The 72,089-nt window shown below is 38.1% G+C and overlaps 1 pseudogene; it reads right to left on the bottom strand.

Annotated features, from left to right (window-relative positions):
• Positions 1-15,090: 15,090 nt before the first annotated feature.
• LOC134486694 (vomeronasal type-2 receptor 116-like) lies at positions 15,091-56,704 on the bottom strand (annotated as a pseudogene).
• Positions 56,705-72,089: the final 15,385 nt, after the last annotated feature.

The following is a 72,089-nucleotide window of genomic DNA, read 5'->3' as shown; positions in this document are numbered from 1 at the left end:
TAAGAAAGAAAGGTGGATGCTGTCTGAGGAAAAACAATCCTTTGCTTTCCATACACATGCACAAACACACACACACACACACACACACACACACACACAAAGGTGTGCAAATACATACATGCTATATGGTACCGGGTAAGGGCTTTTTAAGAATCGTAGAAGACCTACAAGAACCCTGTGGGTGGAGCTCCTCATTCTATTATTTTTAAAAACATTTCCCGAGTATATGCTATCTGCATATATGACTGTATACGGTCTTCATGCCTGGTGCCCATAGAAAAGAAGACACAGGTTCATGTGCATCTTTAGTTACAAACATTTTAATCTTTCTTTTGAATGGAGTTGAGAATTGAACTCGTGTCTTTTGGAAGATCAACCAATGTTCTTAACCACTGAGCCATCTCTTGACCCTTCTTTATTTTTTTATTCTAAGTTCCTTATGGTAACTTCTTTGTATCATCTCCATGGTGACTTGCTTTGCTTTCTGAAAGGGGTACCAGAGAGAGGGAAAGCCTTTCAGATGCACCCATGATTAGTTTTATCATGGGTACCTCCAAGGTAAAAGAGGTGATGATGATAGAAGATTTAGGAAGTTAGACAAAAGTGTCTGATCATCTGACATAAAAACAAGTCAAAACAAAACAAACAAAAAGAAACCCACCTCCCAATCATACTTTTTTTCTGAACCCAAAACAACTTATAAGAGTCATAAATTCTGAGGCTGAGAGTTAGAGGGAGACAACTACACAAGAAAAAAAAAAACAAAAAACAAAACCAATACAACAAAAAAACAAGCTCCACAAGATGGTGGCTTTATTGCCCCTGGTAGAAACTAACCAAGCCAATGTCCATTCAGTGAACTCCAGTCCTTATGCTGTCACTTTGCATTTTTTTCTGCAGCTCGGTCTTCTGTCTTTCCTGGATGTTCATTTCTTTGTACATACAAACAAGTGAGCTTAGATATCTGTAGGCTTTCTGCTCTAGCTGCAGGGCCACAGAGGATTGAAACAGGATCTGCTTTGAGAAATTAAGGAATAATGTGAACTGTTACAAACTAAATTTACCTAAGAACACTGACATGTTAAAAGTTTTGTTTCATTCAATTTTATTTACATTATGTGGTGTGTGTTTGTGTGTGTGTGTATGTGTGTGTGTGTGTGTGTGTGTGTGTGTGTGTTTTAATTTGTGTGTGTTGTCAGGTAAGGGTGACTGTTGAGTTTAGAAAAGAGCATCACATTCCCTGGATCAGGAGTTGTAGTGTTTGCAGGCAATCAGTCATGAGTTCTGCAACCTGTACAGAGCTCTGTATAAAATTTTTACCTCAGAAACATCTCTATAGGCCCACACTCATATTTATTCCTGAAGAAATTCTAGTTATGCAAACCAAACATTATGCATAGTTCTCTTATCTTTTTTCCTCCATCTTTATTAATTTGGGTATTTTAGTTCTCATATCTTATAGTCAATCATCTTTGATGCTCACAGCATCTGTGAAATTCCAGGCATGGAAGGGATAAACATGTTTAATTAAGTTTTGATATTTGTTCATTATAACTTTAATGATAAAGCAAAATCCATCAAACTATTTGTATTAATTTTAATGTTCTCATCTTTATTTTCTTAAGAACTCTAAAATTAAAAATTATATTTTATAAATTCTTTGAGAATTTCACACACTTTAAGTAGGTCATATTTGGGATAAAGATATTTTAAAGAGATGTTTGTGCCTCTCATTTTAGCTATCAGACCACTGAGACAATAGGCCTTGAGAAATTGGAATTTTTCCAGGAATTTCATGCTGAGATGGGAGAAAACATGGGACGGCCATGTCAAAATTCTACTCTAGGAACGATTCCACTCTGTCATATGTTTCCAAAGAGACAATGATAGCTCAGTCATAGGCAAGGATATCCTGGACTGAGACTGTATAGAGATGCATCTCTGTGACCTTCTGTTTAACACTTAAGTCCACTTTATAACACTGAATATAGGCCTGGGTAGGTTGTGGGTATTTAATGGGTCTCTTTGTAGCTCTTTCCAGTATGGTTCCCATTTAATCTCCATTTTCTACTTTTCATATTAACTTGGCTGCACAGACTTAACTTTCCTTCAAGTGTGGTTATAGAAGTACCTTGATTGATTTTCTCTTTCTTTGTCTAAATTGACCAACCAAATTTAGGAGAGTTGTATAAGTCTATGTTAATTAAACCACTAGCTCTCTAAGGAAAATTATATATTTCAGCTTTGCAGTTTTGAGCCATCTTTCTGTTCTTCAGGGAAACTTTATGTGTTTCTCTCTCTCTCTCTCTCTCTCTCTCTCTCTCTCTCTCTCTCTCTCTCCCCGTGTGTGTGTGTGTGTGTGTGTGTGTGTGTGTGTGTGTGTGACTCACTCTCTTACACAATTTAAAACAACATTAATATTTCTTTTAAAACCAACAAGCATCAAAAGAGGTAACGGATCTTCACCCTTTCTCCCACATGGAATACATGGATTATTATTTTAGAGTACATAAATTTTGATTACTATTTATTTATTTCCTAAAACACAGGTAATGGGTTTTAGTTTACTTTTTAAGAAACATTTAAACAATGACTAGACAGAAAAATTGAATATATCCTGAGATCATTATAGCTTAATTTCCAAGTGGTTAAAGTTTTTGACAAATTTGCAAGAAAAGTTAAATCTTATTTAAAAGTTATTAAATCTGAGTCTGTTCTTATGACTTTTATAAAAATCAAATGAATGTTAGAAGAAAGACTTATGGTTTTAAGTAGTGGACTTTTTTTAATCAACATATTTAATTGCTACCTCAGGAAATTTAGTAAATTATAGTCAAGCAAAGGCTATCTTTAAGATTTTTGTTTTTGTTTTTTCAAATATCTCTTATTTACCTGGGCCTTCTCTAAAATAAAGGAAGTTCCTGGTTTTATCTTCATCTTTCCTTTTCCATTTTGGAAAATCAATTTATTTTATCTGATGTAAATATTATCATTTCCATAAAATTCATATTGAGGTTTGTTCTATTGTTCAGTATTTTAATGCTGGCCCCCAAACTCTGGATTACATCAAGGACTAGACAATCATCACATGCTCACATAATTAAGTAATGCTATGTGACCTTTTCTCATAATTTAAAAATATTGGTTGAATAAAGATGCCAACACTCTGTAGCTGATCAGAAGATAAGTAGATTGGGTGGGATAGGAGAAAGGAGATCGGGTAGAGAAAGGAGAATACATCATGGAGTAGGAATCCTGAAATTATGGTTTGAGAGCTGTCCACTTGAAATACGAGGGGCCTAGAGAGAAGATTGTAAGTCATATCATGGGGTTATTGGCCAGGAAGTAAACATAAGTAGCATAGAGTAAATATATTCCTAGCCCTAATGCTGTCTGAATCTTATAAACATAAAGATTTTTTATCTTTTATCTGAATGATCAAAGTCAGGGTAGAAACCTGTGATTACAATTATTGCAAAATTGTCATGCTTTAGTTAAAAGACATTTCTTTCTTTTAAAACTTTTTAATATAACATGTATTTATACTTATACCCTTCTATCATTCCATCCCCCTTTGGATATGGATATATTTGCAAGACTGTCTATTAAAGGAGAACCCCAGTGTGAAAATCTGTGTAACTTCTCTGACCAGCCATCTCTCTTCCATTATATTGGCACTCAAGAAAACACAAGTCTTGAAGTTTGACTTTGAGTGGTTCTTTCTACCTCGGTTAAGGGAAATATCACTTATAATGTGATAAAGATGTTATTTTTTAAAGATCACAATAAATCCTTCACTATCGTGCACTATTGCTGAAGCATACATTGTAATGTTTAGCTCAGTGAAGTGTTCATAAGGTGAGGAAACCTAAGGCTGTGTTTATTAGAGGCAATTAGTATAGACCTCAGTTTAACCTGCTTTCACCTTCAGTGTCCCGGCCCTTTCCATTGATGTCAGTTCAATATAAAGTTTTATGGAAAAGTGAACAAGGATTTAATAATAGTCCACTGACATGGAGAAAAGACTCATCTATGTTCCAATATGTCCAACAAAAAGCAATGTATTCAACATGCCTGGTTGTGCTGTGTGCCTGTTTTAAAAATTGCATGTTCCATTACCTGGCTTCATGGAGCTTTGTTAACATTAATGTAGAGGCAAAGACAGGGATGATACCTCACAGTTAGTCTCACAGGCCCAAATATCTGCATATTCACATTGAGTGAGAACTATTTCCAATCTGTCCTCCAGAATTCTACAGCTGAATTCTTATTTTAAATTACTCCACCACTGTCTTTCTGTTTTGAGATCCTAACTCCCCTCCCTTGAGCCATATCCTTCTCTTTTCTTATTCATGGAGATCCCTGAAAGGATGGTACAAATGGTATTTTACATCATTACATGTGGAACTTTGGTTTCACACAATAATGGCCATTGTGACTAATCCTTCTTTCAGAGATCCTACTCCTGTCTGGATCGGAACTCGAAGCTCCTGTGTTGTTTAATTGAACATCCTCAGAATCTGGACACGTTCTTCCATAGAGCAATATCCACTATGATGCATCAAACTAAATAGGCTTATTTCAGAAGACACCTCTTGCTTGTTATGATTCAATTTATCCTCTGGCTTCTGGCTTGAGATGCTGCAGCTCAGAGACATTTGATCTTCTCAAAGATCACTAAAATTGTACATACTACAGTGCCTCGGGCCAAATTAGAGGACGTCATAGATTCCTGCACTCTTTAACATCTTTTCTTACCTGCACAATCTGCTTTCAGAGCTTATAGATCTATGTGACTCCTCAAACTGAGAGACCAAGTCTTTTGGGAACAGACTCCACCTTCGAGAACCTGACCTAAGTTTGACCCAAAGCCAGTATCTAGCATTACTTTCCAAGTTACCACCCCAAGACAAACAAACAAACAAACAAACAAACAAACAAACTAACACATAACAGTGCCTAACACCATTTCCTAGGCTAACCCCAAGAAGTCCTGCATTTTCATGTTAATATCTTTAACAAACCTGTATCCAGCGCCAGTTTTCAGGTGATTTTCCCCAACAAATTTGCACCATCAGGTACAAATCTACCCCTGCATAACAACCATCAATAAGAAATAAAGTTTAAGTTTTGGCTCCCAACATCAGCTAGTTATGCTTAAGGCCACAAAGCATAGGACATAGATGGTAGACAGCCAAGAAACACTCACCCCTTGCTAGTTGTTATTTATAAAATCTTGCAATCTTCCTTGCTGCTTTTTATAAAACCTTGTCCCAATGAGTGTATAGGGATCTTCTTCACCAAAAACCATCCTGCAGCTCAGCAGTGTATTGAGCCTGAGCTATCTCCAATAAACAAATTGGATTGCATCAGATTTGTTCCTGACAGGTCTTTTAGGGTTCAAAAGCACTTTCTTGGTACTATAAAATGTCCTTGGTGTTTTCTAACCCTTTTCTGGTGTTCTCTCCTTCAGTAATCTCACTCTACGTTGTAGAACTGGTGCCCAACTGTTTTCACAAACCCAGCTCCTGGTCCTTTCCAGACTATCACAGATCTGATTCTGTTTTTGTTACCCTCACACTGCTTTGCATTTGCACTCATTAATACAGAGAGGACAGATCTCAGATGTGGCAGGGGCCTTAAATATTTCTTTTGTTATTGTTATGGAATCGTTAATCGTATTTATATGAATAAGGCAGGATTGTGATTCTTCGAGACATCTACACATTATGTAACAACTGAAAAACAGAGTAATTAGCCTATATATGACTTTCATTATTTCCAATTTATTTGGAACAAAATAGCCTCCAGGCACATAGAGTGGGAGACTAGAAGTGGGTGGCTATTTACAACATATAAAAGGTGATCTTTCAATTATGTGAAAATGACAGTAAAAGCCTTGCCCGCAGGCTATGTAAACTCTGGCCTGGTTCCTATATCTGATTTTGTCCTGAGGTTTTTTGTTTCAGTTACCCCTAAAGCCAAATGGTAGGGTAATAACTTGTTCTCTCTATGTAGATTGTGCATTTCTTAGAAACACGGATTATCTTTTGGTACCATATCAGGTACCACATTTTTTTCTTATTATTGAAATCACTGTAATCAAGAGATGTAAACTGTGTGGAATGCTTGTCTTCTGGGATTTCCAAAAAAATTGCTGGCTGTGTGGGTTAATCTTAATAGTCAACTAAACAGGATCTAGAATCTCCATGGAAGCAAATTATTTGGCTTGTTTTTGGCTTCTCTGAGAGGAGAAGACCAGCCATAGTTGTACGTAGTACCATTGAGTGGGTTGGGGTCCTGGACAGCATAAAAAGAACGGGATCATCACTAATGCTCATATTCCATACCTGAGTGCAGGTGAAGTATGACCAGCTGCCTCCCACTCCTGTCCCATGTTTTTCTTGCTCCGAAGGGCTCTACCCTCAAAGTGTGAGTCAAAGTAATCCCCTCCTTCATTAAGTTACCTTTTTCAGGCATTTTATCATAGTAACAATAAAAATACCATTGATTACATATTAATTTATAGGTCTCTCTTATACTATCATTGAAACCGAGATATAGATATGGATATAGATATCGTTGAAACCAAGAAACGTTTTGAAATCACGTGTTAAGTCATGTGATGAGAAGAGATGAGGATGCAATTATTACCATGCATAGGTTCACAGAAATACTTACCAATACATACATAAATATATGCATACATAGATACAAGTTTCTTTAGGTTGGCTATATGGAAAGGACCTTGCCAGAGAGCACCTTATATATAACTAGGAATAGACACGTATTCTAAAATGTTACCTGCGGACATTAGATATGCAGAGATTCTTCTTGTAATTGGCCATAAACTAACATTTTTAAACTGGTTTAGATCCCAAAAAAGAAGCATCCAAGAATGACTTTGTTTCAGATGTTACTAAACTATTCGTCATAGCATTTGGCTCAATATTTAAATGCCTCTTATGAAAGTGGGCTAATTATTACACAGCCAGGAGGGTTGTCCTATTCATATTCTGAGGCATTCATTTTCTTGGTTGTCAAATCACTTCTGAGTACTTTCTTAGTGAGTTCTTAATTTCTGATTCCTCTGACATGTAAGACTTCATTATCTTTTGTCTCAGATTTTAGTTTCCCATCCTTGGGTAGTGTGCCACTGTTTCCCTATGCTCTAACACCTCTCCCTGTTGGGTGACTGCATGGGTTAAGCGAAGTCAATGTCCCACATCCTGGGTCACCAAGCAAGCTCCCTAAGGTATAGTAGATGTGGGAATACAACCCTACAACCAGTGCTACAACATGGGGACAAACCCAATTGCTGTTCCACACAGAGACCCACATTGGAACTCCACAAGTCTCAAGTACCTGATTAACACCTGACCTAGTTCAAAATACCTAGGCTTTAATTCTTAGCTATACTCTCCAAATCTACCTGCAAATAGCCCTCACTCTCTGCCCCTCCCACAAAACCACAACAAATGCTCCTACACAGTAACAGCTGCTTTTCAGAAAGCAGCACCAGCTCTGAGCTTTCTGCTTCGCCTGCCTGTCACCTTGAGCACAACCAGTGGACCCCTTCAGTCCTCATGGGCCCAAAACACTAGATCTGCCCTTGTCCTGTCACACTGGCCAGTGGACTGCTGCAGCTGCAGCTAGAAACACAGAGAGAACATAGCTATGTGTCCTGCCTCTCACTCTCTCTGGCCCTCATGATAACTGTGCTATCCAGCCTCTGTGGTTCTTCCTTTGAGCTTTTCTTCAAAGTTGGTCTTTCATCTTCTGCTTCTGCTCTACATTTAGTATATGCCAGCCAATGAAAAAAATAAATAACTGGGCAAAACAAGGGGTCCAGTCTGCTAGAGGACACAGCAGCAGCATAGTAGAGCAGGCCTCCTTCATGCACGTAGAAGCTGCTAAAAAAAATGTATAAGAGCTTGCTGCTAAGGAGTCAAAGGAAAAACACACCTGAATAACTCAAAAGTTTTCAGGCTTTGTTTAGATGCTTGTTCTCCCTAACAGGAGCACTTACGACAGTGTTTGTGCATTTCAACCCCAAATTTTTCAGGCTTTTTTATTTAAATGTTGTTTTCCCTAGCATTTACGACTTATGTCCAAGATTTTTCAATTTGTTTAAGATTTCTTTTAAGGTTCAAAATCATTCTTAATCTACTCCCATAGGTAAAACCAACTATACTAATAACCAGTATTTGATATTTAATTAACAACCATTTTTCTTTTACAGACAAACTATTACTGCTTATCCCACATACATAATTAACATAATATATTCTTCCTCAGACATACAAAGCAGAGTTAAAGGTTTCATTCCATGTCTAAAATCCTCAAACACACTTGATTTTTTAGGATCATAAAAATGGACCATGATTTCCTCCCAAGCAAACCATTAGAGGCTTAACACACACTAACCACCTTATGCAATGCAAACATCACCTTTGGGGTTCTTCTTCTATGTTGTGATTACCCTACAGGCTTATCTCTACAAAAGAAAAGGATACTGTTGCTGTCACAGATCCAGACTGACCACCATCTCCTTGCTGACAGAAGACTCCTGAGACAAACGTGATGAGATCTATATATGACAACTGAGACCCACAGAGGACAGACTTGGGAACTCCCAGCTACAGATAAACTCTCTTGCGAAAGTCAAATGGCTACTATACTTGAGGAAAGTTACATGATAGTAAACAAAACACGATGCCCACTTAGATTAATCAAATGTTTAAAACTGATGTTAATACTCTTATAAACTGTACAACCCACAGAACAATTAATTGGTGCAACGATCCTTTGTATTCCCAACCCCCAACTCCACCTCTCATTACTCTTCTGGCTTATTTGTGCTATGCCTCCAACCCAGGTTTTATAGTTATACCCTACTCAAATTTGCACTATAAATGAAACAGTCACTCAGTGATGCCTCTCATTAAAAAAAAAAGTAGAAGGGGGAGATGTGATCATAAAAGCTATCATTGTTCTCCACTGAGCTAAGTCTAGAAGCCTCAGAGACCTTGAAGGTTTGGTAGGATATTTGCCTGGTCCCAGGTACCAAGCCACTGTCACTAACTGGAGACCCCCACAGATTTGTGGCCATGTGTCATGTTAGGGTAATGTCCCAAGCCCTTCCACATGTAACCTTAACATCTCAGACAATAAGAAAAGAGGCATTACCACAGGTCACATTAGTACAAGACTGAGATCTCCATTTTAATGAGGTACCTAAAAGTCTAGAGGTGTTAGACAATAAGCTTTCTTTCAGAGACATTCCTCCCAGCAAAAGGTATTTAATCTTGGGCCCACCCTGAGAAGTGGAGTATGGTTTTACCTATCTACTTTCTACCATGACAATAAAGGTCTTAAAACCGTCGACTGTCTCTTTTCAGCTGGATACACCATGATTAGCTACAGAGATGGCCTTTACACACAGAGCTGCTGTCTAATCTCCCCTAGAGGCCTCTCTGCAGTCCCAGACACAACCACCACCAAGCCAAATCCTGGAGTAAAGCCAAGCACTCTCTCACATGGGAGCAGCTGGAGCGCCACTTTGCTCCCCGACTCAGGGCAAGATCCAGCCCTCAGGCCCAGATCACAAATTTAGCTCTTCAATGACTTCCAGCAGTGCCTGGGTGTATAAAAGCCTATGAACCCCATGGACTCAGTCTTTTCCATGCAGGGTGACCCAGGAGTCAGCTCCAGTTGTTCCACACCACTGACTGTGCTTTCCCACCTGCAAGTGGTGTTCTGGGCCTTCCCTATGGCCCAACATCCGCCAGGAGCTAAGTGGGGTAAACGTAGTTAAGCTTCCCATATCTTGCTTCCCTGAGTACTGTGTACTGTGGTGCAGGGGATGAGGATCCACAATCTTACACACCCATGCTTGTAAAGGATCCCAGTGAGTGACTCTGAGACTGTTCTGAGACATTGTTTCTGAGATGGTGGAAAGTAGGGATTATACAACTTCTGAATGAAAAGCCTAATAAGTAGTTCAGGTGTGAAAAGTCTTCTTTATGTGACTTCCCATTTTGTGCATTCTGTTCATTCCCTATCTTCCTCTCATCTTCTCTCCCTCTTCCTCTCTCCACCTGTCCTTTCCTTTCCCATCTGTCCTGCTCCATCCTTATCATCTGATGTATGTATTATAAAAACACATACCAAAAGATCTTAAAAGAAAAGAAAAGAAATGTCCCGCGCTATTGTCTCGCCAGCAAGAACACGCGTGGACACACGAATCCTTCTGCAGCCAAACGTTTTTATTGAATCTTAAAGAGAGGGCACGCGCGCCGGCATGGCGCGGCTTATATAAACCCTAGCACACCGCATCCACACCTGATTGGTTGCTTACCCATGATCTCATTAGGCACACCCCGGAGTGGGCAAAGACCTGGCACGAAGGCACTCTTGCACATGCGCACACAGTTAACTTCCTGAAAGGAAGTCGGCTGGCGCAGCGGAGGCCAGCGCCATCTTGTAATTGCGAAACTATCTCGGTCTTCCACGTGGGGTGCAGTGGAAGCCAGAGCCATCTTGTGGTGGCGAATGTTATTGCGGCCCTCTACAAAGAAATTGAAGTCATGGTCTTACAATGAAGAAAATGCTAAGAAGTGAAGTTGATAAGCAAGGTTCATACTGAACGTTATGATAAATTCTGTCAATTTGACAGGATCTAGATTCACTTAGAACATAATCCACTGGACATGTCTGTGAGGGCGTTTCTGGACTGCAATAACCACAGTGGTAGGCAAAACTATTCTATAAGAAAGCAGGTAGTGTTATCAACAAAATTCTTTGCATTCTTATTCCTAACTGTGGATATAATTCAACAAGATGCTTCAAGATCGTTCTAACGTGGCTTCAATGTTGATGGTCTGGACCCACATTGTAAGATAAAATAAACCCTTATTTTAGCAAGTTGGTATTCTGAGGCATTTTTTCATGACAAGAACATTAACTACTAATCTAGTAATTTTGGCTGGTATAAGAAGTCATTGTAAATTTGGCCCCCAGTTTCCCTGCACCTGAAGCTGAGATACACTATCCAAAACCAAAAAGAGCAACAAAACCAAACAAAACAAAACAACAACAACAAAAAACAAACAAAAACAAAGACACTTTTAGGAAACATAAAATTTAATAAGTCAGCAGAAGTTCAGAGTTTCCCCTTGGCTATTTTTATGAATAGATATGGCTAAAATTACTTGAGTTTGCCTGTAGCATAAGTTGTGTTCTGCTGTGTAGCCACTGTGTGTGGTGTTCTGGGGTAATGCTGGGTTGAGTGGTCTTTGTAACCTAAATATCTAAGGGAAAGAGATGATTTGGTTCCTACTGGGCTTGTGTAATGTAAAGAACGAGACATTGCTGTACCAAGATTGCAAAAAAATCCAGAGACCACTAGGAAACAAAACTCCAATACAAGCCCATAAGAATCATTATTCCAGCATGAGAGCTTGGGCGATGAAACTTTCTGATGCAAGAGGGTAGGTGAGAGACCCTGAGGTCAAGATAAAGGGGGTGTATCAAGAAAAAAAATCGCACAAGGAGGGAGTCTTTATCAAAAGTGGAGCATCCTGACCTGGGAATGACTTTTTTTCTTAGCCCACTCTCTTATTCTTAACTAGCTGCAGCTACTTTGTCTCTTTTGCAGCTACCAGGGACATTTCATAATTTTACTCAGACATCAAGGGTAGAGGCCATGTGTTTATCAAAATAATGATGGGTCAGTGATTGACCGGACTATCCCTGGATCAGACACACACACACAAACACACACACACACACACACACACACACACACACACACACACATATTTTCTCTCTCTCTCTCTCTCCTCCTTCCTTCTCCTCTTCTTCCTCTTCTTTCTTTTCTTCCTCTTCTCCCCCTTCTCCCCCTTCTCCTCCTCCTCTTTCTTCATTATGAGGCTGCATTGAATAGTCCTGATTTTCTTGCTTTCACTATTATCTATTTGCCAACAGAGATTGCATAGCTAAGCCTATCTTTTTAGGGATGCACAGACTCTAATGCATACCTTTAACACACATTTTGTGAGGTGGAGCAGTTCAAGACATGTGGCCCAGGTTCATTATAATGTGAATATGGGTTATTGGAGGCCATATTTCCAATCTGTAATGCTTTTAAATGTTCTGGAACGGAGCCTATCAGATGAAAGATTCCTAGTGAGATATGACTGAACAAAGAGTTTACCCATTCTCAAAAACCGTGTATCTACAGACTCTTATCCTGAGTACACAAAGTATAAGTCAGGGGTTATTTACAACTTGGAATGTAGTTTTGACATTTTCAAGTGCCCATGGAGGGAGTAAAATTGAAAATGATATTGCCTTGGGGAATATTCTTCCACATGACATTGAATCTCAAAGGCTGACTGCCTCTCCATCTTTTCTTATTTAACTTCTCTACTTTCAGTTTTTCACTTGATCTGATTATTTATCATAAATTATTTCAGTTTCTGAAACTAATATCTTGAGATTGCAGCTCAGGTTCTGGCAGTACATGTAAACACATCCCAGCAGTTCGAGGCTGGGAACCTTTAGAGCATGCAAATCAAGGGCTCCCCATGTCTGTGATATTCCTGATGGCTCTGTTATTTAGTTTTCAACAGTGTAGCTATGGGTGAATCAAGGCCCTTAAGAAATTCATTTCAAAGAGTATCCTCAGAGATTAATATTCCGTGAAAATGATTAGTCACTAAAAAGGGCAAATGTTTATTGGACAGCCATTGAGTGCTTATTACAGCACGTTATATGGGGATTAGGGTGTAATACTCTATAGACTTTAGAACAGTTCTGTTTACCTTATCCTGTACCTCCATGAAGATAGATCAGTTAGGGCATCTCCAGTTGGTGATGGCACAAAATGCGTCACTTGCATTCATCTATAAAGAAATTTGGTGGCTTATTTAGGTGTTCAAAGATAAGGTGTGAACTTGATAGTATTTACAATTGTCATGAACATCCAGCTCTGGATGTATAACTTGAAGGTGAGTTTAACTTTATCCAGCTGCATGGTTAATATCAGGGAGAGAAGAGAAAGCAAGTACAGGGAAGGAGTGCAATTTGCATGTAGATTCCTGTGGATGGCACAAGACTGGCCAATAAGGGCCAGACCTATAATCTTTTTCAGGTTCACATGATAAGGGAAAGGCACTCATTGGGAATTTCTTCCTTTCTACCACTGTATGGTCAGTTCATTTAGAACCTATCTTACACATTCTGTTTGTATCAGTGGCTCTGAGACTTAGCATAATGTAACATACTGGGGAAGAAAATAATTAAACACGTATGAAATAAACCACATTGGTACAAGTATTGGTTAAATTGGTAGCCTAGTATAGGAGGTACCACGTACATTCTGATTAGATTTGAGATTTGCTCCACAGACGGTAAGTAGTTCATGCCTTGAGAAATTCCAAAACCTAAGAGAACTTCATCTCCACAGCCAGATAGCTAAAGCAAGATTCACCTTGTCTCTTTAGAATATCTTTATTCCTGCCAAGGACATTACATAGAGATTGAAGCATTGTGAGTTTTACTTGACATGAGGGTGTACTGTGACAGCAATGAGGTAGTCATACAGCCATGAAATGCATGGGGTCAGATACTTTGTTCAGTAGTATAACCCATTAGGAAGTGTTGTAGACAGATGGTACTTCTCAACCTTCTCTGTGCCCGGGTCTAGATAAAGCCTTTGCTGCCTTTTTACAAGCTCAGGGTGTGTGTGATGGCTGATCTTGGTTGTCAACTTGGCTACAAGTAGAATCAACTTAAACCCAAGTGTCTGGACAATGTGTTGGGGTGACAGCTAACACAAAGGTCATAGAAGAAGAATGACTTGATTTTTCCTGATGGCTCTTACTTTTGCTGGCAAGTTCAAGTATTTTATTGCTGAGACATGCATCTTTGTAGTTCGAATCTATCTCTTATTACACTATCATAGACTGCAAACCAGATTATGGTTGTTTGGATGAGAATGGGCTCTATGGGCTCCTGTTTTGAATATATGGTCTCAATTTGAAGGAACCATTTGAGAAGTATTAGTAGAGGTGGTCTTTTGTTAGAGGTATGTCATTTAGCACAATCTTTGTGGTCCAAAATAATCTCAACGTTCTCAGTTAGCATTCTCTGTCTCCAACTTGCAGAACAAGATATGACCTGTTACTTTTACCAGCTCTTTACTCTGTAATCATAGATTCTGACCCTCAGAAATAATAAGTTAAATATTAAGTGCTTTCTTCTATTTGATCTAGGTGTTTTATCTCAGCAATAGAAAGAATTGGGACTTACATATATAAGGTCCCAGGTCTCCAAATTGTAAACAAGACTTCATTCCCTGTCACAGTTCAATTGAGATCTGTTCTTCCTTCCTTTACATTTTTAAAGGTCTAAGCTGTGGGACTCAAGGGGAATACTGGGCTGGATTGTTGGTGGTATGATGTTTGTTAGAAGGTTTGTTATCAGTGTGGACAGAGAGACAGACAGGCACATAGGTAAATTATCTTCATAGGGGCTCTGAGGAGATTTCTAGTCACAGTGCAAGAGACAAACAACATATGGTAGGGACTCCAAAAAAGAGTCTGGGCAACATGGCAGAATTGTGCATCTCTTCTCAGAGATCTCTGAAGAAGGTTTCAGAATGTCCTTCTGCTTGTTCTCACTGATTCCCTAGAAGGTAGTATGGAAAATGTGGAAACAGGAATTGTGACCACCATCACCCTTTCGATTTTTCTAAGCCAGGTAACATATAAATTCTCTTCCTCAGATGAGAAACTCAGTCACCAGGAAGCCTGTTACCTAGAGATTCATGAACAGTGGTACCAGTAATGGTGAGACAAGGACTCTCATTATTTATGACAAAGACTTCAGGTATTGTGGACAGGACAACAGTTTGCTAAGATGTCTACCAGATTTCCATGACAAGAAATTATATCTGAAACCCTCGTTTCTCAGGGTGAGATGAGGGAATGTAAGGAGCTGAGTTGTTGGGAGCAGAGCCCTCTGCTTTTGTGGCTTGTGCGTACATCAAAAGAAGTTGACCTAGGCCTCCCAGTGCCTACTACTTTACCATCCTCTTGCTGAGGATGATATTAGCGACATGTAGAGGATGGAGCAAATGTCTTCAGCTGCCTTTATTCCAGTGAACTCTTTCCTCATCAGGGTCTTCCTGGAGCTCAACTCGTGAGTTGTAGGAAGGACAGCGATAGTTATGACTTGCTGCAAACCCAATTGTCCTGATTCCACTTCAATGGAGTAGTAGAAAATTGAGATTGCTCAGTAGCCTCTAGATGTCAGTGACAGTCCTACATTTTTCTTTTTTATGGATTCCAAATAATTTTCAGGTCACATTCTATAACCCTCATTGTAGGACCAAAGGAATTCTAAAGGGAGAGTTTTGTGCTCCTCACTTTAGCTACCATGCATTTGAGAAGACAGTCACAAGAACCTGCCATTTCTCTAGGTAACTAGCTTATGAAATTGAAAAGCCGAGGCACTAATGCTTCCCAGAGGGGCTGCTTGTTTCCCAGGAGGAGATTTTGAGTAGTTCTAACAGCTTGTCAGTCCCCTTTCAAGAGAGGCTAAGATAATGATGGCTGTTGATAGGCAGGCCTACACCTGTACCAGAACTGCTTAATTATGCATAGTTCTCACTGTGGTGTAATGTGGATCATTAGACCTCTAAATTTCTTCCCTTCCTGGTTTGGCCACATTGAGTAAACCTTTCTCTGCATTTCACTATTACTTAACTATTTAATAGACCTTTTAGGGCTTCCAGGAACTTTTAGGGATGTTAGGCCCAGCCACCTAGTTGAACAACTCTGAACACTGTGAGCATAAATACCTAGTTCGGATTAATATCACATGTCAACAAGATAGGTTTGTCTATTATACTGTGTTTCTTACTAATACCTAGGTAGGTTAAAAAAATTAATGGAAAGGAGGTTATTTAGCTTACTGCTTTTTGAAATTCAAAAGTAGTATCAATATTAGCTGACTTCAATGAGGAAGTTGTGGTAACTGAGTGGTGTGTGTGTGTGTGTGTGTGTGTGTGTGTGTGTGTGTGTGGTTCAAAGAGTTTCAACATCAAACCATGGGCAGAGAGAACAATCAGAAGCTGAATTTGTAAAAACTCATCCTTAAAATATCTCAGTCCTGCCATGACAGCTACTTTTATCCATTTATGAGAGCAGATCCTGTAGTGTCATTAAGCAGCAATGCTAAAAGATTGTCATTTTACAGCATCACCATACTAGGGATAAAGTCTAGTACAGGAAACCTTTGCTGACAAACCATGCATAAACATGGAGGTTCATCTCCAACGGTGAAGAAACAGAATCTCGGGGAGCTTATTGTACGTCAGGTATCATAGCTGTTATGTAGATAGAGGAAAGTTCTGAATCGTCTTTGGGTTCTTGATTACTAAGCCTACATTACTGAAATAAAGAAGTGAGCAGAATGTCTGACTGGCATAAAGTAGTGGTCGATATATTCAGGGTTTGTTTTAAGTAGATGCATATATTTTACAGGTGCATTTGTTCAGAGGAGAATGTGTGTGTTTGTATCTGCATGTGATCATGTGGATATGCATTCTTGGGGAGGCTAGAGACTGTTCCTTGGGAGATATCTACCTTGTTTTCTGTGACAATGCCTTTATTGTCCAGAATCTTTCTGAATAAACTAGGCTGGCTCTCCATATTGCCCTAGTGAATTCACACATTTCCACCTTGCTACACTGACTTTACCAGTGTGCACCACTACACCAGCCACACTCATTTACCTAGCAACTGAGGATTAAACTCAAGTGGGTATGATCATGGGGCTAGGACTTTGTGGGCTGAGAAATCTATAATGTGTCTTTATTGGTGATAGTGCCATCTTAAGCAACACAAAGTAACAACATTAATAAATAATACAATAAAATTACTTAAAGTGCACTTTTGAAAGGACACAAGAAGTCATCTACATTTGGAGGATTTTGCCAAACATATCTGATCATTAGACTAATATAGCTTTTATTTATTTGTACATGTAAAGTGTATCTTTTCCCTTAGGGCAAAGGAAACTATATTTGGATAAAAACTTGCTGTTATGAGAATGAACTAATGAAACGAAAAAGCAAAACAAAGCTCCATTGTACAGAACAAATTGATGCCATTTTCAGCATAAAATGCATTGTTAAGCAAGTGTATACTTATGAAATAGTCCTTTACAAAAGAGAATGACTCCACATTTTAGTGAGAAGAGGACCATTCAAGTCAGGTGGTGTACATTAGCAAGCTGTGCATGGGCTGGATGACGAGGTTCAAATACCTCCCCTGCTTAAGTCAGGGACATTGTGTAAATACAGTCTCCTAGAGGAGTAATCCCTGACAAAGTTGGGCTTTTGTTATGTTTGTTGTTACGTGAAAATGCATTCTAACCACCTCTGACAGGACACCAAAGTAAAGATTCTGTTGTGCCAGGAAATGTTTATAAATCCTAAAAGCCCACCAAGGAACCAAATGCAATCTCCATATGGTCTCTTTACTAAACCTGGAGCTTCTGCTCCCCACCAATCCTGACAGAGCGGGAAGATGGAACCATGAGCCTAGTTTGGGCAAGCATTTATAGAGACAAGAAGATGGTATCTAGCTGGATAAACATCTGATGAGGGGGGAGGCATTACGGCCTTTAATAAAATAGTCAAACCATTAACTTAACTTTTGCTTTCATCTTGCATGTATATATGTGTATTTTATATTATATAAAATAACTTCGATACACTTAAATTGTTATCCTACTTTATTGTTTCCCCTCTTCAAAGCCCCTATCGTACTCCCGACCCCCAACTTCTATAAGGGAGCTCCCTGACCCACCTACCCACTCTTTCCTAACTGCCCTAGAATTCCTTTACAATGAGGCATCTAGCCTCCAATTGAACAAGAGTCTCCCCTCCCATTGATGCCAGATTAACCAATCTTCTGTTATGCAGATGGAGCTCTGGTTCCCTCCATGTGTACTCTTTGCTTGGCAGTTTAGTTCCTGTGATCTGTGTGTCTGTGTGTATGTGGGATTGGGGAAGGGGGTCTAGTTGGCTTATATTTTTGTTCTTCCTGTGAGGTTACAGACACCTTCAGCTTCTTCAGTCCTTGTCCTAACTCCTCCATTGGGATACTTGTGCCAGTTCTATGGTTGTCAGCTAGAATATCTGTGCCTATATTAGTCAGTCTCTGGCAGAGCATCTCAGGGTACTGCTATAACAGTCTCTTGCCTATAAATGCTTCTTCGCATCAGCAATAATATATGAATTTGGCATCAGCAGATAGGGTGAATTCCTAGGTGAGGGAATCTGTGGATAGTCTTTCCTTCTGTCTCTGCTCCACTCTCAGTTCCTGCATTTCCTTTGGACTGGAATTTTTTTTTCTTTTTGAGATGGGTGGGGGCTTTAGCTAAACTCTGAATATGGACTCTACAGGTACTTTCTCCCCTTTTATTTGTTATTTTAGCAAATTTCATCTGCATTAGGTCATGAGAAATTATTACTTTCCTGACATCTGGGACTTTCTAGTGGCTACTCCCAGTTTCTCAACCCCCACTGCTTCAGACCTTTGTTGAATTCTGACCCAGAAGTATTCCTGTCTAGGAGACCTGCAGGGAAAAATGAAGAAGAGACTAAGGATAGAGGAAAGGCAGCCCAGTGACCACAGTGACTGCTGGAGGCCAGCCACAGAGTGGGGACCATGACAGGATTGTGTTAATTAATTATTAATTAATTAATAATTATGGTATGTGCTTATAGTATTGGAGTATTTGTTCATTTCCACACTAGCAGGAAATAAGGAAGCAACAAAGGACAGATCACATTAGAACACAAGTTGAATGCTTAAATGCTGATTTGAAAGCAGCAGCAGAAAAAAGAATGTCACATGAAAGTTTAAAACCTAAAGCCAGACCCTAGCAGTACAACTCCTTAAAAGACCACAAACCCTAATCTTTCCTAAAGGGTTCAGTAAAAAAATAAAAAGTTCTGTAAAACTCTAATCCAAGAGAAGCCAGAAAGTTACCAAGATCTTCAGTGTATAGAAGACTACAAAATAACACTGTTTTCTGAACACATAGAAACTGATTTCATAAATTCATAACAAATGAAAAAGTGTATTAGATGAATGCTCGCTTAATCAAGACCAAATTTCAGCATAGATATTGCGGGTAGCTTTGAAGACTCTCCAACCCCTAGAAAATGAGGTACTAGCAGTTGATGGCTACTAGGAGGAGAATAAGTTCCTTTCAATCTGCAGAACATGGTCAGTTACCCACCTTTTTAAGTGACATGCACACAAATAAGTATAGATGAGTATCATGAGGTGTATTAGATTCTATAATTCCAAATTTTGGCAGTTAGGGAAGGGAAAAGATACCTAGAAGGAGTGTGAGTGGTACATGTGATGAAAATGCATTGTACGAAATTGTCAAACAACTAAAAACAAGAAATATGTTGTTAATAGTCTCTTGAAGTTGCAACAGATCTGAGCCTTAAATGATTCCTTAAATCATTAAAGTATATTTTGAAAAACGATCTTTGATACTTTATTAATACATGTTAAATGAAAAAGAGAAATGAAAAATACTAAAAAGTACAGAAGAAAGTATTGTATCTTCCTATACCAATATTGGCACTGGATTAAAGTTATGTCAAGCATGACTTGTAATGGCTGTGGTGAGGTTTTAAAGGGGATTGCAATGAATTATGACATTGAAATTTTTTAAAAGAGAAACAAAAAGATTTATATCTAACTTCTACTCAGATCTTTTTCATTTGCTAGCATGCTGTGGAATCCTATTCAGAAATAGGAAGTTACCCATAAAATTGTATTTAGCCATCTCATTAGAAATCTCATTGTCTGCACAAGGTGTGCACTTGTAGCAGCAGATGGGCTTGCCCTCTAGGGTCACTTAACTGAATCCAGGCCCACAACTCTCACTATATACAGACTGAGGAACCTAAGAAGAATGAAAAAAAAGTGTCATCTAATGTTCAGTGTTTTATTAAAAAAATCATAAAAACAGAGTTTTGAATATTATGCAGTGAAGGGTGGACTATTGTTATTAACACCTAGAGTTACTTAAAAGATTGTGTGGAGTAATGCAGGATGTGGAACTGGGGCTAGCCACCAATAAGTCCCAGATGTCAGGAAAGCAAAAGACTCCCAGGACCCAATGGGGATGACATTACTTGAAATACCCAACAAAGCAGAGGGAGAACCTATAAAGACTGTATCCAGAGATTACAAATGGCCCCTGGTTGAGAGATGGTGCCACCACACATTTTGAAAATATTGACATAGAATTGCTCCTGTGTAAAGGAAATACAGAGACAAAGAATGGAGCAGAGACTAAAGGAAAGGTCATCCAGAAAGTGCCTCACCTAGGAATTATTCCATGCAGCTACCAGACCCTGACACTATGGCTGATGCCAAGAAGTACTTGTTGACAGGAACCTGATATAGCTGTCCCCCAAGAGACTTTGCCAGACTCTGATACCTATACAGCCAAGCATCTGACGGGGAACACAATGAAGGAGATGATGGAAGGACTGAAGGAGCTGAAGAGGATTTCAACCCCATAGGAAGAACAACAATATCAATCAACCAAACAACACACAGTTCTCAGGGACTAAACTACTAACGAAATAATACACGTGGAGGGATCTCTGGCTCCAGCCACATATGTAGCACAGGATGGCCTTATCTTGTTTCAATGGGAAAAGAGGTCCTTGGTTCTCTGTAGGCTTGATGCCCCAGTATAGGAGAATGCCATGGCCGGGAGGAGAGAGTGAGTTGGTGGGTAGGTAGGGTAGTACCATCAAAGAAACAGGGGAAGGGAGAATGTTATGGGGGCTTGCTTATCAGAAACTGGAAAGGGGAATAATATTTGAAATGTAAATAAATAAAATAAACAATTAAAAAATTAAAAATAAATTAAAGAAATAAAAGATTATACCTTTAGAAGGCAAATGTGTTTACATTTTCGTCTGAGAATTAGCATAGTGTTAAAATAATTTGGAATCTTAATGAGTTAAGGACGAGTTTATGAAACATTGATATACAAGGAACATGATATACAAGGCCATGTGGTCAATCTAGTATAATACTACCTTTGTATTTTCTGACACCTGTGTTGATCATCTTAACATCCACTGTTATAGTGAATCTTGACTGTTAATTTGAGATTTATAATTATCAGTGAAACAAATGAACATTTATCTGTATGAAGACATATACTGATAAATTTAGCTATGGTGAAAAAGTTCAGCTAAATCTTAAATATCACTATTTACTGTTCAAATGTCACAATTGTAGAGGAGAGAGGAGAGACCTGCAGTTTTCATTGCTTCCTGCATTCACAGGATATTATACCATCAGCACCCTCTGACATTTGAAAATCGCTTATTTTCTCTTTTTTTTTTGTAGTTCTTTCTATTTTCTTATAATTTTTATTCTATTTTTTAATCTTTTTTAGCTTGGGTATTTCTTATTTACATTTCGATTGTTTCTCCCTTTCTTGGTTTCTGGGCCAACATCCCCCTTATCCCTCCCCCTCCCCTTCTCTATGGGTGTTCCCCTCCCAATCATCCTCCCATTACCACCCTCCCCCCAAAATCATGTTAACTAGGCGTTCAACCTTGGCAGGACCAAGGGCATCCCCTTCCACTGGTGCTCTTACTAGGCTATTCATTGTTACCTATGAGGTTGGAGCCCTGGGTTAGTCCATGTATAGTCTTTGGGTAGTGGCTTAGTCCCTGGAAGCTCTGGTTGGTTGGCATTGTTGTTCATATGGGGTCTCTAGCCCCTTCAAGCTCTTTCAGTCCTTTCTAAGATTCCTTCAACGGGGGTTCCGCTCTCAGTTCAGTTGTTTAATGATGGCATTTGCCTAGGTATTTGCTGTATTCTGGCTGTGTCTGTCAGGAAAGATCTACCTCGGGGTTCCTGTTCGCTTGCACTTCTTTGCTTCATCCATCATATTTAGTTTGGTGGCTGTATATGTATGGGCCACATGTGGGGCAGGCTCTGAATTTTCAAATTAATGCCCCACATTCTTAAATTGTTCAAGTTATTTGAAGTTATTATTAAACATTGGATGACATAGGACATAATAAGACTTGAAAGACAATTTATCCATGCTAATGGAGTTATTTTATTACATATTGAAATAGGCTGGAGCATGTGAGCACTTATTTCCTTTTTGGTGACATTTTATGGGAAGTTATTGAAACTTTCAGGGATGCAGACTTCATGATGAAATTATGGCCCAGTGGTTGGGAATTGATATATTATGTTTCCTCGATGCCAGGTTTGTTTGTTTGTTTGTTCCTTTCTTTCTTTCTTTCTTTCTTTCTTTCTTTCTTTCTCTCTCTGTCTCTCTCTCTTTCTTTCTCTTTCTTTCTCTCTTTCTTTCTTTCTTCCTTTCTTCCTCTCTCTCTCTCTTTCTTTCTTTCTTTCTTTCTACTGTAATATGAGTGGATATAAACATTTTATTCCTTTTACTATTCCTCTCTCCAGTATAAGCATTCGTTGTCATGCTTCTATCTTTTGTAGGCTCGGATACTTCTGGAACCATAAAGCAAAATATAATCTTTATTCTAAAAGTCATTCTGCTCATGGTACTTGACCATACAATAAAAAATAAATTTCAGGCAGTCCAGACTGTGCCTGGATCTGAGCGAACTCAGTCAGAGTGCTCCCTGCACACAAATCCTGTGAGAGGGAGAGCTGGACATTCAGAGGGGCAGACATGCCTGGGAAACCAGAGAATACTCTCTGCCCGCATTTCTGTCCTAGGGGTATCTGCGCCCCTTGTGCATAGGGACCCAGGAGAAGTGGGGGCAGGTCATTCTGGTTTCTACCCTCACAGAGAGCTGAAACCCAGCTCCAAGGAGTGACTTCAGGCCCAAGACCAGAGTAAGACCAACGTTTCTGCCCCAAGTGGCCTGCCTTGTGTACTCAGGGCACACAAAGTCAAAATTCCTCTGGGAACAGATCTTTCTGGTTTCTATCTGTTGCCTAAAACTCGCTGACCAAGGCAAACAAGTCCTTGCTCCCAAACCCCGTGGGAGAGAGACCTGATTGCCTAGAAGTGTGTGCAATCCTGAGACTGTAGTGCAGGAGAGACCACCACTTCTGCCCACCTTTGCCCACATTCTTGGCCCAAGAGGAAACTGAATATTGCCACTGGGCATGGGAAGTTAGGAGAACTCAAACTGCAGGAGCCCTGTGGTCCAGACAGCACCCAGATATGAGCGGAACAGGTCACAGAGCTTTCTCAACACAAATACCGTGGGAGGGAGAGCTGGACCTTCAGAGGGTCATACATGCCTAGGAAACCAGAGGAGACTACTCTCTGCCCACATTTCTGTCTCTAGAGGAAAACGCTTAGCACAGACTGGGCCCCCTGCACACAGGGACATAGAAGAAGTAGGGGCAGACCCTTGTTGTTCCTGCTCACAGGGACAGATGAAAGTCAGTGAACAGGAATGACTACAAGCCTGAGAGCAGAACACTCTGTTCCCATAATTGCCTGAAAGAAAACAGGAAAACAGGTCTATAGCACTCCTGACACACAGGCCTATAGGAAGGTCAAGTCACTGTCAATAATAGCAAAACATGGTAATACCAGAGGCAAGCTGATGGTGAGAGGCAAGCACAGGAGCACAATCAACAGAAATCAAGACTACATGGTATCATCAGAGCCCAATTCTCCCACCAAAGCAAACAGTGAATATCCAAAAACACAATAAAAGCAAGGTCTAGATCTAAAATCACATTGCATCATGATGATGGAGGACACTAAGAAAGACATACAGAACTCCCTTAGAGAAATGCAGGAAAACACAAGTAAACAAGTAGAAGCCCTTGGAGGTAAAATACAAATATCCCTGAAAGAATTACAAGAAAACACAATTAAACAGATAAAGGAATTAAAAATGGATATGGAAACAATAAAGAAAGCACAAAGTGAGACAACACTGGATATAGAAAACCAAAGGAATAGACAAGGAACCATAGATACAAGCATCACCAACAGAATGCAAGAGATAGAAGTGAGAATCTCAGGAGTAGAAGATTCCATAGAAATCGTGGACACAACTGTTGAAGTTAATGTAAAACGGAAAAGGCTACTGGTCCAAAATATATAGGAAATCCAGGAGTCAATGAGAAGATCAAACTTAAAGATAATAGGTAAAGAAGAGAGTGAAGACTCCCAACTCAAAGGCCCAGTAAATATCTTCAACAAAATCATAGATAAAAGGCCCTAACCTAAAGAAAGAGATGCCTATAAACATTCAAGAAGTCTACAGAACTCTAAACAAATTGGACCAGAAAAGAAACTCTTCCTGTCACATAAGAGTCAAAACACCAAATGCACAAAAAAAGGAAAGAATATTAAAACTAGTAAGGGGAAAAAGTCAAGTAACATATAAAGAAAGACCTATCAGAATTACATGAGATCTCCCACCAGAGACCATGAAAGCCAGAAGATCCTGGACAGATGTCATACAGACACCCAGAGAACAAAAATGCTAGCCCAGGTTACTGTATCCAGCAAAACTCAAAATTAGCATAGATGGAGAAACCAAGATATTCCATGGCAAAACCAAATTTACACAATATCTTTCTACATATTCAACCCTACAATGGTAAAGCCCAACAGAGGAAAGCAAGCTACCCCCTAGAAAAAGCAAGAAATGAATCTTTCTGCAACAAAACAAAGAGAAGAGAAGCTTACAAACATAATCTCACCTTCAAATATGAAGATAACAGGAAGCAACGATCACTATTTTTAATATCTCTCAAGATCAGTGGACTCATTTCCCAATAAAAAGACAAAGATTAACAAACTAGATATGTAATGAGGACACAGCATTTAGCTGCCTACAGGAAACACATCTCAGAGAAAAAGACAGATACTATCTCAGAGAAAAAAGGCTGTTAAACAACTTTCTAAGCAAATTGTCTGAAGAGGCAAGCTGGAGTAATCATTCTAATATCGAATGAAGTCAAATTTCAACCAAAAGTAATCAAAAAAGATACAAAAGGACACTTCATGCTCATCAAAGGAAAAATCATCCAAGATGAACTCTTAATCCTGGAAATCAATGCTGCAAATAAAGGAGCACGTACATACATAAAAGAAATGTTACTAAAGCTAAAAGCACACATTGCACCTCACACAATAAAAGAAGGAGATTACAATACCCCACCCTCATCAATGGAGGGATCATGGAAACAGGAATTAAACAGAGACATAGACAGACTAACAGCGGTTGTGAATCAAATGGACTTAACAGTTATTTATAGAACATTCTATCCTAAAACAAAAGGATATAACTTCTTCTCACCACCTCATGGTGCTTTCTCCAAAATAGACCATATTATCCGTCACAAAACAGGCCTCAACAGATATAGAAATATTGAAAAAAAATCTCATGTGTCCTTTTAGACCACCATGGGCTAAAGCTGGTTTGTAATAAAAATAAAGAAAGAATGCCCACATATACATGGAAGTTGAACAATGCTCTACTCAATGATAACCTGGTAAAGGAATAAAGAAAGAAAGAAATTAAAGACTTCTTAGAATTCAATGAAAATGAAGGTACAACATACCCAAACTTATGGGACACAATGAAAGCTGGGCTAAGATGAAAACACATAGCTCTGAGTGCCTACAGAAAGAAAACGGAGATAGCATATATCTGCAGCTTGACAGCACACCTAAAAGCTCTAGAACAAAAAGAAGCACATACACCCAGGAGGAGTAGAAGGCAGAAAATAATCAAACTCAAAGCTGAAATCAACCAAGCAGAAATGAAAAGGACTATACAAAGAATCTACAGAAACATAAGCTGATTCTTTGAGAAAATCAACAAATAGATAAATCCTTAGCCACACTAATCAGAGGACACCGAGCATGTGTCAAAATTAACAAAAGCAGAAATGAAAAGGGAGACAAAACAGAATCAGAGGAAATTCAAAAACATCATCAGATCCTACTACAAAATCCTATATTCAGCAAAACTTTAAAATCTGGAAGAAATAGACAATTTCCTAAACAGATACCAGGTACTGAAGTTAAATCAGGAACAGATCAACCACTTAAGCAACCCCATAATTCCTAAAGAAATGGAAGCAGTCATTAAAAGACTCCCAACCAAAAAGAGCCCAGGTCCAGATAGGTTCAGTGAAGAAATCTATCAGACCCTCATAGAAGACCTCATACAAATATTATCCAAATTATTCCACGGATCTGAAACAGTGGGAGCACTACTGAATTCCTTCTATGAAGCCACAATTACTTTTGAACCTAAACCACACAAAGACCCAACAAAGAAAGAGAACTTCAGAGCAAATTCCCCTTATGAATACTGACACAAAAATAATCAATAAAATTCTTGCAAACCAGATCCAAGAATGCATCAAAAACAATCATCCATCATGATCAAGTAGGCTTCATCCCAGGCATTCAGGAATTGTTTAATATATGGAAAAAATCAACATAATCCACTATAAAAACAAACTGTAAGATTAAAAACCACATGATGATTTCATTAGATGCTGAGAAAGCATTTGACAAAATTCAATACCCCTTCATGGTAAAAGTACTGAAAAGAACAGGAATTCAAGAACCATACCTAAACATAGTGAAAGTGATATGCAGCAACCAGTAGCTAACATTAAACTAAATGGAGAGAAACTTGAAGCAATCCCACTAAAATCAGGGACTAGACAATGCTGCCCACTCTCACCCTACTTATTCAATATAGTTCTCAAAGCCCCAACCAGAGCAATCAGACACTGAAAGAAGATCAAATGGATACAGAGAGGAAACAAAGAAGTCAAAATATCTCTATTTGCACATGATAAGATTGTATATTTAAGTGACCCAAAAGTTCCACCAAAAAACTACTAAACCTGAAAAACACCTTCAGCAAAATGGCTGGGTATAAAATTAACTCAAATAAATCAGTAGAGTTCCTCTACACACACACACACACACACACACACACACACACACACACACACACACACACACACAAACCAAGTTGAGGAAGAAATTATGGAAATGAAAACATTCATAATAGTCCCAAATAATATAAAATACCTCAGTATGACTTTAACCAAGCAAGTGAAAGATCTGTATGATAAGAACTTCAAGTCTCTGAAGAAAGAAATTGAAGACTATCTCAGGAGATGGAATGATCTCTTCTGCTCAAGGATTGGCAGGATTAATACAGCGAAAATGGCCATTTTATGAAAAGCAATCTACAGATGCAATGCAATACCCATCAAAATTCCAATCCAATTCTTCATAGAGTTAGCAAGAAAAATTTGCAAATTCATCTGGAATAACAAAAATCCCAGGATAGCTAAAACTATCCTCAAATATAAAACGAATTCTGGGGGAATCACTATCCCTGGACTCAAGCAATATTACAGAGCAATAGTGTTAAAAATTGTATGGTATTGGTACCAAGACTGGCAGATAGACCAGTGGAATAGAAGTGAAGACACAAAAATGACCCACACACCTATGGTCACTTGATTTTTGACAAAGGAGCCAAAGCCATCCAATGAAAAAAAGATTTGCATTTTCAACAAATGGTGCAGTTTCAGCAATGGAGGTCAGCATGTAGAAGAATGCATATCAATCCACTCTTATTATCCTGTACAAAGCTTAAGTCCAAGTAGATTAAGGATCTCCACATCAAAGCAGATACACTCAAACTAATGGAAGTAAAAGTGGGGAAGAATCTCGAACACACGGGCACTGGAAAAAATTTCCTGAACAAAACACCAATGGCTTATGCGCTAAGATCAAGAATTGACAAATGTGACCTCATACAGCTACAAAGTTTCTGTAAGGCAAAGGACACTGATGTTAGGGCAAAACGGCAACCAACAGATTGGGAAAAGATCTTGACCAATCCTTCAAATGATAAAGGGCTTATATCCAAAATATACAAAGAACTCATGAAGTTAGACTCTATGGAGACAAATAACCGTATTGAAAAATGGGGTTCAGAGGTAAACAAAGAATTCAGAGCTGAGGAATATCAAAAGGCTGAGAAGTACCTAAAGAAATGTCCAACATCTTTAGTCATAAGGGAAATGCAAATAAAAACAACCCGGAGATTCCCCCTCACACCAGTCAGAATGACTAAGATAAAAATCTCTGACAACAGCAGATGCTGGTATGGATGTGGAGAAAGAGGAACACTGCTCCTTTGCTGGTGGGATTGCAGACTGGTACAACCGTTTTTAAAATCAGTCTGCAGGTTCCTCAGAAAATTGGACATTACACTACCTGAGGATGCAGCTATACCTCTCTTAAGCATATGCCCAAAAATTGCTCCAACATACAACAAAGACACATGGTCCACTATATTCATAACAGCCTTATTTATAATGTCCAGAAGCTGGAAATACCCCATCTGCCCTTCATAGGTGATGGCCAGCCACAAACCATTGAACTTAGAACAGCCGCCCTGTTGAAGGAATCAGAAAAATGACTGAAAGAGCTGAATGGTCTCATGACCCCATATGAACAACAATGCCAACCAACCAGATCTTCCAGGGATTAAGCCACTACCCAAAGACTATACATGGACTGACCCTGGGCTCTGAATTCATAGGTATCAAGGAATAGCCTAGTAGGGGCACCAGTGGAAGGGGAATTCCTTGGCCCTGCCACGGCCAGACCCTCAGTGAAAGGGATTGTTGTGGGGATGGCGGTAGTGGGAGGATGATGGGGAGGGGAACAGTCACCTATAAGGGGAGGGGAGGAGTGAGGGGAATGTTTGCCTATAAACAGGGAAAAGTAATATCTTTTGAAATGTAAATAAGAAATATCCAATTTAATAAAGATGGTGGAAAAACTTAAATTTCAATATTGTTTCATTATATTAATCCCACATGAGAGATTTTTTTCCAGCACATTAATACATAAGTCATTTGGAGACAGAAATTTCTTCTTATCATGTGTCCCATCCCTAATTTGTGACAAATAAAGGAAACCTAATCCTCATATGAATAAACAGTGAGGGACTTATTGACCACTATATACTTCCATTGATCTGAATCATGGAACCCGAATAGTCAGTATACTAGTATGGTATTTCATACTGATAGTGGAATTATAAAGGAACTTCAGTCAAGTATCATTATATCAGAAAACATAATTGTGATAGCACAAAGCATTTAGATAATGCATAACATACCTTTGAAAATATTTCTGGCCGTTGAATCATCTGTTCAGATAAAGACAACTGTTGACCCTTGGGAGCATTTGCAAAAAGGGATCCCATTTTCACTTCTAGTCCAAGACCCTTTGGTAAATCCAAAGGTTAAGAATATCATATTCTGCATCTATTCTCTGTTTCCAATCTAAACTCCTATTGTCTCTTACCTCAAGGTCCTTCAGGAAATTGTTAAGCTGAATATATTGTGCCCAAGGGGCATAACAAGATGTGGGTTTTGGAATGTGTCTTACTGTTTTTAACTTCTGATGTGACCATCAACAATAATGAAGCTTCAAGTATTGCTGAGTAAGTGACAAGCTGAGTGTATAGAATATCACTTTGCTTCTTGATTATTGATCTTTAAGTGAAAATTTTGAACCAAGCTCAAGTAAGCAATTGGTGACAAATGACCCATGAAAAGCTCAAATTTCTTGAAACCTACCCACAAACATTTGTTTCAGAATACCTTTAGAGTTTCAGTGTCTAAAATGAGAGTGGTGATATTTAGAAATTAATTAAGGGCATCATTTAAGTATAAATCAACAATCGGTGTTTCACATAAATGTTTCTGTTTCTATTTTACTTGTAAGCAATATATAAAGTGTTATTTTTATTGTAACTATTATCATGGTTAGATTGCAGAGCTATAAATTGATGAAATGAACTTAATGTTGAATAAGGAGATTTGCTTCTAGTAAATACACATCTTTTCACAACAATGTATTATTGAAGCTGCATTGATGTCTAAATAAGATTAGAAACACAAAATTTTCTGTAACTGTGGACAACACAATCTGATTTTTTAAGACATAAGTTAGTGTCATTAAAAATCTCATATGTTAGTGTGGTGTCAATAAAATATATAGCAGTTATTACCTGCCATAGGGGGAAAACATCCCTTCTCCATTTTCATAGAGTTGCATTTGAACTTGATGAAGTCTCATATCATGGAGGCTGTGCACTACAGCATACACACCATTGTAAATACTAATGCTCTCTTCACTCATGGATACATCAAATATATGACTAGGTAACACATCCAAAAAAGTGTTGATTTGACAGCTGTCCAAGAGATGAAAATTAATATCAGAAAATGAGCACTTGAAGAACAAATTCCACAACTTCAGAAGATAAATTTCTTCTGGGTATCTATTAAGATTGAATGTTTGAATGAATTTGGTAAACTCAAAATTTTCTCTATAATTGTGCTTAAAAATTAGGTTTCCATGGAATGAGTCAAACATGGAATAATCAGTAACTTCAGTAGCATGGTGATTAATGCTCATGTCCCAGACTTTCCATGTCAATAATTTTTGCCCAATATTTCTCATTAGATCTTCTAGAGAATCAATGTCACCATAAACAATTAGTACATTTGTCTCATCCATATTTACCAGAATCTTGGAAAATATGAAGCCCATGTGGCTGTGATCATTTTTACAAAAGCAAAGCAGACTCTTTGTCTCTCCATCTCCTCTCTAAAATCTAATAGAATTTTATTTCCTTTGTGGTCATCAAGGAGGATGAGACCTACCCATGACCACCTAAAATGAACCATCAAAAAACAATGGCAAGGGAAAGAGATGTGTCCTTGGGGACCATTTGGTAGAGAGAAGAATATAGACCATGGTCATTCAAGGCAGGATCACAAAGTCCAAAAGTAATCTGAACCATATTGGTGAAAAGAGGAAGAAAATTAATATCAAATAAAAATTCATTCCTGAAGCAATAGACGAAAACAGGAGAAGATTTTAAAATAACATTCCATTTACTAGATTTTACAGAAATTTCCATTAAGTCTGTAATTTTTAAGGACTTACCTGGTTTCATTTACTACACCAACCTATCTTTTACAAGCAAAATATATCTGGATTGAACTCTGGGTATGTTGTGATGTTTGGATAATTGATAAATGGCTCTTTCATTTTAAAGACACCTATAATACGAACTAAGAAAATTGACTCTCAGGGTGCACATCCAAATTTTCTCACCTGGGGACATTTCAAGAGCTGAAGCAATGTCCCAATTTTTGCAGATGTTATTCATAATGTTCCTGTGAGTGCAGCAGAAAATTTTTTCTTTTTACAATTGGAATTAGGCAAATCCTTTCTCTGCCTATGAGCAGTGAGCCCAACAACAGTATTCATAAGTGTTTCCTTCTCAGTGAATCTGACAGTGTAGAAATCAAATCCAAGAGATATGTTGGGTAAAAGATTGGGGTTCCCATTGACCTCCTCAATGGCAAGTAGCAGAGCAAGAATATACTGGTAGTACTTAAAGTTATACGTGTGTAAGTGACGTAAAAACATAATAATATAATCATATATACCATATATACCAAACACATTCACATATTTAGTACACAAAATGTTCTAGTTCAACTTTGATTATATAAAACATGTAATTTAATGTCTTCATTATGAATTGATGAACTACCTTAGGTAAATGTGTTAGGAGTAGGTAATATCTCATTAGTTATAGATCCTCAAATCACATATTATTTATATTTTATAAGTTGATTCCTTACAAATTCTGTTTACAAATCAGGAATCATATTTCTCCCCAATAGCAGATTTGTTGATATCTAGCTTTCTCAGGTTCCTTATAAAAATCCACTATTCTATTATCAACTCAACAACTTTTAAAAAATAATATCTTAATTAAATAATATTTCAAAGATAATTTTATTTCATACGTGGCCATTGTAGTTATTTATCTGATATAATTTTTTTTATTATGGCAGCATGGAATGACTAGTGTCATAGAACAAGCATAGAAAATCCTGCTTCTGCATATGAATAGATAAGGTTAAAAAGAATGCAGCACCATACCCTTTATATTTTTATCATTATGAGTATTATGTTGTTTTTGTGTGAGACTGTGTGCATGTTCACCTCTTAATACATACATTTCTATGGATTTCAGGATGTATGAATTCAAGACAAAACATACGCAGGTTGATTCCTAGCTATTCGCCTTATTTATAAAAGGTTCAATTTATTTATGTATGTATACATATATTTAATTATGCATTCATGAATTTATGCATTTCATTCAGTAGTGCTCAGTTGCTTGTTTGGTTTATTTAATAACACAGAGACACAACTTTACTGTATGTTGATATGTATATCATGCTGGTCTTGAACTCAGAAATACCCACCTGTCTCTTTCTGTAGACTATTAGGAATAAAGTCTTGCACCAGCATATCTGCCTGATGGGTTTCTTTATTTTCTAATCACCTATACCTAGATTGCTATAGAGTAAACTTAAAGAGATTCTCTTTTTCTCTCTCTTGCTTTCCACATAATCACTAGATTACAAGTATATACCCTTATTCTTTTGGGAGGTATGAAATCAGTTCCTCACAGTTATATTTCATTCTCAGCTTCTTACTTTTCTTTATATGTATTCATATAACTGCACTAATAACTGCAGACAATGGTTAATAAGAGGCTATGTTGACATTTTCTCTACAAAGGGAATAAATCTATAGCTCTACACTTTAGCTTCAGGCACATATTTTAAACTACGTCAAAAAATACAGCATCATTATTTTCCAAGATATCTAAGCAGCAATCTCTATGTCACATACTAATTTTAATCACCTCTGTGTCCACTTGAGCCAGGAACTCAAAGATCAAATCATACTCAGCAACATTTTGTTTCATATCCTTCCTTGGATGGCTCATTAAGCAACATTTAAAAGATTTCACTGTTGTCCTAAAAGAAAGTTCCAAAGTCAATATTCCTCCAAACTTTTAAAAAGAACAAGCCTCTCTTCCTTTGGTTTATTGAATGTGAAGACGCACAATGACCATAACAAATCTTAAGAAGGAAAACATTTAACTGCAGCTAACTTACATTTTGAGAGATCTTGTCCATTTCATGATGCTGGGAAACATTGTAGTATGGAGGCAGAAAAGGTATGGGACAAGAAGCTGAAAGTTCTATATTTTTATCGACAAGCAGCAGAAGAAAAGACGCTGGACAAAATTGAACTGTTTGGAGTTCTAAACCATTCCTGCTTAGGGACATACTAACTCTAACAAGGCCAAATGGACTCCAACAAGTCCACTCAGTATGAGCCAAGCATTCACACAAATGAGGCTATTGGGTCCATTTCTACTAAAAGCACAAAAATATTGCTGTTTGATTACTTGTAGAAGAAGTGTCAGGTTTCTTAAATGATGTGATTTTTTTTCTAGACAAGTAAGATTCCGGGATGGCCCCACTCTCAAAGTTACTAGTGCAAAACAATATGAACTTGATTGAGAACTGTATTAAATTTTGTTAGGAGCAACTTCCCTGAGTGGAGAGGTGATCTGATGATGTTGCAAGATTTTGCTAACTTATTTTCCTAGCAAAAGCAACAATTTGTTGTGAATGAATTAAATTTTTCATTATCTCCATGCAAAGGATGAGAAATCAGAATAAACTCGAATATGTCCAATAGACAAAGGTAATTTCTAAACTGAACCAAGAATTGTAATTCTGAATATTGGAGCTAAACTTGTAAAATAGGTATAAAACAATGACATAGTTTTTTTTTAAACAATGGGCTTGTCTGGACTATTTAAAAGACAATAAATATAGTCACTACATTTGTTTGTTATGCAAAGGTTTCTTGTGTGAGAAAAAATATTTTAAGATGCTAATAATCGAAGTAAGCTGTTTGAGGAGGTCATGAATAAATATAGTTTTTGAGGTTCAGTCCTGTACTGCGAGGGTTTGCCTGCAGGAGCTGTTAGATAGTTCTCCAATGAAAAATGGATTGGTTGCCTGAGGCTCTTGAATTGCTTCTATTGTTTGAGGGGCCTGAGGTAGGACCCTCACAATGTTTTTCTGACTTAATAAGATAACTGTATTATTGGGGCTTACAGCACCAGATAGGGGAGTGCCTTTTTTTTCAATCTCTTTTTTTTTTTTGGATTAATAGTTCATAAAACAGGTTAATAGTTGCCATTAGGTGATGTATGATTACAAAATTTAGAGTTAATTAAAGAACATTTTATCTTTAATGGTTCAGGATAGTAACACAGTTTTTTTTTTATTAACTTGAGTATTTCTTATATACATTTCAAGTGTTATTCCCTTTCCCGGTTTCCGGGCAAACATCCCCCTCCACCCTCCCCTTCCTTATGGGTGTTCCCCTCCCAACCCTCCCCCCATTGCCGCCCTCCCACCATAGTCTAGTTCACTGGGGGTTCAGTCTTAGCAGGACCCAGGGCTTCCCCTTCCACTGGTGCTCTTACTAGAATATTCATTGCTACCTATGGGGTCAGAGTCCAGGGTCAGTCCATGTATAGTATTTAGGTAGTGGCTTAGTCCCTGGAAGCTCTGGTTGCTTGACATTGTTGTACTTTTGGGGTCTCGAGCCCCTTCAAGCTCTTCCAGTTCTTTCTCTGATTCCTTCAATAGGGGACCTATTCTCAGTTCAGTGGTTTGCTGCTGTCATTCGCCTCTGTATTTGCTGTATTCTGGCTGTGTCTCTCAGGAGCGATCTACATCCGGCTCCTGTCGGTCTGCACTTCTTTGCTTCATCCATCTTGTCTAATTTGGTGGCTGTATATGTATGGGCCACATGTGGGGCAGGCTCTGAATGGGTGTTCCTTCACTCTCTGTTTTAATCTTTGCCTCTCCCTTCCCTGCCAAGGGTATTCTTTTTCCTCATTTAAAGAAGGAGTGAAGCATTCACATTTTGATCATCTGTCTTGAGTTTCGTTTGTTCTAGGGATCTAGGGTAATTCAAGCATTTGGGCTAATAGCCACTTATCAATGAGTGCATACCATGTATGTCTTTCTGTGATTGGGTTAGCTCACTCAGGATGATATTTTCCAGTTCCAACCATTTGCCTACGAATTTCATAAACTCGTTGTTTTTGATAGCTGAGTAATATTCCATTGTGTAGATGTACCAAATTTTCTGTATCTATTCCTCTGTTGAAGGGCATCTGGGTTTTTTCCAGATTCTGGCTATTATAAATAAGGCTGCGATGAACATAGTGGAGCACGTGTCTCTTTTATATGTTGAGGCATCTTTTGGGTATATGCCCAAGAGAGGTATAGCTGGATCCTCAGGCAGTTCAATGTCCAATTTTCTGAGGAACCTCCAGACTGATTTCCAGAATGGTTTTACCAGTCTGCAATCCCACCAACAATGGAGGAGTGTTCCTCTTTCTCCACATCCTCGCCAGCATCTGCTGTCACCTGAGTTTTTGATCTTAGCCATTCTCACTGGTGTGAGGTGAAATCTCAGGGTTGTTTTGATTTGCATTTCCCTTATGACTAAAGATGTTGAACATTTCTTTAGGTGTTTCTCAGCCATTCGGCATTCCTCAGCTGTGAATTCTTTGTTTAGCTCTGAACCCCATTTTTTAATAGGGTTATTTGTTTCCCTGCGGTCTAACTTCTTGAGTTCTTTGTATATTTTGGATATAAGGCCTCTATCTGTTGTAGGATTGGTAAAGATCTTTTCCCAATCTGTTGGTTGCCGTTTTGTCCTAACCACAGTGTCCTTTGCCTTACAGAAGCTTTGCAGTTTTATGAGATCCCATTTGTCGATTCTTGATCTTAGAGCATAAGCCATTGGTGTTTTGTTCAGGAAATTTTTTCCAGTGCCCATGTGTTCCAGATGTTTCCCTAGTTTTTCTTCTATTAGTTTGAGTGTGTCTGGTTTGATGTGGAGGTCCTTGATCCACTTGGACTTAAGCTTTGTTTAGGGTGATAAGCATGGATCGATCTGCATTCTTCTACATGTTGCCCTCCAGTTGAACCAGCACCATTTGCTGAAAATGCTATCTTTTTTCCATTGGATGGTTTTGGCTCCTTTGTCAAAAATCAAGTGACCATAGGTGTGTGGGTTCATTTCTGGGTCTTCAATTCTATTCCATTGGTCTATCTGTCTGTCTCTGTACCAATACCATGCAGTTTTTATCACTATTGCTCTGTAATACTGCTTGAGTTCAGGGATAGTGATTCCCCCTGAAATCCTTTTATTGTTGAGGATAGCTTTAGCTATCCTGGGTTTTTTGTTATTCCAGATGAATTTGCAAATTGTTCTGTCTAACTCTTTGAAGAATTGGATTGGTATTTTGATGGGGATTGCATTGAATCTGTAGATTGCTTTTGGTAAAATGCCCATTTTTACTATATTAATCCTGCCAATCCATGAGCATGGGAGATCTTTCCATCTTCTGAGGTCTTCTTCAATTTCTTTCCTCAGTGTCTTGAAGTTCTTATTGTACAGATCTTTTTCTTGCTTGGTTAAAGTCACACCGAGGTACTTTATATTATTTGGGTCTATTATGAAGGGTGTCGTTTCCCTAATTTCTTTCTCGGCTTGTTTCTCTTTAGTATAGAGGAAGGCAACTGATTTATTTGAGTTAATTTTATACCCAGCCACTTTGCTGAAGTTGTTTATCAGCTTTAGTAGTTCTCTGTGGAACTTTTGGGATCACTTAAATATACTATCATGTCATCTGCAAATAGTGATATTTTCACCTCTTCTTTACCGATATGTATCCCCTTGATGTCCTTTTGTTGTCTGATTGCTCTGGCTAGAACTTCAAGAACTATATTAAATAAGTAGGGAGAGAGTGGGCAGCCTTGTCCAGTCCCTGATTTTAGTGGGATTGCTTCAAGTTTCTCTCCATTTAGTTTAATGTTAGCAACTGGTTTGCTGTATATGGCTTTTACTTTGTTTAGGTATGGGCCTTGAATTCCTATTCTTTCCAGGACTTTTATCATGAAGGGGTGTTGAATTTTGTCAAATGCTTTCTCAGCATCTAATGAAATGATCATGTGGTTCTGTTCTTTCAGTTTGTTTATATAATGGATCACGTTGATGGTTTTCCGTATATTAAACCATCCCTGCATGACTGGAATGAAGTCTACTTGATCATGGTGGATGATTGTTTTGATGTGCTCTTGAATTCGGTTTGCCAGAATTTTATTGAGTATTTTTGCATCGATATTCATAAGGGAAATTGGTCTGAAGTTCTCTTTCTTTGTTGTGTCTTTGTGTGGTTTAGGTATAAGAGTAATTGTGGCTTCGTAGAAGGAATTCGGTAGTGCTCCATCTCTTTCAATTTTGTGGAATAGTTTGGATAATATTGGTATGAGGTCTTCTATGAAGGTTTGATAGAATTCTGCACTAAACCCGTGTGGACCTGGGCTCTTTTTGGTTGGGAGACCTTTAATGACTGCTTCTATTTCCTTAGGAGTTATGGGGTTGTTTAACTGGTTTATCTGTTCCTGATTTAACTTAGGTACCTGGTATCTGTCTAGGAAATTGTCCATTTCCTGCAGATTTTCAAGTTTTGTTGAATATAGGTTTTTATAGTAAGATCTGATGATTTTTTGAATTTATTCTGAATCTGTAGTTATGTCTCCCTTTTCATTTCTGATTTTGTTAATTTGGACGCACTCTCTGTGTCCTCTCGTTAGTCTGGCTAAGGGTTTATCTATCTTGTTGATTTTCACAAAGAACCAACTTTTGGTTCTCTTGATTCTTTCTATGGTCCTTTTTGTTTCTACTTGGTTGATTTCAGCTCTGAGTTTGATTATTTCCTGCCTTCTACTCCTCCTGGGTGTATTTGCTTCTTTTTGTTCTAGATCTTTTAGGTGTGCTGTCAAGCTGCTGACATATGCTCTTTCCTGTTTCTTTCTGCAGGCACTCAGTGCTATGAGTTTTCCTCTTAGCACAGCTTTCATTGTGTCCCATAAGTTTGGGTATGTTGTATCTTCATTTTCATTAAATTCTAAAAAGTTTTTAATTTCTTTCTTTATTTCTTCCTTGACCAGGTTATCATTGAGTAGAGCATTGTTCAATTTCCACGTATATGTGGGCATTCTTCCCTTATTGTTATTGAAGACCAGTTTTAGGCCGTGGTGGTCCGATAGCACGCATGGGATTATTTCTATCTTTCTGTACCTGTTGAGGCCCGTTTTTTGACCAATTATATGGTCAATTTTGGAGAAAGTACCATGAGGAGCTGAGAAGAAGGTATATCCTTTTGCTTTAGGATAGAATGTTCTATAAATATCCGTTAAGTCCATTTGGCTCATGACTCTTCTTAGTCTGTCGACATCACTGTTTAATTTCTGTTTCCATGATCTGTCCATTGATGAGAGTAGGCTGTTGAAATCTCCCACTATTATTGTGTGAGGTGCAATGTGTGTTTTGAGCTTTAGTAAGGTTCCTTTTATGTATGTAGGTGACTTGTATTTGGGGCATAGATATTTAGGATTGAGAGTTCATCTTGGTGGATTTTTCCTTTGATGAATATGAAGTGTCCTTCCTTATCTTTTTTGATGACTTTTAGTTGGAAATTGATTTTATTTGATATTAGAATGGCTACTCCAGCTTGTTTCTTCTGACCATTTGCTTGGAAAGTTGTTTTCCAGCCTTTCACTCTGAGGTAGTGTCTGTCTTTGTCTCTGAGGTGTGTTTCCTGTAGGCAGCAGAATGCAGGGTCCTCGTTGTGTATCCAGTTTGTTAATCTATGTCTTTTTATTGGGGAGTTGAGGTCATTGATATTGAGAAATATTAAGGAATAGTGATTATTGCTTCCCGTTATATTCATATTTGGATGTGAGGTTATGTTTGTGTGCTTTCATTCTCTTTGTTTTGTTGCCAAGACGATTAGTCTTGCTTCTTCTAGGGTATAGCTTGCCTCCTTATGTTGGGCTTTACCATTTATTATCCTTTGTAGTGCTGGATTTGTAGAAAGATGTTGTGTAAATTTGGTTTTGTCATGGAATATCTTGGTTTCTACATCTATGTTAATTGAGAGTTTTGCTGGATACACTAACCTGGGCTGGCATTTGTGTTCTCTTAGGGTCTGTATGACATCAGTCCAGGATCTTCTGGCCTTCATAGTTTCTGGCGAGAAGTCTGGTGTGATTCTGATAGGTCTCCCTTTATATGTTACTTGACCTTTTTCCCTTACTGCTTTTAATATTCTTTCTTTATTTTGTGTGTTTGGTGTTTTGACAATTATGTGACGGGACGTGTTTCTTTTCTGGTCCAATCTATTTGGAGTTCTGTAGGCTTCTTGTATGTCTATGGGTATCTCTTTTTTTAGGTTAGGGAAGTTTTCTTCTATGATTTTGTTGAAGATATTTACTGGTCCTTTGAGCTGGGAGTCTTCACTCTCTTCTATACCTAATATCCTTAGGTTTGATCATCTTATTGAGTCCTGGATTTCCTTTATGTTTTGGACCAGTAGCTTTTTCCGCTTTACATTATCTTTGACAGTTGAGTCAATGATTTCTATGGAATCTTCTGCTCCTGAGATTCTCTCTTCCATCTCTTGTATTCTGTTGGTGAAGCTTGTATCTACAGCTCCTTGTCTCTTCTTTTGGTTTTCTATATCCAGGGTTGTTTCCATGTGTTCTTTTTTGATTGCTTCTATATCCATTTTTAATTCCTTCAACTGTTTGATTGTGTTTTCCTGGAATTCTTTCAGGGATTTTTGTGTCTCCTCTCTGTGGTCTTCTACTTGTTTATTTATGTTTTCCTGGAATTCTTTCAGGCATTTTTGCGATTCTTTCAGGCATTTTTGCGATTCCTCTCTGTAGGCTTCTACTTGTTCTTTAAGGGAGTTCTTCACGTCTTTCTTGAAGTCCTCCAGCATCCTGATCAAAAATGATTTTGAAACTAGATCTTGCTTTTCTGGTGTGTTTGGATATTCCATGTTTGTTTTGATGGGAGAATTGGGTTCTGATGGTGCCATGTAGTCTTGGTTTCTGTTGCTTGGGTTCCTGCACTTGCCTGTCGCCATCAGATTATCTCTAGTGTTACTTTGTTCTGCTATTTCTGACAGTGGCTAGACTGTCCTATAAGCCTGTGTGTCAGGAGTGCTGTAGACCTGTTTTCCTCTCTTTCAGTCAGTTATGGGGACAGAGTGTTCTGCTTTCGGGCATGTAGTTTTTCCTCTCTACAGGTCTTCAGCTGTTCCTGTGGGCCTGTGTCTTGAGTTCACCAGGCAGCTTTCTTGCAGCAGAAAAGTTGGTCTTACCTGTGGTCCCGAGGCTCAAGTTCGCTCGTGGGGTGCTACCCACGGGCTCTCTGCAGCGGCAGCAACCAGGAAGACTTGTGCCGCCGTTTCCGGGAGCTTCAGTGCACCAGGGTTCCAGATGGTCTTTGGCTTTTTCCTCTGGCGTCTGAGATGTGTGTGCAGAGAGCAGTCTCTTCTGGTTTCCCAGGCTTGTCTGCCTCTCTGAAGGTTCAGCTCTCCCTCCCACGGGATTTGGGTGCAGAGAACTGTTTATCCAGTCTGTTTCCTTCAGGTTCCAGCGGTGTCTCAGGCACAGGGTTCCTGCCGCTCCTGGGCCCTCCCCCACGGGAGCCCAGAGGCCTTATACAGTTTCCTCTTGGGCCAGGGATGTGGGCAGGGGTGAGCAGTGTTGGTGGTCTCTTCCGCTCTGCAGCCTCAGGAGTGCCCACCTGACCAGGCGGTTGGGTCTCTCTCTCACAGGGTCTGGGGGCAGAGAGCTGCTCTCAATCTCTTTTTTTATTGGATATTTCGAGTGTCATTTTTATGATATCTAGACTGGAACTTTTTAAGCCAGTGGTACCCTTTCAGAAAAGGAGGGCAAATAGTTTGAGTTTCTGCTCTGATTGGAGCAAGAAGAATTAAAATTTATGGTACCTCCTGCCTTACTGGGACATTATTGGATGATATGCCCAGACTGGTTAATTGAATAATTTTTTGAGCAAACCCTAAATTAATAAATATTTTCTGTCCTTGATTAGAAAGATTTTGTATGGTGTTCTAGCATTGTGTGGTTGTTGTTAGGGATACACACTAAAATTATGGAGTAACAACCTCAGCATATGTTTTAAGTAAATTAACAGATTTTTAAATTGTCTTTAGGAGAGAGTAACAAGTGGGTATAGGCAAGATGTTTTAAAATAATATCTTTGGCTTTAAAACCTCTATCATCTGGGCAAAAGAATTCTCAATTTTTTTTCTGGTTTCTATATCATATTAACAAGCCCTTTGGTATTTGTATCTCTGTTAGGAAAGCATCTCCATGCTCTTAGAGCTACAGCTACTATTTTTACTATAACTTCCTTTGTCATTTTTGGGGGAGTTGTTTCTTCAAAATTTTTCACCATACCCATAAACATTTCATACGTTTATGTTTTTCTTTTTCAATTTTATTTTTCTTGAATAATTTATGGATTTATATTTCAAATTTTATCCCCTTTCCCCTCCGTTCCGATACCTCCCTGCTTTTATGAGGAGGCTCCCATTCCCACTCACCTGGCTTTCCCCTTCATTGGGGAAATGTGCCTTCATGGGACCAAGGGCTTTTCCTCCTATTGAAGCTGGAAAATGCCATCCTGTGTTACATATATGGCTGGAGTCATGGGTCCTTTCATGTGTACTCATTGGTTGGTGATTTAGACCCTGGGAATTCTGGTTGGGTTCTTTTTGGTTGATGTTGTTCTTCCTATGGTGTTGCAAACCCCTCTAGGTCCTTCAGTCTTTAGTCTAACTCCTCAGTTGGTGTACCCTTGTTCAGTCCAATGATTAGCTTCAATCATCCCCGTCTGTATCAGTAGGGCTCTGGAAGAGCTTCTCAGGAGACACCTATATCTGGCTCCTGTTAGCAAGCACATCTTGGCATCAGCAATAGTGATTGGCTTTGGTGGCTGTATATGGGATGAATCCCCAGGTGGGACATTCTTTGGATGACCTTTTCTTCAGTTCCTCCTCCTCACCTTTGTCCCTGTATTTCCTCTCATGAGTATTTAGTTCTACCACCAAAGAAGGAATGAAGCCTCCACAGTTTGGTCTTCCTTAATCTTGGGCTTCATATGATCTGTGATATTTTAAGTATTCCAAGCTTTTGGGCTAATATCCACTTATCAGTGAGTGCATACTATGTGTGTTCTGTGACTGGGTTACCTCACTCAAGATGATATTTTCTAGTTCTATCCATTGATGTGGAGAAATAGGAGCACTCCTCCATTGATGGTGGGATTGCAAGCTGGTAGAACCACTTTGGACATTGGTCTGGTGGTTTCTCAGAAAATTGGACATAGAACTACCTAAGGACCCAGCTATACCACTGCTTGGCATACACTCAAAATATCCTCCAACATATAACAAGGACACATACTCCAGTATGTTCATAGCAGATTTATTTATAATAGTGAGAAGCTGGAAAGTACCCAGGTGTCCTTCAACTGAAGAATGGATACAGAAAATTTGGTACTCTTACAACATGGAGTACTACTCAGATATTAAAAACAAAGACTACATAAAATTCCTAGACAAATGTTAACTCTTTCTTTCTCATCCTTCTTTATCAAACATCTTAGATAACTCTCTCTCCGACAATTATATATATATATATATATATATATATATATATATATATATATATATATATGGTAAAAATTTATCTTTAGTTTGGTGGGCTCTAGCTTCTTTAAATTGATCATGAGGAGTTGTAAGGAATTTCAATGACAATAATTCCCAAAAGGAATTTTTAACCTTTTTTATTCTCCATAATAACTGAAAAACAGCCTAACAATTTACCCTGTTGTAGAGCAGAGAGTACACCAGCAGCTGATCACAACTTGTTTGGACTCTTTTTATATTTATCAGGGAGTCTTTTTTTTCTATTTTTTTTCTGGAACTGGGGATCAAACCCAGGGCCTTGTGCTTGCTAGGCAAGCTCTCTGCAACTGAGCAAAATCCCCAACCCCTTATCAGGGAGTCTTATAGAATGACTTATTTTTAAATGCTGCAGGGTAGACCAGATATGTTTATGATATTTTGTTAATTTCTTTTTTGAGTTAGCTTGCTTCTCAGAGGTTGATGTTTTCTTTTTTGATTTATCACTACCTTCTTCTGAGCTACTTTTCTTAGACCTTTCTGTTGAAGAATAAACATTGAACTTAGATCCTAAGTGACACAGTAGGAAAGGAGTTTCCTCGCATGGAGGTGAATCTACTGTCTCCTGAACATATGTGGCTATTTTTTTTTTTTTTTTTGCTTATCAGCCAATGCCTTCCTAAGCACATTCCAAATAGCAAATGCTATAGGGGACACACCTAATCCTCTGTTCTCTTTAAACCAGTTTTCAGTCTCTAACCGTGTTTTCTCCCATGTACCCATATCTAAATTTCTTCTTCCTGGAAACTGAGGACTGACCATTTATACAAACTGAAGAAAGTCAATCAGCTGGCTAGAGCTAACCCTAATCCCTTTTTTCTTTAATAGTATAGTTAATAACATCTGTAAAGAACTCTATGTCAATAGGTTCACGTTGTTCCATCCTGAGAGATAAAAGAAATGCACATAAACTGAAAATGATGGTTCCAGACCTAATATTAGTGCTGATAGCTCCCAAAAGAAATGCTTTGAGAACTGCCTGGTGTAGCAGGCAATGAAAACCAGAGCTGATGATTCCTGATGTACCCTTGGCATTGATGGTACTCAAACAACCCAACCTGGCTGTGATGGCACCTACTATCCTGCCTCTGCAGATGGCAGCAGTCAATTTACAGCCAGAGATGATGGCTTCTGGCACAAGCCTTATGGTACCTAATTTCAACCTTTGCTGACGGCAGTTGGCAATATCAACTTCTATTTCTCACCCTCTATAAACAGGTCTGAAAGGTCCAATTGAGAGTCCAATCTGTGTAGACTTACCTTCTTCAAAGTCCCTGCCTTTTTTAAGGTGCCAATTTAGATGACAGGAGCCTCCTGGCATGGAGAATTTAGAGACAGGGCACAGAATAAGACTCTGGTGTGGCTTTGAAGTCTGAGGGTTTCCAGACATTCTAGTTCTCTAATTATACTGAAATGCTGACAATAACTTTGAAAAAGTCTTAAAACTTTCTTTTAGTTTCTCTGTGCAAAAAGTTGATGGTTTAGGAGATTGGCAACTGTAGCCTGGCAGCAAGGAATTAAGTAATGTGGCCTTTGATCTATCTCACCAGGAACTGCATTGCTCTAACTTTTAGTCTGCTTGTTGGAAGTCACAGGAAGAAAAAAAGGAAGGAATGGATACAGAAAATGTTGTATATTTACACAATGGAGTACTACCCAGCTATTAAAGCCAATGACTTCATGAAATTCTTAGGGAAATAGATGGAACTAGAAAATATTAACCTGAGTCAAATAATCCAATCACAAAAGAACATACATGATATGCACTCACTGATAACTGGAAATTAGACCAAAAGCTCAGAATACCCAAGGTATACCTTTTGTGAATTGTAATTCACAAACTACATGAAGTTCAAGAAGAAGGAAGACCAAAGCGTGGATATTTCAGTCCTTCTTAGAAGTGGGAACAAAACACTCACAAGAGAAATACACAAAATATAGAGCAGAGACTGAAGAAAAGGCCATCCAGAGACTGTCCCACATCCAAACACCAAACCCATACAACATTGATGATGCCAAGAAGTGCATGCACACAGGGGCCTGATATAACTGTCTCCTGAGAGGCTCTGCCAGAGCACAAGAAATACAAAGGTGGATGCTCACAGCAAACTATTGGACTGAGCACAGGGACCCAAATGGAGTAGTTAGAGAAAGGACTGAAGTAGCTGAAGGAATTTACAAACCTATAGGAAGAAAAGCAATATCAACTAACCAGACTCATCAGAGATCTCAGGACTTAAACAACAACCGAAGAGTACACATGGAGAGATCTATATCTGCAGCTGCATATGCATCAGTGGATGGCCTTATCTGGAATCAACAGGAAAAGAGGCCCTAGGTTCTGTGAAGGCTCAATGCTCCACTGTAGGGGAATGCCTGGTCGAGGGATGGAGGGAGTGGTTGAGTAGATAAACACCCTCACAGAAGCAGGTCGTGGGAGGAGGGGATACAAGGTTGTAGAAGTTGAAACCAGGAGCAAGAATAACATTTGAAATGTAAGTAAAGAAAATATCCACTAAAAGTAAGATAAGAAAGATGATTATAGACTTTATTTCTAAGTTGTAAAAAGTTTCAAATGATATCTATCTAAGAAAGCAGGAAAGCAGAACGATCCAAAGCAAGTCAAGGACATTTTTTTCTGACTTCTCCTTGTCTAAGCCGTCTTTCTCTTTGTCCTTAGTACTTACACATTTTTTAGAAAACATGATCACATGTTAAAACATTTCTCATAAGTTCACACATATAATCAAATCATAAATTGAAATAAAAGTTTAAAACAAAAAATGTTTACATTCATATTCATTAGGAATAATTATATGGCAAACATTCTTCATCAGTCACAGTTTCACAGGTTCCTTGAAAGAGAAAACCCATAGCTAAGTTATTTATGAAGTTTTGTATGAACTCAGTCTTCTGTCTTAGCATCTATAGTAAATTGTAGTTCCCTTTTCATGACCTTTGCTTAATTGTTTTACAACCTCTTGGAATGTTCTCTGAGTGGTAGAAAGTCTGGTTACTATCTAGAAGCAATTAACAGGTAAAACATGGGAGACTGCCAGATTTCTCAATGCAGGGTTTTTTTGTTTTGTTTTGCTTTGTTTTTGTGAGTTTGGATTATATGCTTTCAGTTATACTAGTAAAAACAAAAACAAACAAAAAAAAAATCAAACAAACTAAAAAACCTAAAAGCATGGTAAGTATAATTTATATACTTTTCTTTTTTATTGAATATCTTTATTTCAAATATTAATCCCTTTCCTGGTTTCCAAACATAAGCCTCCTCTCCCATACCCCTCCCCTTCTATAATTGTGTTTCTTTGCACAACCAGCACAACTTTCCACCTGTGGACATTCCCCTACACTGGGCGGGGGGGTCCAGCCTTGGCAGTACAAAGATCTCATTGCAGTTTTAGCTATAAGAAAAGGACCTAAAAGGAGTCTCACTATTGCTGTAAATAAATAAATAAATAAATAAATAAATAAATAAATAAATAAATTTAATTAAAAAAACTTAATAAACACCAACATAATTTTAGGGATTCTTATAGACTCAACATTAAGAATTAAGAAGTCATCTATTTATCTATATAGAATCCCTACAAGACAGTACATATTCCTGTGTTTTCAGAGCTCCGCTTAAATAGGTGAGGAAATAGCTAATGATTGTTACATATGTTTAATAATTACAGAAAAATCATATTAAGAGCAGGAATCTTTCCTAAAATGATTTATTACTAGGCCTTGCTTATTAGAGTTTCATCATAGATAGTATCTAAAGCAAAGTCATTTGAGGAAGTCAAATGTTAGATACTAGCTTGTCTTATGATGGCTCATGGCTAAATTTAAAGTTGGGAATGAGAGATATGGACAAAGAGGATGGGCACTGTACTACATGGGGGCTTTGGAGAATATTATCAATGCACTGAATTGCTTATAAGTATAAATATCTTATTATTAAGATTTCCAATGACAATTTCTATGGTGGGGAGGAGGACTTGTTCAGCAATTAAGGGTGTCATTATTCCAGAGAATCCAAGTTTGATTCCCAAAAATTATACCCAAATCTTGAGGCTCCAATACAAATACTGGACTTAATTGGTACAAATACTAAAGGCTCATATATTCACACATAAACACAGATACAAACACACACAAAAAGAAAAGAAAAGGTAGTCATAATAATAGCAATATGATGACAAGCAGTATAGGTATTGAATCATCAAAGGCAAGATCAACCACCTAGCAGCCTATAGGAAAATCTCTTAGTCTATCTACTTGAACTTATGTTTGAAATCAATTATAATGCTATTTTTGTTGATGCATGCATGTGTTATGAACTTAATTTTATTTTTATTTAAATGATTAATAAAGTTCTTTGAGATCACAAACAGAAATAATAAAAAATTAGCAAATATTAATTTTATATTAAAGCAGACAGATAAAAATATAAATGAAGTAATATAGTCCAAAGTAAAAGAATTGATAAGTAAGATGTTGAATTTGAGAAATAATATCAATGACATTTTCTCATGTGTAAATATTATATATTCAAATAAAATATATACAAAATTGAAAGATATGTATGAATTTTGAGAAGTCCATGACTAATTAAGTAATAAAAACTACTACTAGATCAGAGGAACTAAATATCTATAGTCAAAGAACAATGATCAGAGGCAACTTTAATAAAACAGATTTGATAACTTTTTGCACACCTAATTTCTAAATTACATGCTTTATAATACATGTTTTGCAAATGAAAACCATTTTTATCATTTCTGTTCTTGAGTTTATACAATGATTGCATCATTTCCCCCATCCATTCTCTCTACAGAAATTCTCTTATTATTTTAAGTTCATGGACTTAGCTTTCATTAATCGTCCAGGAGGACTTAAACTGACACAACACACACACACACACACACACACACACACACACACACACACACACATAATTACAAGTAACTAAAGAATGCTATGAAATAGTTTACCTGAGGTGTAATATTCTTCCACAGGAAAGATTATAATTTTCCCCAGGAAAAATTTTACATAACATCAGTCTATATTTGTTTTATTAGTTATGGAATATGAATGTTTCAGTTGGTTGCCCACATCTACCCGTATAAGATGGATGGTAAAATAACCCTTACATTGCTGATAGAAAGGGCCATCAATTCTTACCACAGTGAGAACTTGCCAAAGCCTGCACTATATGCTCTGAGCTGCTTTTTTTTTTTTTGTACATTTAAATTTGATCAAATATAACTCTGCAGATTATATCTTTCTTAGAATACAAACAGAGAATAGGAGAGCTCACAAACAAGATTTCACTGCCAATGAAAAGTGCAAACGGAGCAAATAAAGGTCAGTGGTTACAACTGGGTAGCTACCAAAGAAGAACTTTTGTAGTTATTATTAATACATGTAAAAATAAGGTCATGTTGGACTGGTGTTTACATCCAAGATCCAGTCATTGTTTTTTTACTGAAAAACTGCATTGCTGAAATTCCAAGAAAGAGTGAGGTCAATTATAAAGCCAACTCAGAATAACAATATATTTAGGAATGGAACCATATTCACTACTAATATACATGAGGGAAGACATGCTACAAAGAATCCAAAATAGCATTATCTACATGAAAAATGCTCTAGAAAATTGGCTTCTCTTTTAATATAGAAAATTGCACACATGGTGCATAATTCTAGTAAAATAATAGTCTATTAAAAACAAAATTGAGTAGAATTGAAATATTGTGATACATCAATTTTATCAAACTATGAAGAGTAAAAGTGAATATGTATTTGATGAAATTAAATTTGATACATATGCTCAATCCCATATTTTACTTGATGTGAAGGAAAATAATTCACTTTCAGAAACCAATAGAGAAAATTCTCAGTTTAACTTGGAAAAAATCAAGATATGACAATCAAAGGATTGACCAATAGGTCAATAATATGATTTATATATGGTAGGATCCTAGTGCTTGCCCTGAAGACCAGAGCTCGATCTTAACTCATACATTGTAGGATGACAACCTTCGTTCAAACAGTTTTGCCTTCACCTAAAAATATGGACTATATCAGAAGAATATATATACATACAAATAAAGAATATGATAACAAGTTTGAAAAGATTGTACTGTTAATATGACCCGGAAACCGGGAAAGGGCAAAACATTCAAAATGAAAATAAGAAATACTCAAGTTAATAAAAAAAATTAAAAATAACATTCATTCTAGGATTTAACAATGTTTTCCCCAATTTACTTCAGTATATAATCTCTATTCTTTTCCTTTTAATTTTTCCACTTATTTCTACATATTGAAGATAGTTTTCTCCTGATAGTAATTCCAACATTCAGTACTTTTACCCATGGACCATTTTTCTTGCTATATTGATAATAGAGTGTATACAAAGCTGAATAAATTAGGTGTACATTAAATGAAAAAATATGACAATAAAAGAAGCCACTTTTCTTTTACTCATATGTAACATTTTATCCAATAATATTGTTAATACATTATAGTAAAAGTGACTGAATTTTGTCATATATTTAGCTTATTTTCTTCTGATTTTATGCAAATTTAATGTTCTTTAAAGAAATAAATCCTTTTATTCATAATGACTAAACCAGACATTAATTGCTCACATATCTGTAAATAGACTCTTTGCAGTGAAGAACTTACTCTGCACATAATAAGTAGAAACACATACTCATACATATTGGTACCTCAACTGCTGAGAGGACAAGGAACCAGAAAAGAGGATTTATAAGGAATATTGATAATAATGAAATAGAAGAGTCTCCACAAAAAAACCAAAGTTACCACATCTATTATCATATGACAAATTATTATGATCTACTTTGTGTCAAAATATGATTCCCCCCAAAAATAGAATACCATGAAATATTGTATTCAAATAAATTTTATATACCCATATTTGATGTTTTAAAAATTCAAAATAAAGTTGCCAAATAAATATTACATTTTCATTTATATCTAAACATATTTCTCCTCCACTGTCTTTGATTTAGTGCCTTAATACTTCAAAAGATTTTACCAAGCACAGAATATTATCTCACAGAGCATAATTCACCGTTATACCTTCTTTGCTTTTTTAAAAAATTATTATTTTGATAAATTAACTCTCAAAGGTTCCAAAATCTTTCATGTTTTTGTTTTGGTCATTTTCAACTTGCTGGTTTCCAACACATCTCTTCATGTATTCACAGGAACCTGGAAGTGAAGGTCTGTTGAGGATAAAAGCATCTTATTTACTTTATCAAGAAATATACATGAATATTTCTGTCCAACTCAGCAATACCTGTCTGAGACTATCAACTAACCTGGAAATTTAACATAAGCTAAGATACAGCACCATGATGAAACTCTCATAGTCAATATGTCTTGTTCTATATGTATTTAAAAACAAGAGTAAATACTGCAAACAAATGAAGTAAACAGGAAAACACAGGAGAGTTGTCTGAGAATAAAAATTAAATTATCAAACAAACACTTATAATAAAACATGAGATATGTGAAATATTGCTGGAGCACAGAAGTATTCACAACTTCTTTTTCTTCTTCTTCTTCTTTTTCTTCTTCTTCTTTTTCTTCTTCTTCTTCTTCTTCTTCTTCTTCTTCTTCTTCTTCTTCTTCTTCTTCTTCTTCTTCTTCTTCTTTGAAAGAACAAGGATGGCAAACTGGTACAATCATTCTGGAAATCAGTCTAAAGGTTCCTCAGAAAATTGGACATTCCACTACCTGAGGATGTGGAGAGCCGCAATAACATTCGCCACCACAAGATGGCACTGGCTTCCACTGCGCCCCACGTGGAAAGCTGGGGTAGCTTTCGCCATTACAAGATGATGCTGGCCTCTGCCACGCCAGCCGACTGCCTTTCAGGAAGTTAACTGTGTGCGCATGTGCAAGAGTGCTATCATTAGAAATGGCTAACAGCCTTATATTATGTAATTTTGTTACTTCTTCAATGTAAAAAGTTAGAACTTTGAATCTTTCAGTGTATATGGAAATTTTTACTACAGACCTTTGCTCTCAAAATGAGCTTTAATATTTGGGGAGTAGCTGTTACACTACTCCAGAAAAGAATATTTGAAACTAATTTTAAGCTTCTAAGGATATGTTAATTGGCTAAGTACCTCACCTTACCAGAGGACTTAGGTCCTTTTTGTTATCCACATTGGAGATAAAGCTTCAGTTGTGTTAATACAAAATTATAGGCTAGAGTCATAGAAGTATTTAAAAAAAAACCTGGTGAAACATACCTTATTCCAAACAACAATCAAATTGGTTATTTCAAAATACTGGGCAGCTGGAGAGATGGCTCAGTGGTTAAGAGCACTGACTGCTCTCCTAGAGGTCCTGAGTTCAAATCCCAGCAACCGCATGGTGGCTCACAACCATCCATAATGAGATCTGATGCCCTCTTCTGTTGTGTCTGAAGACAGCTACAGTGTACTTATATATAATAAATAAAATTAAAAAAAAAAGGGGGGGTTGGGGATTTAGCTCAGTGGTAGAGCACTTGCCTAGGAAGCACGAGGCCCTGGGTTCGGTCCCCAGCTCTGAAAAAAAGAACCAAAAAAAAATACTGATATTTGGCCTATCACTTATACAAATTTCACACAAAATTGATAACTTTACTCTTTACATGCTTTTGTATTTACTGTAAATTTGTACATACAACCCATAGGAAATGTGCTTACTATATTTATAGGTGGTTCATCTAATGAAAAGGCTACATATATGATTAGATCACTTGTTTATTCTCTTGAGTTTCTGTCACTTCAATACAGATTATTAAATTCCATGGCTTAGTCACTGTTTTTAAATCAAGCTTTCAATTCACATACTGATAGCTAATGTGTGGCTTGTGGTTTACAATTGATTTCAATTACTTAATGCTTTACAAGAGACAAGTTTTCTACATGAAATCAGTGAGTGATGATTTCAGTGTAAATTTTCTGACAACTCACTGTCCTTTCAGTGGTCTGACTCAGACAACTATACAAAACCATAGAAAATGGTAATAGAGTTGATATAAAAAGAAGAAGACTCCATTTGCTTACTTTCAATTCCCAGCCTTGCCCCGCCAGCTCGGGGATTTCTAGTACAACTGAATCTAGACAATATTTACAGGTTTTGACATTTCTAATTAATGCTTATGTTTAGGTAGATAAAGTTTGTAAAGTACTAGAGAGATGGCTTAGTGGTTAAGAGCACTAAGTACTGTTCCTTTATAGGACATTTAAGAACTCAAACTAGATTGCCTGAACCCCTTAACAAGGGAAGACAATGATGCCAGACAGATTACAGGCCTTACATAGAAAAATTAATCAAATAATCTCATTCTTTATATCACCAAAACAATAATGCTAGAGACAATAATTTGGTATACAAGTCAATTTATAAATACAAGTGCTCAGTGTCCTCAATTTAATCCTTGAGGACTTACCTTAATAAATAATATCTTTACTATATCTTAATAAATAAAGAGGAGGAGTTATCCCTTTATGCTATGTATGCTATACAATTATTTATGATACTCCTTTTATTTCAATTTCAAAATTTGATGCCAAAGAACACTCTGAGTTTATGGCACCCTACAACTAGACATACTTCTGCCTAGATGAAATAGAAAGATACATGTATTGGCATGATCCTGTTCAGATATTTTATATGGGGAAGAGGGAATGTTTGTGTTTTTTCTACAGGATGCTACAAGAGTGTGCCAGCTGCCAGAGGTGGTTGGTGAGACTTGCTGATCCTGGTTGCATGAAGATTCAGCTCTCATGGTTCGGGTTCCTAGAGTCATTCCTCTGCGCTGAGAGGAAGATGGAAGATTCCCCCTCATCTTTTGTCATCACAGAGATTTTGGCGTTGCTGCAGTCAGTGTTACCGATGCATGTGTCCCGTCCCACTGTGGCCTGCTCTCTGACCCTCTGCGCACTGCTGCATGCTGGAGAAGACTGGACTCCAGCCGTTGCTGCCCCCCTCATTCCCCTGGTGACTCTTGCTGCCTTAACTGGTGTTGTCATTTTGCAGTCTATAGCTTCACAGAAATGCCATCTGCGTGAAGCTGCTGTGGACCGGGGAACTCTGCCCTGGTTGTGCAGATCTCAGACATGGTTCCCTTGCCTGCTGGTTGTTCCAGAGAAGAATTACTGATCCTAAACTGTCCTGGGAAAGACCTTGTTATTTTCGCTGCTATTGTAGCAGCCATTTACTGCTACAACCATTGTGTCTACAGTGTCTAGAGTTATCCTCCCCCAATCTATTGTTAGGCAAGCACAGTGGGTGACCTTTCTGGAGTAGTTGCTAACAATTGGGAATTCTAAATTTTATTATAGGAGCGGCTTGACTACGGCCCTAGGTGGTAACAGCTGAGGAGAACTAGATGAGGTGCCCACTACTTACCGGGACTGGCTCTGTTTGGTGCAGCCCTACGCTGTGGATTAGTGTTCATGCTATGGTTTGTTTACAAACTCAGATCTCAACAGAAACGTGACAAGGCCGTTATCACTCAAACACTTGTGGCCATTGAACAAGGGGCCTCCCCTGGAATTTGGTTATCTATGCTCAGGAATTAGTCGGTATCTGAGTTCTATGCTCTTACACCCCATGGATCTGTGGATCCATTACACTGGGATGAGAGAGACTCAATGATTCTTTGATCAGCCCTTCTACATCGCTGAGGTTTCCTCATTACACATGATAGGGTGATCATGATTTCCCCACTAACTCATTTTCTGGCTGGCCTCTTTTATAGAGTTCGCCCTAGGTTGTTTAACAGTTACTGTCACACAGCACTGCGGTATCCAGAGACAGGCAACTTTCCTCATGCACAGACAAATCTAAGACACGAGGCCCGGTGGTGATAGGGCTACCCTACGACGGATAAGGCTGTGACATAGAGGAACGACCTAAGACAGGAGCCACAACAGATGGACGTAACTACAGGGACCTAGACCAGCCTCTTATTAGTAAAACAATAAGGGGGAGATGTGGAGAGCCGCAATAACATTCCCCACCACAAGATGGCGCTAGCTTCCACTGCGCCCCACGTGGAAAGAGGGGATAGCTTTCGCCATTACAAGATGGCCCTGGCCTCCGCCGTGCCAGTCGACTTCCTTTCAGGAAGTTAACTGTGTGCGCATGTGCAAGAGTGCCTTCGTGTCAGGTCTTTGCCCACTCCGGGGCGTGCCTATGAGATCATGGGTAAGCGACCAATCAGGTGTGGATGTGCCGCACTAGGGTGTATATAAGCCGCGCCATGCTGGCGCCCCGGGCCCTCTCTTTAAGATTCAATAAATGTTTAGCTACAGAAGGATTCGTGTGTCCCCGCGTGTTCATGCTGGCGAGACAATAGCACGGGGCATGAGGACCCAGCTATACATCTGGTCATATACCCACAAGATGCTCCAACATACAACAAAGACACATCCTCCACTATATTCATGGCAGCCTTATTTATAAAAGCCAGAAGCTGGAAAGAATTCAGATGCCCTTCAAAAGAGAAATGGATATAGAAATGTGGTACATCTACACAATGGAGTATTACTCAGCTATCAAAAACAATGACTTCATAAAATTAATAGGCAAATGGAATGAACTAGAAAATATCATCGTGAAAAACACACACACACGCAAAACAAACATACTTGGGATGCACTCATTGATAAGTCGCTATTAGCTCAAAAGCTGGAATTACCCAAAATAAAATCCACAGACCACATGAAGCTCAAGAATAAGGCCAACAAAGGGGGCAAATGCTTCACTCTTTCTTAAAACAGGGAACAAAAATATTCATGAGAGGGGATAAGCAGACAAAGTTTGTAGCAAAGACTGATCAGAGCCTGCCCCAGATACAGATACAGATACAGATACAGATACAGATACAGATACAGATACAGATACAGATACAGATACAGATACAGATACAGATACAGATACAGATACAGACACAGACACAGACACAGACACAGACACAGATACAGATACAGATACAGATACAGATACAGATACAGATACAGATACAGATACAGATACAGATACAGATAGATGAAGATTAATGAGGCTAAGAAGTGCTGACAGGAGCTTGATATAGTTATCTCTTGAAGTCACAGTCAGAGAATGTCAAATACAGAGGCAAATGCTAGCAGCAAACCATTGCACTGAGAATGGGATCTGTGTTGGAGTAATTAAAGAACAGATTGAAAGAGCTGAAAGGGGTTGCAACCCATAAGAACAACAATGCCAACCAACCAGAGCTTCCAAGGACTAAACTACTATCCAAATACTATATACATGTACTGACCCATGTCTCCAGCTGCATATGTAGCACAGGAAGGACTTGTTGGGCAAAAATGAAAGGAGAATCCTTTGGAATCCCCAGTGTAGAGGTATGTGGGAAAGGGGGTTGATTGAAAAGGGGAAAACCCTTATAGAAAAAGGGGAGGGGGTGGGAAAACTGGGAAAGGGAATAACATTTGAAATGAAAAATTTAAAAATCCAATAAGAGAAATAAGAAAGAACAGGGAAATGATTGGTTTATTCGCTAGATATGTTTTGTAGGCATTTTGTTAGTCATATGTAACCATTCAACACACAGCTCTGTTTGCCATCTTATAACTCTTTGTCAATAAAATATGTTGAAATATATTACTTCAAGTTCAAAGACAAACTGCAGCCTCGCTATCGTCGTCATATGAGAAGCTTTTTTTTCAACCTGTTCTATCTTCAGCTTCCAGCAGTTGAATGTTCAAATGGCTATACCTTATTGGTTTTGTTATAGTTGTATATAGTTTATTCATTTTTTTTACTTTTTCTTTTATTGGATATTTTTATTTGCATTTCAAATGTTATCCCTTTCTGGGTATCCCTTCAATAAATCAGCTATCTCCCCCTGCTTCTGTGTGGGTGCTCCCTCACCTATCCACACAGTCTTTCCCACCTCCCTACACTTACATTCTCTAACACTGTGGCATCTAGCCTTCATAGGACCAAGGGCCTCTCCTCCCATTGATACTTGAAAAAGCCATCCTCTGTTACATATACTGCTGGAACTATACGTCCATCCCTGTGTACTCTGGGAATGGTAATTTACTTCCTGAGAGATCTGACGGCCTTGTTGGTTGATATTGTTGTTATTCTTTTGAGGTTGCAAACTCCTTCAGCTCCTTCAGTCCATTCTCTCTCTCTCCTCTATATTCACAACTTCTAATTGTGGCATTCTTAACTCTAGAAACAGTTACAAATAACATATATATTTTCTTTGTTCAAGCATCACAACACTCAGCACTTATTACATTTAATGACATTATCTAATATCACAGGTACAATCATGACTAAATGCTATGAAGAACATGGTCAGGTTTAGAATAAACCTTTAAACCATAACATGGAAACCTATTCAATAATTGTGACATAGCATGAATGGTAAATAAGAGGTTATGGTTATCAATCAAATGGGAAACTAAAGTGCATACAGTCAAAGTTACCATTTAATTCCACCCTGATGAGGAAAATAATCGAAAAAGAAAATATAATTAACAAAAAGATTTTAGAAACTCTAAGAATGAATTTGTAAAAATTAAAAGATAAACAATAAGTAAAATTTAATGGTTATACCCAATAAGTAATAAGAATTCTGAACTTGAAAAATACATAATTGTACTTACTGTATTTATTTGTCCCAGTATTGATAGGGTACTGTTGAATATGGCATTTTCTTCCCAGTGTAGAAAGTATGAAGAGGAAAAAATGCAACAATGACAACATCATTTCATAGTGAAATTCTTCAGTGATTATGTAATAACATCTACTGATATTAAAGACAAAAGCAGAGACAAATTTGGGAATCTGCAAGATCCAGAAGATAAAAATCCAGGTGAAAATCCTATTATTACATGAGTCTGGTTGATGCAGAACACACATTATGCAGTACATATTTGCTTGGTTCATGTTTTTGTGACCATGTATGTTTTGAGATTGTTGATGATTCAATCTGTCACAATAAACATTCCAAAGGATTGGGAATCCCATTTTGAATTTTGAAACTATCCCTTCCCTTGGACTCTGCTGCTGAGGCCCTCTATTCACATGAAAAACTAGTTGACAAATATGTTTGTTCATATTCTTCACTAGCCAAATGCAATATAACTTCAGCAAAGATTACAAACAACAAGAACTCAGGGTTGATTTCTCCTGGGATGAATTGGCTAAACATATGAAGCAGGAAACTTTTAATATGAAAAACAATTTAATCAGATCCCTCCAGTTTATATTAGAGGAGAGCAACTCAGTGAAAAAGGAAAAGGCTAAAAAGAAATCGTTGGCGGTACAAACTCTCAAATTAATGTTTTGGAGAGCTTTTGGTGGCAACTAACAAGTGTGAACTATGGGAAACAACTTTCAAGCCATTTAGAGAATATGCATTCGTATAGTTTATCCCAACATATCCTACTTATAGTCCAATAAAGGGGCTTTATCTCTAATATCTGTAAATTTTACACAATAAAAATTATGACTTGGTCCTGCTAAGACTGAACCCCCAGTGAACGTGATTGTTGGGGGGAGGGCGATAATGGGGGGAGGATGGGGAGGGGAACACCCATTAAGAAGGTGAGGGGAGGGATTAGGGGGTTTTTTGCCTGGAAATCAGGAAAGGGAATAATATTTGAAGTGTAAATAAGGAATACTCAAGTTAATAAAAAATAAAAAATAAATAAATAAAAATCTCCCATTTGCCTGGTTCTCCAGATGATATGGGTATGGGAGCTCAAGAAGAACATTTTTAGCAAGTTCCCATATTGTGTTTTATATGTCAATTAATATTTGATTACCTGAGCTAAAGATATGCATCATGACCCATGTTAGCATATGATCCAGGAATTTATACTCACTTAAACTGACAATAAAAAATGAACTAGAAATGTTATTTTCAAAATTCTGCTTCTTGTTCCAAAAGTCCTTGTTGTTTCCTAAGAGTAACTATTTCACTGATGTGAAACACAGGTGAATAGTCTATAAAAAGAAATTATGAGAACTCTCAAGGTAAGAATCATTATCACAATGTCCAGTTCCTTTGAATTTAACAACTTTAAACAAAGTATTTTGGTACTCTTCCCTATCTTGTTGAGTCCAAAGTTCTTTAGGGGGTTTGTGTCAAATGAACATGATTAAAAGTGGATTTAAAGTTTATACTTACAAGGAAACCAAAGAAAATTTTAGTTGTGGGGTTTGAGACTATGATTTTTTTTATCAGGACTTCACTGATTAATATTGAGCTCTGGACTTACGAAGTTTACTGTTAATCTAGATTTCAAACCCATCAAAGACCTGAGAGGTATACATTTAACCTGAGTAAGCATGGTGTGCAGACCAAGGAGCTTCTGTGTTAAATAAAATGACAGAGATTTATTGGCTTCTTAGAAGAGTCAAAGTTTATCCATAAAAGTGGGGACATCCATCTTTAACACCCAAGCCCAGAAGTTCTGAGAGACCTAACCTTGAAGCAGAAAGTTTGGAAGTACATCCTATATTGTCTAGGAAACATCAGGCAAAGACTATCCAGTATGGGACATAGTGCATAAGAAGAGAGGCCACTTAACTGACAATGAGAATAGACACAATGAAGAAACCAATACAATCACTCTATAGGTTAAAGGAAAAAGACTCATTCAAATTTGACAAAGCTGTCTTCTAGAAAATAGTTAAGAAGTCCTAGTAGCCAGTATTAACCTTCACATGGCAATAGATACCAGTCTTATATTACTGGAAGGCACACAAGTTTCTCTTCCCAGAGATGAGGAAAATTACTCCCTATTTAGCAAGCAGGTACCTTATTCAAACTTCTGATGGATTGGGGCTTTTGTCTAAATCACTGTCCTTGTGAAAGGAATGTCATGGGAACCAAAAAACTTATGATGTTACCTATCTCAATTATTTAACAGCTTGGTAATATGCACTTAGCAAATACATAAGTAGTTAGACATATATCTTAAGTTAATTATTGTTAATCAAATTAGATCTTTATAACATTAAATTTTCAATTTTCTTCCAAAAAATCCTTACCAATCTAAGATATTCCAGACTTTTCTCACTTGTTTATTCTAAAACAAGATACAATATTCTTCACTGCTTTTCCTTTTCACAAATCCCAAGTTTTGTGACCTAACACTGGACAGAAGAGAAAGAAGAGAGGATACAGAGAAAGAGATCCCTGAATATATTTTTTTCTTTCATCCCTGAGCATTAACAACCTGCAACTGAAAACAGCAACCTTCCACCCCACCTCTCAAAGGAAAGAGAGAACTGTTTTCCATAGAAAGCTTCATTTTGTGTGGCAGCAACAACATGTTTGGAGACTGTACTGGCTTGTTTAGTGTGTCAACTTGACACAAGCTGGTGTTATCGCAGAGAAAGGAGCTTCAATTGAGAAAATGCTTCCATAAGTCCCAGCATTAATGCATTTCCTCAACTAGTATTCTTGGGGGGAGGACCCATCCCATTGTGGGTGGTGCAGTCCCTGGGTTCATAGTCTATAAGAGAGCAAGCTGAGCAAGCCAGGGAAAGCAAGCCAGTAACTAGCATCTCTCCATGGCCTCTGCAAAACCTCCTGCCTCCTACCCTATGTGACTTCTAGTCCTGACTTCATTATGTTAATTAACAGCAATGTGGAAGTGTAAGCAGAATAAACCCTTTCCTCCCCAACTTGCTTCTTGTTTGTGATGTTTGTGCAGGAATAGAAACCTGGATTAAGAGAAATTGGTTCAGGAATGGGGTTTTCCTGTGACTGGAAGGACTTTGGAATGTTGATCTAAAGAGCCACTGGGATGTTCTGTAGGAGCTTGAAAGAATGTGAATTTTGGAACTTTTGGAAAGAAATGGAATGCTTTAAATGGGGTTTAATGGTCTATCCTAGTAGGATTACAGAAGACTATGTTACTGAGAGGTTTGAACTATACAGACCTAGCCCAGGAGGTTTCAGTGAAAAAGAATTTAAGTATGAGGCCTACAGACAGCTTTATGGTATTTTGGGGGAAAATGTGGCTGCTTTTCACCATTGTCCAAACAGTGTGCCTAGGTTAAGGTGAAGAGATTTAAATTAATTGCTTTGAAAATAGAAGTCTCAAAACAGCATGGTGCAAATTCTGATGTGTGGTTACTAACATTCACTCTTTTTCTTGAGTTAGAAAGGGTTCTTATTTCTAATTATTGAATTTATGTACTGATATAATTAAATGTATATAATTTTATGAGTAGATTTGATAGAAATTTATTTGAGGGGATATTCATTATAGGCCTTTTGGCTTTTCTATTTTTCTATTTTTATTTTTTTATTAGATATATTTCTTTACTTACATTTCAAACATTATCAACTTTCGCGGTTTCCAGTCCATTATTCCCCATTCAGTCCTCCTAACCCATACGGGTATTCCACGTATCCACCACCTTAATGCTCCCACCCCCAAATTCCACTACCCTGAGTGTACAATATTGGTAGGACCAAGGGCTTCCCTATCAACTGGTGCCCCAACAAGGCTATTCTCTGCAACATGTGAAATTGGAGCCCTGAGTCAGTCCATGTATAAACTTCGGTAGTGGTTTAGTCCCTTAAGCCCTGGTTGGTTGACATTATTGTTCTTTTTTTTTTTCTTTTATCTTTATTAACTTGAGTATTTCTTATTTACATTTCGATCGTTATTCCCTTTCCCAGTTTCCAGACCAACATCACCGTAACCCCTCCCTCTCCCCTTCTATATAGGTGTTCCACTCCCCATCCTCACACCATTACCGCCCTTGCCCCAAGAATCATGTTCACTGGGGGTACAGTCTTGGAAAGACCAAGGGCTTCCCCTTCCACTGGTGCTCTTACTAGGCTATTCATTTCTACCTATGAGGTTGGAGCCCAGGGTCACTCCGTGTACAGTCTTTGGGGAGTGGCTTAGTTCCTGGAAGATCTGGTTGGTTGGCCTTGTTGTTCATATGGTGTCCCAAGCCCCTTCAAGCTCTTCCAGTCCTTTCTCTGATTCCTTCAACAGTTGTCCTGTTCTCAGTTCAGTGGGTTGCTGCTGATATTTGCCTATATATTTGCTATATTCTGGCTGTGTCTCTCAGGAGAGACCTACATCCTGTTCCTGTCAGCCTGCACTTCTTTGCTTCATCCATCTTACGTAATTGGGTGGTTGTATACATATGGGCCATATGTGGGGCATGCTCTGAATGGGTGTTCTTTCTACCTCTGTTTTAAACTTTGCCTCCCTATTCCTTCCCAAGGGTATTCTTGTTCCCCTTTTAAAGAAGGAGTGAAGACTTGCATTTTGGTCATCCCTCTTCAGTTTCATGCGTTCTGTGTATCTAGGGCAATTCAAGCATTTGGGCTAATAGCCACTTATCAATGAGAGCATACCATGTGTGTTTTTCTGTGATTGGGTTACCTCACCCAGGATGCTATTTTCCAGTTCCATCCATTTGCCTATGAATTTCATAAAGTCATTGTTTTTGATAGCTGAGTAATATTCCATTGTGTAGATGTACCACATTTTATGTATCCATTACTTTGTTGAAGGGCATCTGGGTTCTTTCCAGGTTCTGGCTATTATAAATAAGGATATTATGAACATAGTGGACCATGTGTCTTTTTTATATGTTGGGGCATCCTATGGGTACATGCCCAAGAGAGGTATAGCTGGGTTCTCAGGTAGTTCAATGTCCAACTTTCTGAAGAACCTTCAAACTGATATCCAGAATGGTTATACCAGTCTGAAATCCCACCAACAATGGAGGAGAATTCCTCTTTCTCCACATCCTCACCAGCATTTGCTGTATCCTGAATTTTTGATCTTAGCCATTCTCACAGGTGTGAGGTGAAAGCTTAGGGTTGTTTTGATTTGCATTTTCCTTATGACTAAAGATGTTGAACATTTCTTTAGGTATTTCTCAGCCATACGGCATTCCTCAGCTATGAATTCTTTGTTTAGCTCTGAAACCGATTTCTTTTAAAGGGTTATTTGTCTCCCTGTGGTCTAACTTCTTGTGTTCTTTGTATATTTTGGATATAATCCCTCTATTTGTTGTAGGATTGGTAGAGATCTTTTCCCAATCTGTTGCTTGACATTTTGTACTAACAAGAATGTGCTTTGTCTTAAAGAAGCTTTGCCGTTTTATGAGATCCCACTTGTCGATTCTTAATCTTAGAGCATAAGCCATTAATGTTTTGTTCAGAAAATTTTCTCCAGTGCCCATGTGTTTGAGATTCTTCCCCACTTTTTTTTCTATTAGATTGAGTATATGTGGTTTAATGTGGAAGTCCTTGATCCACTTGGACTTAAGCTTTGTACAGAGTGATAAGCATGGACCAATCTGCATTCTTCTACAGATTGACCTCCAGTTGAAGCAGGACCTTTCGATGAAAATGTTATCTTTTTTCCATTGGATGGTTTTGGCACCTTTATCAAAAATCAAGTGATTGTAGGTGTGTGGCTTCATTTCTGGTTCTTCAATTCTATTACACTGGTCTATCTGTCTGTCTCTGCACCAATACCATGCAGTTTTTATCACGATTGCTCTGTAAAACTGCTTGAGCTAAGGGATCATGATTCCCCCAGAAGTCCTTTTATTGTTGAGGATAGTTTTAGCTATCCTGGGATTTCTTTTATTCCAGATGAATTTGCAAATTGTTCTGTCTAGCTCGCTGAAGATTTGGATTGGTATTTTGATGGGGATTGCATGGAATCTCTAGATCGCTTTTGGTAAAATGGCCATTTTTACTATATTAATCCTGCCAATCCATGATCATGTGAGATCTTTCCATCTTCTGAGGTCTTCTTCAATTTCTTTCTTCAGAGGTTGAATTTCTTATTGTACAGATCTTTTACTTGATTGGTAAAAGTCTCTCCGAGGTATTTTATATTATTTGGGACTGTTATGAAGGGTGTTGTTTCCCTAGTTTCTTTCTCAGATTGTTTCTCTTTTGTGTAGAGGAAGGCTACTGATTTATTTGAGTAAATTTTATACATAACAACTTTGCTGAAGTTGTTTATCAGGTTCAGTAGTTCTCTAGTGGAACTTTTGGGATCATGTAAATATACTATAATATCTTCTGCAAATAGTGATATTTTGACTTCTTCTTTTCCAATCTGTATCCTCTTGATCTCCTTTTGTTTTGCTCTAGCTAGAATTTCAAGAACTATATTGAATAAGTAGGGAGAGAGTGGATAGCCTTGTATATTCCTTGATTTTAGTGCTTCAAGTTTCTCTCCATTTAGTTGAATGTTAGCGATTAGTTTGCTGTATGTGGCTTTTACTATGTTTAGGCATGGGCCTTGAATTCCTATTCTCTCCAAGACTTTTATCATGAAGTAGTGTTGAATTTTCTCAAATGCTTTCATAGCATCTAATGAAATGATCATGTGGTTTTGTTCTTTCATTTTGTTTATATACTGGATCACGTTCATAGTTTTCTGTATATTAAACCATCCCTACATGCCTGGAATGAAGCCTACTTGATCATGATGGATAATTTTTTTGATGTGCTCTTGGATTCGTTTTGCCAGAATTTTGTTGAGTATTTTTGTGTCGATATTCATAAGGGAAATTGATCTGAAGTTCTCTTTCTTTGTTATGTCTCTGTTTGATTTAGATGTAAGAGTAATTGTGGCTTAACAGAAGGAATTCGGTAGTGTTCCATCTGTTTCAATTTTGTGGAATAGTTTGGATAGTGTTGATATGAGGTCTTTTATAAAGGTCTGATAGAATTGTGCACTAAACCTCTCTGGACCTGGGCTCCTTTTGGTTGGGAGACCTTTAATGACTGCTGCTATTTTGTTAGGAGTTATGGGACTGTTTAAATAGTTTATCTGTTCCTGATTTAACTTTGTTACCTGGTATCAGTCTAGGAAATTCTGTTTCCTGAAGATTTTAAACTTTTGATGAATGTAGTCTTTTGTAGTACTATCTAATGATTTTTTGAATTTCTTCTGATTCTGTAGTTATGTCTCCCTTTTCATTTCTGGTTTTGTTAATTTGTACACACTCACTGTGTCTTCTCATTAGTCTGGCTAAGGACTTATCTATCTTGTTAGTTTTGTCAAAGAACCAACTTTTGGTTCTGTTTTTTCTTTGTATGCTCCTTTTTGTTTCTGCTTGGTTGATTTCAGATCTGAGTTTCATTATTTCCTGCCTTCTACTCCTCCTGGGTGTATTTGCTTCTTTTTGTTCCAGAGCTTCTATGTGTGCTATCAAACTGCTGACATATGCTCTCTCCTGTTTCTTTCTGCAGGCACTCAGACCTATGAATTTTCCTCTTAGCACAGCTTTCATTGTGTCCCATAAGTTTGGGTGTATTGTACCTTCATTTTCATTAAATTCTAAGAAGTCTTTAATTTCTTTCTTTATTTCTTCCTTGACCAGGTTATCATTGAGTAGAGCATTGTTCAACTTCCATGTATATGTGGACATTCTTTCCTTATTGCTATTGAAGACCAGCTTTATACCTTGGTGGTCTGATGAGACACATGGGATTATTGTTATCTTTCTGTATCTGTTGAGGCCAGTTTTAAGACCAATTACATGGACAATTTTCGAGAATGTACCGTGAGGTGGTGAGAAGAAAGTATATCCTTTTGCTATAGGATACAATGTTCTATAAATATCTGTCAACCATTTGGTTCATGACTTCTCTTAGTCTGTCTATGCCTCTCTTTAATTTCTGTTTCCATGATCTGTCTATTGATAAGAGTGGGGTTTTGAAATCTCCTACTACTTGTGTGAGTTGCAATATGTGTTTTCAGCTTTAGTAAGTTTTCTTTCATGTATGTAGGTGCCCTTGTATTTGGAGCATAGATATTCAGGATTGAGAGTTCATCTTGGTGGATTTTTTCTTTGATGAATATGAAGTGTCCTTCCTTATCTTTTTTGATGACTTTTAGTTGAAAATCGATTTTATTCGATATTAAAAGGACTAATCCAGCTTGCTTCTTCAGACCATTTGCTTGGAAAGTTGTTTTCCAGCCTTTCACTCTGAGGTAGTGTCTGTCTTTGTCTCTGAGTTGTGTTTCCTGTAGGCAGCAGAATGCAGGGTCCTCATTGTGTATCCAGTTTGTTAATCTATGTCTTTTTATTGGGGAGTTGAGACCATTGATGTTCAGAGATATTAAGGAGTAGTGATTATTGCTTCCTGTTATATTCATATTTGGATGTGAGAATATGAGTGTTTGTTTTTCTTCTCTTTGTTTTGTTGCCAAGACGATTAGTTTCTTGCTTTTTCTATTGTGTAGCTTGCCTCCTTATGTTGTGCTCTACCATTTATTATCCTTTGTAGTGCTGGATTTGTAGAAAGATATTGTGTAAATTTGTTTTTGACATGGAATATCTTGGACTCTTCATCCATGTTAATTGAGAGTTTTGTAGGATACAGTAACCTGGTATGACATTTGTGTTCTCTTAGGGTCTGTATGACATCTGTCCAAGATCTTCTGGCTTTCATAATCTCTGGCGAGAAGTCTGGAGTGATTCCGATAGGTCTGCCTTTATATGTTACTTGACCTTTTTACCTTACTGCTTTTAATATTCTTTCTTTATTTTGTGTTTTTTGTGTTTTGACTATTATGTGTCGGGAGGTGTTTCTTTTCAGGTCCAATCTATTTGGAGTTCTGTAGGCTTCTTGTATGTCTATGGGTATCTCTTTTTTAGGTTAGGGAAGTTTTCTTCTATGATTTTGTTGAAGATATTTACAGGTCCTTTGAGCTGGGAGTCTTCACTCTCTTCCAAAGTTATTATCCTTAGGTTTGATCTTCTCCTTGAGTCCTGGATTTCCTGTATGTTTTGGACCAATAGCTTTTTCCGTTTTACATTATCTTTGACAGTTGTGTCGATTGTTTCTATGGAATCTTCTGCTCCTGAAATTCTCTCTTCTATCTCTTATATTCTGTTGTTCATGCTTCTATCGACGGCTCCTTGTCTCTTCCTTTGGTTTTCTATATCCAGGTTTGTTTCCTGTGTTCTTTCATTATTCCTTCTATTTCCATTCTTAATTCCTTCAACTGATTGTTTGTGTTTTCCTGGAATTGTTTCAGGGATTTTTGTGATTCCTCTCTATAGGCTTCTATTTGTTTATTTATGTTTTCCTGCATTTCTCTAAGGGAGATCTTCATGTATTTCTTGAAGTCCTCCAGCATCATGTTCAAATATGATTTTACATCTAGATCTTGCTTTTCTGGTGTGTTTGGATATTCAGTGTTTACTTTTGTGGGAGAAATGGGCTCCGATGATCCCATGTAGTCTTGGTTTCTGTTGCTTGGGATCCTGTGCTTGCCTCTCGCCATCAGATTGTCTCTGTTGTTACTTTGTTCTGCTATTTCTGACAGTGGCTACACCTCCTAAAGGTCTGTGTGTCAGGAGTGCTGAAGACCTTTGTTCCTGTTTTCTTTCAGTCAGTTATTTGAACAGAGTGTTCTGCTTTCGGGCGTGTAGTCTTTCCTATCTACTTGTCTTCAGCTGTTCCTGTGGGCCTGTGTCCTGATTCCACAAGTCATGTTGCTAGGAACAAAACATTTGGTCTTACCTGTGGGCCGACAGATCAAGTTGCTCGTGGGGGGCTGCTTTTGTGCTCTCCGTGAAGGCAGCAACCAGGATGGCCTGCACCACCTTTTCTGGGAGCCCCTGTGCACCGGGGGTCCCAGATGGTGTTAGGTGTTTTCCTCTGGAGTCAGAAATGTGGTCAGAGTATAGTGTCTTCTGGCTTCCCAGGCGTGTCTGCCCTTCTCAAGATTTAGCTCTCCCTCCCATGGGGTTTGGGTGCAGAGAACAGTTGATCCAGTCCCTTCAGGTCCGGGTGGTGTATGGATCGTGGGGGACCTGCAGGTCCAAATGGCATTATTGTTCTTATAGTGTTGCAAGCTCCTTCAACTCTTTCAGTATTTCCTCTAATTCCTCCCAACAGGAGTTGTACTCAGTTCAGTGGTTTGCTGCTAGCATTGACCTCTGTATTAGACATGCTCTGGTGTGTCTTTGAGGAGAGATCTATATTCGATCCCTTTCAGCACGTATTTTTTAGCTTTATCGATCTTATCTAATTTTGGAGGATATATATATATATATATATATATATATATATATATATATATATATGCCACATGAGGGGCACGCTCTGAAATGCAATTCCTTCAGTCAGTGCTCTAAACATTGCTTCTATATCCCCTCCTATGGATATTTTCCCCTTTTAAGGAGTGGGAGCATCCACATTTTGTTCATCCTTCTTCAGCTTCCTGTGGTCTGTGGATTGCATCTTGGGAAGTTTCAGCTCTTGGGCTACTATCCACATATCAGTGACTGCATACCAAGTGTATTTTCCTGTGATTGGGTGACCTCACTCTGGATGATATTTTCTAGTTCATACCACTTGCCTATGAGTTTCAAAATGTCATTGTTTTTGATAGCTGAGCAGTACTCCATTGTGTAGATGTACCACAGTTTTTGAATCCATTCCTCTGTTGAAGGGCATATGGGTTCTTTCCAGCTTCTGTCTATTATAAATAAGGCTACTATGAACATAGAATAGCATGTATCTTTGTTGTATGTTGGGACATCTTTTGGGTATATGCTGGGTCCTAAAGTAGTGCAATGTCCAATTTTCTGAGGAACCTCCAGACTGATTTCCAGAATGGTTGTACTAACCTGCAATCCCACCAACAATGGAGAAGTGTTCCTCTTTTCCACATCCTTGTCAGCATCTGCAGTCACTGGAGTTTTTCATCTTAGCCATTCTGAATTGTGTGAGGTGGAATCTCAGGGTTGTTTTGATTTGCATTTCCCTTATGACTAAAGATGTTGAACATTTCTTTTGGTGCTTCTCAGCCATTTGATATTCCTCAGCTGTGAATTCTTTGTTTAGCTCTGAACCCCATTTTAACAGGGTTATTTTAAGTTTGAATCATTAGATTTTGATATATTTGTGTTTTAATGAGTACACACACACACACACACACACACACACAGTTCAAGGTTTTGGGTATAGTAGAAAGACACACCTATCTGTTTTGAGACAGGTTGTCTCATTGCTATGACAAGACACCTGACAACTGGAGTTTAAGGAAGGAAGGGTTATTCTAAGAATTTTGCAAGTCAGGTTTAAGTTCAGTTTACATACCTCATCTAATCCTAGCTAGAAATTACAACATAGTGTGCCAAGGTATTTGATTACAAGGTGATTACAGATCCCATCATATTAATGGTCATATTAAAAATCACACATTGTCTGACTTTGGAGTCATTGCAGAATAATCTAGAGCTATCATCTGTCTATGTGCTTAATTTTTAATAATGTCCAAGCATATCAACAGGCTTACAAATTCTGGCTGCCCTCAAATCCTTTATGTATACTAGATTGCCTAGAAATCAAGAATACTATTTTGTCTCTGCTTTCTAAGTGCTGAGACTAAAGGCTTACACCACCCCATCCAGTGCTGAAATTTTTCTAGCCAGCTGTTTAGAGAGTACTTGAGGACACTGTAAAAAACATCATGGAGCTGAGCTGAACTGGCAATCATTTTATTGTACCCATTATCAGTATTTTGTCCTCCAATCTGAGCAAACTTGAAGAACAAAAATAGCATAGGCCCTACTCACCTTTAGTCATTCTCTCAGGGGCATTGCCTGAGGTCCTCATGTCTATTGCTTATATTACAGATTTCCACATAATTCCTCTGAGAGCTGCTGTACTAAACAATAACATGGGAGAAACAGCATAATGCTTAAGCGTATGTACTAATTTTGCTGAGGACCTGAGTTCTGTTCCTAACACCTGTGTCAGATGTTTCATAACTACCTATAATTCCTGTTCCAGGGCACTCTGACACCTTAGGCCTCCACAAGCTCCTAGCATACATGTATACATACGTATATACATGAATATATACATGGATACATACATACATGCATGCATACATACATACAGATAATTTTAATAAGGCTTTTTAAAAATGTTACTTAAATAGAGCAAATAAATCTAGGCATTTAGAGCTGGAAAATGGTTTAAACAAAAAAAGTGTTGCATGACACAAATGCATGAGGTCATAATGGTTACCTATACTCAAACTCCAAAACATCCAAGATATTGGAAAACATGGTGAGATGTGCTTATTATCAGCACTGGAGAAGTGAAAACAAGACCATTCCCAAGGCTTTCTGAACAATTAACCTATCTAAAACAATTAACATCCAAATAAAAGTGAGACCTTATCTCAAAAAACAAGGTAGACCCAGAAGGAATGACTGTGACTGTCCTGTCTTACACATACATGAGTATATGCCAACCTGGACATGTTCAGTATGCATGCACACGCATTTAACTAGCTAGAAACTGCAAATTGAACACCATGCAAATGAGTAGCTTAAAAGAAATATAGCCCACATGTGTTATGGCATCACTGGTGATGAACTCAAACCCTTAAGCTCTGTACTTTCCCTTTCAAGAAATAGATCTTGAAGGCTTCAGTTGTAGATCAGTGGTGCAGCACTGGTTTGGCATGCCCAAGGTTCTTGGTTCAGCACTGTTAAAAAATTGTAAGACGGAGGGAGAGCTAAATATTCAGAGAGGCAGACACGCCTGGGAAACCAGAAGAGACTGCACTCTGCACACACATTACTGAATCCAGAGGAAAACGCCATCTGGACCCCTGGTGCACTGAAGCTCCCGGAAACAGCAGCGCAGATCTTCCTGTTTGCTGCTGCTGCAGAGAGCTCGTGGACAGCACCCCGCGAGCAAACTTGAGCCTCGGGACCACAGGTAAGACCAACTTTTCTGCTGCAAGAGACCTGTCTGGTGAACTCGGGACACACAGAGGCAGAATTCCTCTAGGACCGGGCACTTCCTGTGTCTTCCGAGAGTCCCACACCCACGCATCCTGGCCCCCAGCAGCTCTCTGCTCCCAGACCCCATGGGAGAGAGACCTCACCGCCTGGTCATGTGGGCACTGCTGAGGCTGCAGAGCAGAAGAGACCACCAACAGTGCCCACCCCTGCCCACATCCCTGGCCCAAGAAAAAAATGTATAAGGGCTCTGGGTTCCCGTGGGGGAGGGCCCAGGTGCGGCAGGACCCTTGCGCCTGGGACACCGCCGGAACCTGAGGAAACAGACCAGATAAACAGTTCTCTGCACCCAAATCCCGTGGGAGGGAGAGCTGAACCTTCAGAGAGGCAGACACGCCTGGGAAACCAGAAGAGACTGCACTCTGCACACACATATCGGACGCCAGAGGAAAACAACAAACACCATCTGGAACCTATCAGAATCACACCAGACTTCTCGCCAGAAACTATGAAGGCCAGAAGATCCTGGAAAGATGTCATACAGACCCTAAGATAACAAAAATGCCAGCACAGGTTACTGTATCCTGCAAAACTCTCAATTAACATAGATGGAGAAACCAAGATATTCCATGACAAAACCAAATTTACACAGTATCTTTCTACAAATCCAGCACTACAAAGGATAATAAATGGTAAATCCAAACATAAGGAGGCAAGCTATACCCTAGAAGAAGCAAGAATCTAATCGTTTGGCAACAAAACAAAGAGAAGAAAAGCACACAAACATAACCTCACATCCAAATATGAATATAACAGGAAGAAATAATCACTATTCCTTAATATCTCTCAACATCAATGGCCTCAATTCCCCAATAAAAAGACATAGATTAACAAACTGGATATGCAACGAGGACCCTGCATTCTGCTGCCTATAGGAAACACACCTCAGACAAAGACAGGCACTACCTCAGAGTGAAAGGCTGGAAAACAACTTTCCAAGCAAATGTTCAGAAGAAGCAAGCTGGAGTAGCCATTCTAATATCAAATAAAATCAATTTTCAACTAAAAGTCATCAAAAAAGATAAGGAAGGACACTTCATATTCATCAAAGGAAAAATCCACCAAGATGAACTCTCAATCCTAAATACCTATGCCCCAAATACAAGGGCACCTACATATGTAAAAGAAACCTTACTAAAGCTCAAAACACACATTGCACCTCACACAATAAAAGTAGGAGATTTCAACACCCCACTCTAATCAATGGACAGATCATGGAAACAGAAATTATACAGAGACGTAGACAGACTAAGAGAAGTCATGAGCCAAATAGACTTAACAGATATTTATAGAACATTCTATCCTAAAGCAAAAGGATATACCTTTTTCTCAGCTCCTCATGGTACTTTCTCCAAAATTGACCATATAATTGGTCAAAAAACGGGCCTCAACAGGTACAGAAAGATAGAAATAATCCCATGCGTGCTATCAGACCACCACGGCCTAAAACTGGTCTTCAATAACAATAAGGGAAGAATGCCCACATATACGTGGAAATTGAACAATGCTCTACTCAATGATAACCTGGTCAAGGAAGAAATAAAGAAAGAAAGTAAAAACTTTTTAGAATTTAATGAAAATGAAGGTACAACATACCCAAACTTATGGGACACATTGAAGGCTGTGCTAAGAGGAAAACTCATAGCGCTGAGTGCCTGCAGAAAGAAACAGGAAAGAGCATATGTCAGCAGCTTGACAGCACACCTAAAAGCTCTAGAACAAAAAGAAGCAAATACACCCAGGAGGAGTAGAAGGCAGGAAATAATCAAACTCAGAGCTGAAATCAAACAAGTAGAAACAAAAAGGACCATAGAAAGAATCAAGAGAACCAAAAGTTGGTTCTTTGAGAAAATCAACAAGATAGACAAACCCTTAGCCAGACTAACGAGAGGACACAGAGAGTGTGTCCAAATTAACAAATCAGAAATGAAAAGGGAGACATAACTACAGATTCAGAGGAAATTCAAAAAATCATCCGATCTTAATATAAAAGCCTATATTCAACAAAACTTGAAAATATGTAGGAAATGGACAATTTCCTAGACAGATACCAGGTACCGAAGTTAAATCAGGAACAGATAAACCAGTTAAACAACCCCATAACTCCTAAGGAAATAGAAGCAGTCATTAAAGGTCTCCCAACCAAAAGGAGCCCAGGTCTAGACGGGTTTAGTGCAGAATTCTATCAGACCTTCATAGAAGACCTCATACCAATATTATCCAAACTATTCCACAAAATTGAAAGAGATGGAGCACTACCGAATTCCTTCTATGAAGCCACAATTACTCTTATACCTAAACCACACAAAGACCCAACAAAGAAAGAGAACTTCAGACCAATTTCCCTTATGAATATCGATGTTGATATGTTGATATATTTTAATATATGAAACTATGCCTAGATTTACAGGATTAAGCATACTATGTTGTGGTGAATGATGTTTCTGATATTTTCTTGGATTTGGGTTGCAAGAAT

This window comes from Rattus norvegicus, chromosome 4 (assembly GCF_021556685.1).
Source record: "Rattus norvegicus strain SHRSP/BbbUtx chromosome 4, alternate assembly SHRSP_T2T, whole genome shotgun sequence".
In the NCBI taxonomy this organism is placed as follows: Eukaryota; Metazoa; Chordata; class Mammalia; order Rodentia; family Muridae; genus Rattus; species Rattus norvegicus.
The sequence above is the reverse complement of the archived record's forward strand: the minus strand, read 5'-3'. Positions and strand labels throughout refer to the sequence as shown.